The 72089-nt window shown below is 35.2% G+C and overlaps 1 protein-coding gene and 1 non-coding gene across 2 annotated transcripts; both read right to left on the bottom strand.

Moving 5' to 3' along the window:
- Nucleotides 1-9091: 9091 nt before the first annotated feature.
- Nucleotides 9092-52242, bottom strand: LOC148951874 (uncharacterized). Its single transcript, XM_089089093.1, has 4 exons — nt 52129-52242; nt 48510-49284; nt 18287-18346; nt 9092-10129 (listed from the first exon to the last, which is right to left on the bottom strand). The coding sequence occupies exons 1-4, from the start codon at nt 52240-52242 to the stop codon at nt 9927-9929; spliced, it is 1152 nt and encodes a 383-aa protein (XP_088945219.1). The 3' UTR covers nt 9092-9926.
- Nucleotides 39587-39880, bottom strand: LOC148951875 (signal recognition particle RNA). The gene has a single exon (XR_016141851.1).
- Nucleotides 52243-72089: the final 19847 nt, after the last annotated feature.

Here is a 72089-nt window from a genome sequence, read left to right on the forward strand (position 1 = left end):
ATGGCTTTCTCAAATTTTTGATTGAATGTGTTTCGGAAATTGGTGGGCGTGGAAGGGGTGTTAGTTGCCTTCCAATAATTTCTATGAAAAAGAGCACAATCCACTCCAATCTCTAATTAAATGAGCCCTTTTCGAAGTTTCTACGACAACTTCTTCGATATGAAGTGCCCTGGTCTAAAGGAAAAACAATAAATAATACATTGTTCCAACGTCGTTCTTATATACCCCCAGGGCATAACTACAAAACCCTTGCCCTAAGGGTTGTGGGGGAGTAGCCTCCTCAAAAAACATATTTTCTCTTTGGAAATCAGTTACTCTGAACAAAATGGCTATCTTAAAATTTTGATTGGATGTGTTTGGGGAAATGGTGAGCATGGAAGGGGTGTTAGCTGCCTTCCAATCACTTTGGACTATTAAAAAGGGCAGTAGCTATTCCAATTTCAATCGAATGAGCCCTTTTCGAAGTTTCTACGACAACTCCTTCGATACGAATTGCCCTGGTATGGAAAAAAATAATACATTGTGCCAACATTGTTCTTAACTTAGGCAGCTCCATTGCGCTGCCTATGATAACATCCTGTATTACCTAATGCTCTTTTATCTAACTCTTTTTATTCGAAAAAACCAGAAAGAAAAATGAACAAAATATTAAAGTGGAAGGTAGAATTTTTGTTTTAATAAAAATTTCTTCTTCCCCTTTCTACGAACCAATATACATGGCGAGCCCAAGATGAAAGTATTTATCTTTAAGAAACAGATTAGCCGGGATGACAGTTGAAGCCCGGAGGTCGATATCGATAACCAAAAAAGAGAGAAAAAAACAAAAAAAAGGCGGCGTATTAGTGACGCCGCCGCCGATAGAATCAGCAGAGGCGTCAGCGCGCTGATGCAAGCTCGGCGGCGCGCCGCGGTATTTTTTTCGGCGGCGCGCCGCCGACTTTTCGGCGCGGCTTCGGGGTCTACTCTAGACATCACTAAATAAGTTACTGGACTGCACTTTAACTCCTATAATCAGCATCCGGAACTTATAAATTACAAAATATGAACACTCCAAAGCCGAACAGCGGTGCAGATAGACAGGTTCTGGCCAATGTTCCCATTTGGGAACAAAAAGAAGTAGCGCTAACTAGTACTATAAAAACTATTTGTTTTTTGTCGTTGCGATCCATAGAAATGAAAAATGAGATCAGAGCTACCTAAAAACCAAAAGTCCTTTACCATCCTTTTTATTTTTGATGACTAAAACACATCCCTTACCAGCCTTACTAAAACGGAAAAAAATTAGCCTTTTTGACAAAATACAAAAATACTTACATTAGAATATTGGAGATGAAAAAAATTGTGTTAGCACTTTTGCCATTGGAAAAACAATGGTGAGCAAAAATTCACTCTTCTACTGACTATACAACCAGGAAAAAAATCAGACCTGTCTGTTCCCAAATGAGAACATTGGTCGGTAATAGGTTAAAGTAAAAAACCAAAAGTTTCAAGTCTGTTGAGAGGGAACAACTCAAAAAACACACTTTGCCTACTGCTACTATTTTTGCTGTTACTACTATTATTACAACTACTTCTACTGAGACAAAGAGTATGATTATGAAGCTTTCAGGGAATGTTTAGGGGGATGTTAGACTAAATCAAAACATACTTCCTGTGTGCAGGTTTTCAAAATGGCGTATTAGGAATATTCTAAGAACTGTCTATTGTATTAACTGAAAATTTCAGGGCATGTACAGGAGGATGTTAAACTAACCAAATGTTTTATGTCCATACTACTACTACTACAACTGGATCTACTAATACTAATGTCACTACAATCGTTACTACTGTGACTATTACTGTTAGTACGACTCTCAGGAAATTTTATAGATAATCTAGAATTAAATCGAAACACTTTATGTCGATGCAGGTTTTTAAGGTGTAAAACTTTACCCCAGAAACAGATTAGACTATTAATTCGAAACTGTTAGGGCATGTTGAGGTGGATGTTGAACCAACTAAAAGATACTATTTACATACTACTACTACTACTTGTTCTTCTGCTAATAATACTTCTATTAAGGGTAAAGGTATTAAGGAAAAATAGTCAGGAATATTGAGGGGTGTAAATAAAATTGAAATAGAGTATGTGTATGCAGGCTGTCGAAAGGATACATCAGCAGTATCTTAAGAACGGCTTAGAGTATTAAGTTTAAGCTTTCAGTAAGTTGATCTAATAAAAGTGCAACATGTGTATAATAATCCAGCTAGCAGTAGTAGTACTAGTACTACTACTACCACAACTATTAGTACTAATACCACTAAGGCTAATGGTATTAAAGTAGAACTTTAAGGGCCTCTTGAAGGGCATTTTGGGTTAAAATCAAAGCACAAAAAGTACAAGCAGGTTATCAAAAGGACGAATCAGCAATGTCTATTTCTGGCATTTATTTCAAAACTTGAAAACTTTATTTAAAAAAACACATCGAAAATTTGTGTATGCTTATTTTTGTTATTTTTTTACGAGTTGTACAAAAATTTCCGGGGTAGAGTGATGGGTACTGTGTTTTACCCCCCCCCCCCCCCCCACCAGAAAGGACTTAGCATATATGCCGGCAAAGAATTTTCAGATCCATTTTCGTACGCGGAAATTGTATATGAGAATCTTACGGTGGTTTGTTGATACTGCCATTTGTAACAGCTGACTGCTTTTTCGATCAAACGTCAGACTTTTGAGTTCAAGAACATACAAACAGATGATTTTGCGAGCCTTTCGGTCTGAAGTAGCTGCAGGGTTGTATGCGGCAGCTCGTGTGACGCCGTAACATAACCGTGGGAAACCTTCTGCAGACGCAGAAGCTTGTCAAGTCCAGTTCGTAGCCGCAACAGAATTAGGCCAGCAATATCCACTCAATCAGATGGAGTCAGTCGCTGGCCGAGAAAATCTGAGAAACAGAGCTGTTGTAAAGAGTGAAAATCAGGTTATATAACCTTCGAGTGTAAAAATTGTGACGTAACTTTGTGCCTTACGGCCAAAAACAACTGCTTCAAGGCCTTTCACACAAAGTTAAAATTCCCTATTTTAGTTTTTCTAAGAGGTTAATGTTGTATTTTAGCAACATGAGGTAGAATCAGGGATTTTTAAAAAAAATGACAATAAACGATTTTTTTTTTCAAGTCTAAGCCCTAAAGGTAACATATCAGAAGGTAGCCTTTATGATTTTTCGCAAAACGAATACCTATATTAGCCTGTTTAGGGTTAAAAAGGATAATGGGGTCCTTTTGTCCTCCAAGCACTGTTCAAAATTCCTTAAAGTTTCAACTTAATGGCTTCATTCGCTCCTGCAAAGTTAGTCGCAACCAGTTGCATTTGAATCCGCAATATTAGTATTAGTAGTGGCTCTGAATGTTTCGAGTTTATACCCTTACCTGTTCAAGATATTGCAGATACACCTTTTTTATAACTTTGGCACATATAGTTTCTTTTGATTTAGCTTAGTAGACCCCTCAATATTACTCCACAGTACCCTTAGCCTTTTCGGAAACACTCATGATCAAACATTCCCCCCTTTCCCAATAATTAATCCTGTAGGTAAAAATAGGAAAATAGCATAATTTATATTCCTTGCCCCAGGGTGCTGTGGGGGCATTGCATCCCTGGAGTCATAGCTATTAGACATTGGGACTATTTTGAATAAAATGGCTCTATAAGATTTCTATCAGGGGTAAGGGGGGCCTCTAAAAGGACAAGAGGAGGAGCTTTACTTTTATCCTTAATGGATACACTTCTTGTAGTTGAGATTACAGCTTGAATTAACTTTCAAAAATGTAAGTTTGCAGTTTTTAATTTTCTCAGGGCAGGGATTGGCCAGTTGTTTTCAGATAAATACATTCTGTGGGTGGTATCGGAGTTATTCTTAGTTTTGTTACTGATTACTTTATTTATTAGTATGTGCTTTTTGGTTTTTTGAGGCAATACATACCCTGATGGAAATTTATGGATAATTGTATAACAATTATTCAGGACTCGGTGTTTACCCCACAGCGTCTGGTTGGTCTATAACTATTTTCAACTTATAAAAAAGGACTAACTCTCCTTTTCTGATGTATTGAGCGGTTCTAGGCGTTTACCTCCCCGGCGATTACCCCCCCCCCCCGGAATATACCCCAGAAAATAACCCCCGCGAAAAATACCCCCCGACGAAAATACCCCCTGGAAAATACCCCCATAAGATAATCCCCCCCCCGGAAAAAAACCGTGGAAAATACCCCTCCCCCTCGGTAAATACCACCCCAGAAAATACCCACATGGAAATTAAGGCTTTCCAAATTTGAGAATTTTATTTGATTTTTTTTTTATTTCCGTGGGGGGAACGAATTTTGGTACTTTTGTATTGTGCGCCACTCACTCTAGTTTACGCTGTGTAAAATTGGTGAACGCACCAGTTTTTTCGTTAGTTTTTTCGTTACTTTGGAAAATTTTTGGCTATAGATTTACATATTAAGGGGGGGTAAAGTACGTGGGAGGATATTTCCATGGAGGATTTTTTTATGGGGGAGGGACATTTCTATGAAGGGAGCGCTGGATTTCCCAGCATTATTTAAAAAACGATCAGAAATAAAATAAAAAACAAGTTTTTTTAACTGAAACTAAGGACCAACATTAAAACTTAAAACAAACAGAAATTATTACGTATATGAGGGGGTTTGCCTTCGCCCCATAGTCAATACCTTGCTCTTTACGCTAAATTTTTTTTTAGTACTTTCAAAAGAGCTATCTATTCTAATTAAACGGCCTTTGTGATTCAGGGGTTTGTGATTCGAACAAATTCGAATTTTAACGCAAAGAGCGAGGTATTGACTAGGGGGCAAATCCCCTCATATACGTAATAATTTCTGTTCGTTTTAACTGTTAATGTTGCTCCTTATTTTCAGTTGAAAAAACTTGTTTTTTTTTATTTAATAAAAAAAGTAAAAGCGTGTAGGCCTGTAGCAAAAACAAATCAATAAAACAAAGGTATAAATACAAATAAGCCTGATTTTTAATAGAAATCAAAAGTTTAATAGGCTAAACTAATTTTTTTTTTATCAGATTCTGCTAGGTAACAGTTCACTATCCCCAGTATAATGGCTTTCAATTTCCATGATGCCAGTGCAGTCTTGTACGATGAATGTTTTTTCGGAGGGAGATAACATTACAAAATATAGCTCTCAATTTCTATAATCTGCGCGAAGATATGCACGCAAAGTTTCTTCGGGGTGAAGGGGCAATAATAAAAAAATACTGCAGAGGGGATGCAATAATGATTTCGTTTTATTTAATAATTTAACCGAGAAGTTTCTAGAAATTGAAAAATATTTGAATTTCTGGAGAGGAGTCGGGCCCGGGTCCTCCTTGCATACACCCCTGTTTCCAAGTTAAAAACTCATAGTTTTCTCTCTAATCAGCTTCCAATGGTCCTTGGTTAATATTTGCTCTTTTGCTCTTGATATATGCTCTTTACTTTAAAACAATGCTCTTTTAATTGTATTTGCATGTTGTTCTTTTTTTGTGGTCATGGCCCTGTGGGTTTTTTGTGACTCAAATATACTATACTACAGCTTTACCAGAATTGTTTTTCCTCAGTGCTTTATATTTACCGAAAGCTAGTATCCTTTCATTGCAGTTATCTTCCTTTTATGTTTTGAACTTCAACCCTTTCCGCTCCTCCTCTTAAGGTTAGGTTGGCTCTAATTTACCAAAAAAAGAGGGAGATAGTAAAAAGGTAGAAATAATCACTTTCCCTAATTCATGGCTATAAAGAAACGGTTTATACTCTTTATTATAGGAAATGTCTTATAAATTAATTCGAAACAAAATGTAACAAACATTTTGGCACACTAACACAAATATGGCACTAACAAGATCATTTTCACTAGAAATTACAACTCCTATAAACACAAAACTTCTCTAGGCTCTTTAACAGACCATTAACAATTTCAACAATCAAACTTGTTCATAATATATCTTCAACATCACTATTTGAATTCCATCACATCTTCCATTAGCAAAGTTACCATTCAGCTAATAATCTTGACATAAATCTTAACTGAATCACAACCATAGATCAAAGAGGGTACTTTGCAATGTTCCTACTATAAAGATAGCTGTTCCACAGTTATTATTCCGTTTTATTATAATAATTGTTATGTTCGAAAAGTTTATTCTTCTATTCAAACAAGTAATAAAAAATGCGTTTACTAATTTGAATAGAATTTTCAGGAATTAATAATTATATATATATATATATATATATATATATATATATATATATATATATATATATATATATATATATATATATATATATATATATATATATATATAATATATATATATATATATATATATATATATATATATATATATATATATATATATATATATATAATATATATATATATATATATATATATATATATATATATATATATATATATATATATATACATATATAAAATGATACAAAAAAAGACCGTCCGAAATAAAAAAAAAATTCAAAAACAACATTTGACCACCTCGCAATTTAAATTAAGATGATCTAGGTGCACGCATAAGGGGGGGGGGGGGGGTAGAAAGGTGTTTTGGCTATACCTTTTACCTCAATGTCTAAATGTTTATACAATTTCGTTCCATCCCCTCCTTTTTTTAATTTTCCCTGCTTCAAAATACCGGCCCCTGGAGAAATTGGTAGGTACACCGGCACACCATACAGCACCTTACACCATACGGTACAATTAATACCAGCATACCATATGGATAGGAGCCCTGCTGCATTTACTCTTGGCAAGCGATAAACAAACAGATATCATACTCGTAACTTGTCTCGTTCAAAAATACAAAGTTATATAATATTAAAGTATATTAAAATACGCACAATTAAAGGTTGCATTTTTAAAGTTCTAAAATTAAGGTTTAATTACGATCACGTGGATAGAGCTACTACTATTGATTTATCTTATATATTGTTTGACGGTTTCAAACATTATTTTTAATTTCAAGGTTTTGAATCCTAGATAATTATATGTTTAATAAGCACGTTAATTTCTATTGTTCAGATTAGTTCCAGTTCTATCTTAGTTCGGGCGAAAAAGAAAATAATTCAAAAAGCCGATTGGATGTGTAATTCAGAAGAGGGTATGTTACAAAACAAACATCTTAAATGAGCGCTAAAAACAGATAACTTCTTGTCCTAGCGAAGCACAAGATGAAGATAAAAAAAAGTAGAAGACTCTAACTATTTCTGGATTTGAGAAAGTGATGTAAAACGGATTTTGCAAACCATTGAGGAAAAATACAAATATCTTACTATCTTGAAAGCCAAATAAAATATTGGGAAGGAGCTTGAATCAATTGACTGAAAACTTTACAGTTAAAATTGTGAGTTAGAATTATGACAGAAATTTTGAGAAAGTTTTTGTAAAAATAAAATTTCTCAAACCAAAGAGATTTTGACAAAAAGTGGCATATTCTGCATTTTTAATTACCCCATCCGATTTTCAATCCTCCATCCCTAACTCTTTCCTATTCCTATCCCCCATCGGTACCCCGTCCCTACCTTTTTTTTACGACCTGGAGGGAACATCAGGAAATTTGCTTAAATTTACGCATATTCCAAATTCCATGGAAATAATCTCTGGATTATGGATTACACAACCAAAGTCTATGGAATAAATTCGGCTGGTCTTAAAAATCTTTCAGTTTAAAAATTAAAATTGATCAAAAACCAATTGAAATTGTGTAATGACCATCAAATATCTAACGGTTTTAAATTCTAGTAATCAGTAGTCCCCCGTGAGATGTCCGAAGTTAAATGCGACGAACACAACTCCAAAAATAAAAATGCTGTTTACAATAGTTGGATATAAGCTTTTTGCTAAAATTGTCACTTCTTGATCGATTCCTGTCAAGACATGGCCGCCTTGAACTTTCTGGTATAGATGTTAGAAAACCAATTGCTACAATTGGTTAAAATATTAAATGTGACAGAGCTGACAAACTTTAATGGATTTACCTTTAATCATACAACAGTAGTATATGAAAAGAAATCCGCTGTCAGATGCCTCATCAGCTCCCATAGTATTTTTCATACATCAATCGCTATAAAAAACTAAGAAGAATTTTGCAAGAATCTTATTTTAAAGAAAAGAGTTAAATCCATTTAAGGCAGAAAACCTACATAAACTCAGATTAAGTTAACCCTGAAATTGTATTTATTAATAGTTTTTGAAAGGATCCAGAATTTTTACTTCTCATTATATTTGTATATTTAGGGAAGTTCCACAGAACGTGCCCTAGCCATCTCAACCTTTCTATCATTATTAGAGATAACCGATAAGCTCAAAGATGAGCTTAGCTTTTATATTACATAATAACAGCGTCCTTTATCTGCATTAATCCGGCCTAAGTTAACCACGAAATTGTATTTATTAATCATTTTTGAAAGGATCCAGCATTCTTACTTTTCATTATAGTTGTAAATTTAGAGAAGTTCCACAGAGCGCACGCTCTATGGAATTTCTCTAACCTAAGTTCTCTTAACCTAACCTAAGTTAACCACGAAGTTGTATTTATTAATAATTATTGATTGTTAATATTGAATTAATAATCCAGTATTTTGCTTCTCATTTCATTTGTATATTTAGAGAAGTTCCACACAACGTGCCCTAGCCATCTTAACCTAAGTTAACCACGAAGTTGTATTTATTAATAATTATTGATTATTAATATTGAATTATTAATCCAATATTTTGCTTCTCATTTCATTTGTATATTTAGAGAAGTTCCACACAACGTGCCCTAGCCATCTTAACCTAAGTTGACCACGAAGTTGTATTTATTAATAATTATTGATTATTAATATTGAATTATTAATCCAATATTTTGCTTCTCATTTCATTTGTATATTTAGAGAAGTTCCACACAACGTGCCCTAGCCATCTTAACCTAAGTTAACCACGAAGTTGTATTTATTAATAATTATTGATTATTAATATTGAATTATTAATCCAATATTTTGCTTCTCATTTCATTTGTATATTTAGAAGTTCCACACAACGTGCCCTAGCCATCTTAACCTAAGTTAACCACGAAGTTGTATTTATTAATAATTATTGATTATTAATATTCAATTAATAATCCAGTATTTTGCTTCTTATTTCATTTGTATATTTAGAGAAGTTCCACACAACGTGCCCTAGCCATCTTAACCTAAGTTAACCACGAAGTTGTATTTATTAATAATTATTGAAAGGATCCAGTATTTTTGCTTTTCATTACATTTGTATATTTAGAGAAGTTCCAGACTTCTCTCGTGTCTTAAATCTCATAACACCCTGAAATCTCAGATTACTATTGTGCACCCCCTTAGAATAGATAGTAGGCTAAGATTTTTGCTGAAATATAACTTCATATTCGCGACCAAAATAGGAAATCGTATAGCCTAGATTTGCTTGCTAGAATTATGACCCACTCTTGCACCCTAAGGGGTGCGCACATCTTCCACTTTGAATACCCTGACTCAGAGACACATAAGTCGTATGCTGTGTCATTATATCTTCTTTGGTCCCATGACTTCCGAAAGACGTAACAATCAATATATTGTATATCATATAATATTGGTACGAAATGGGACTATAGATTAAGGGGAATAGGGAAAAAAACTGTCTTGAAAAGAGAAACTATCCCTAGTAATAGCGGAACTGGAACTAATAGCAAGTGAAAAGATTTTAGCGTTTAATTTTTAATGAATTAATACTCTTTGTTGGCATTTATCCTAAGATCACTGTCATAGCCTTGACCTTTATTGAATGCATTTACCATTGTTCGAATGGAAGAAGAAGAATTCATTTAAGGAGATAAGACATGAAAAAAAAATATCCTGATAAATAATATGGTTCTTATATCGCTACGTCGGCTGTTGTTTCGCAGTTTTTGGCATATGTCTTTTCATGTGAAGTGCAAGATGGTCGGATCGAGCGAAAGACCTGTCACAGACTTTGCATCGGAATGGTTTAGCCCCTGTGTGTTTCCTATAGTGGCGTGTTAGTTCATCAGATCTCGCAAATCTCCATTGGCATTCGGGCCAGTGACATTGATAAGGCTTCTCACCTGAAAAGTAGATAACATTACTTACAACGATAAAACAGATTAGTTGAGGGTAGATGTTGCAAGGAACATTGGTCCCTTCTTGCTATTGGTCAATATACGACAGGGATACCTTTAGTGGATCAGTTTGGAAATTGTTCCCTTTCATAAGCAATTTTAGTTTAAAGTTAAGCAAATAAATATAAATTTTTTTAAAGTTAGAAAAATTATTTGGTACTTATCGGTTAGCTGGAACACACGCGAGAAGTGAAGTTTGGATAATACTAATGAAATGAAACAAAATACGATGAAAAAATAATAGTTTAAAAACAAATTTTGGCTATATATTTGCAAGTTAGGGGGGGGGGGTAAAGCAGAGCATATATTAAATACGTAAGCTAACCTAACCTAGGTACCTTTTTTTTGACCCTTCAACCCCAAAAAAACAAAAGATTAAATGTTTTTCGTGGAGTGAACAATACCTCACTAGGCAGAGCAAACCTGTTTTTCATTAGGATTTTTGAGATTCTATATGCGGTTCTTGTCGCGTGTGTTCCAGCTAACCGATAAGAACCAATTATTTAACGTAAATTAATTTTTCTTCAAAGAACAGTTACTTTTCTTAAAAAAAAAATCGATTTTCCAGTGATCTGGGAGCTGCCCACCTCAAAAATTCTGTACACCAAGCTATGTGTGCCAAAAAAATGCCGTAGATCGTGAGAATTGTTCCCTGAGCAGCTGGGAAAGATTTGGAGCGGTAAAATGTATCCTGGGTGATGGAAGAAGTGGAACTTCGAAAGGTGTACCCGGTGATGGAGCATGATCAACCCCTCAACAATGAAAAGAGACTATTATAAATGAGTCTGCTTTGTGGTGCTGGATAATCACACACAAAATATTAAAAAAAAAATTAAAAAATAAGACATAAAAAATACAGATAAAGAATAATTCAAATCAAAGCTATTAGAAGTTAGGAATAATATTTTTGGTGGAGGAGTACTTCCAGAAATTCTGACAGAAAAAGTAATAATTCAAACTATGTTTATTCGTTTGTTAGAGAAACATAAAATTGAATACAGAAAAGAAAACATTGCTAAAATAACAAGAAATAGGTACAATTTCACTTTTAAATTTCAAAAATCAAGTGATGAGCAGAAACCAATTTTGTAATGAAAAACATTGCACTAGACATCTACGAGTATTAGGCTCGAGTCCGTGAGCATGGCAGATTAATTTTCAATGATGATGTTAGTTCAATTATTTCCTGGAATGTCCCGAGAACGTCCGAGCCTCAGACGATAATAATGTCTCTGTATAAAAATGTTAACAAATCTTCGTGTTCAAAATACGAGAACAGGTGAGTTATTTCAGCCTCAATTTTGTAATGAAAAACATGGCACTAGACATCTATAAGGCTCGAGTCCGTGAGCATGGCAGATTAATTTTCAATGATGATGTTAGTTCAATTATTTCCTGGAATGTCCCGAGAACGTCCGAGCCTCAGACGATAATAATGTCTCTGCATAAAAATGTTAACAAATCTTCGTGTTCAAAATACGAGAACAGGTGAGTAATTTCAGCCTCAATTAGTAGTAAATTACGACTAACTATTATCTGGAACCTGTAGTACCGAAGGTACAAATCTCTATGATACTGATGCATCTCTATGATTGTTCCGGTTATATTCTACTCTCTGATTGATTTAGAAATAGGGCGTGGTCTTGTTCGTCTCGTATTCTAGCCCTCTGATTGGTTGTGACATCACTCCCGGTTGGAAGTCGATATCCCTCTCAACTTAAATTACGACTATCTTTTATCTCGAACCTGTAGTACCGAAGGTACAAATCTCTATCATGCTGATGCTGTAGTACTTAAGAACTGTATATACTGTTCGACGAACTTAGCTGATTCAGAAAAGTAGATTGTTAAATAAACAAAGCTATTAGCGTATTTAGCGTGATCTAAACATCTTTAAGATTTTCAGAAGCCATTGCATTCGTGACTCTACCTACTTATTATGAGTGGGCTTTTGACTCAGTGGGTAGACAAGAAAGTATTGAAGCCTTTCCTTTGCATAAACCTCTAATTAAGGATGTTATAGTCATTGACGCTCTCCTTGGAATCAATGAAGGATCAGTAAGGAAGATAACAGGCTAGTCGGTCGATTCCTAATGAATTCTGGTGTTTAGCAGGGTTCTGTCCTTTCCCCTTTTATTTGAAATATTGTGAAAGGTTTTGTCTAGCATAAAACCCTAGAAGAGCTAAGAAGAATAGAATTGCGACGGGGAGATACGATTGGATCCTTTTAAGATGACAGGTTTATCAAATACCCAGAATTTTATGACCTTCCGGTGATAAAAAGTATGAGAATATTTATACTTCATATGAATTCACAAGATTTGTAGAAATAAATGAATTGTGAAGAGTTTTTGAAGTTTAAATTACTCGTTCAAAGCAGTTTATGTAAAAAAAAATTGCCCACTTTTGGAAAAGAGGAAAATGTCCTTCTAGAAAAACAGCCATCTTGATGAAAATTATACCATCATATTCATCGTGCCTGAGAACCTCTTGTCGCAGTTATTACGCCCCTTTATTTAAAAATGCAAAATTTTTATATTAGTCTTTGTTTCATCCCTCGGGTTTTCATCAAAACCCTAGATTATTGATCAAATTTCAGAAATCTAATCGGGAGTATGCAACAATTATGTATAAAACTTTCAAGCGGCAGCACATTTGTTCTTAAACATATACACCACAGCTTGGGTATATGTATATATATCTAGGCTGTAATATATACTGTCTAAACAAAAATAACAGGTATTATAGAAAATTGTTTCTAAATTTCGCTTCACCGAGTCAATTCATTCCGTAAGCTAATTTATTTTACTGTATTATTGCATACCAACTATTAAGGGGTTAATAGGTGTTTCTGGGGGAGTGTTGCCACTAAATTCACAAATTGCATAGAAAAGTATATTTTTAAGCATGAATTTGCAACGTTCAGTAACCGGTCCTTCAGATGAATATGGAGGGGAGGGAAAATTCACCCCTCAGTCTTCTTTTATTTGAGGAATACGTTTGGGCTAAATGTCCATTACAGGCGCTGAGGAGATGTTAGCATGAACGGTGTCAGAAAACTTCCTGGGGGAGGGGGGCAAGTGCTGCCAGGTGCTTTGTTTTACTAAAGTTTAAATGAGGATACGGTATTTCTTATTTAGAAATTTTTAATTCAATTCTTCTAAACATTTTAAATATATTTTTTATCTTTTTCAATATAATTTTTTAATCAATAAAAATAAATAATAGATATATTATTTAAAATATATTATTATTTTAAAATATATATATTATTTATTAAAAATAAATATATTTTTAATCTCCTCTTGTTTTCAAGAGTAGGACAAAGACCCCCTGTTCCCTGCCCCGCTGGCTTTCATAAGAATTAGCCCTTCTCTTGGGGCAATATTCTAAGTTTTAAATAAATAATAAAAAACAGTTGAAAGGATCGTTGAGCTTAAAAGCCGAAATAACTTAAAAGCGCCTGAATGAATCACATAGATTAGCTGTTTGATCAACAATAAGCATTTATCGCGAATTTTTTGACGATTCTTTGCTCAATTATAGTCAGGGTTGTTAAAAAAAATCAAGGGATTCAGGCTAGGCCTTTCCCAGGCCCTCTTACCTAAAAGGCTGCAGGACGATAATGTTGTTTGTTTTTTGTATACTCGGGTTTTAGTCCAATTAAAAAGCAGGAGATCAGGCTCGTATAAAGAACGTAAGAGCTCCCACCTCCTGATGAATAATTTGCCTTTTAAGTTGCACCCCCCCCCTAAAGAATGTTTACAATCGTGTATCAGATATACAAGATTCACAAATTGCAGAATTCAAGCTTCAAAAGTAATAATTATTTTTCTTAGGTATCGTGGCTGATTACGATCAATCGGAACATGACACTTGCAACTAAAAAAAAAGAAAAATATAAAAAAAAGTTTTTTTCCAAATATAAGTGAAGACTGGCCTTAAAACTCTAAAACGGTCAAAGATTACTTTAATAGGAATTTTCTTCCATAATGTAGTAGGTTATCAGTAAGGCGGAAGCAACTACTTGAAAGATGCTGATTTTGGGGGGTGTTAAGCGAGGTGACAACCTATTCTAATCAAGATATTTTTTGAAGAAACGTTTTTTAAGCCAATAGAAAACAATCCCATAGACTGTTTTCAAATCGTAAAATGAAAGCGTTGGTAGGTCAGTGCTTAACCGACCCAGGTCTAATCAACTAAACAACTTTATTTAAGACAATGAAAAAAACAACATATATTTATGTATTACTTCTTCCGATGCTACCTAACGGTGGATTCAGGATTTTGAGATAGTGTTTGGGGGTCGGCCTCCCTCTTTTGCTGAAAGTCGTATAAATGTAAATGCAAATTGCCCCAAAATTAAATGCAACCAAGCCGAAGGCTGCGACCCTTGCCCTTAGGATGCATCCTTTATGCTACCTCATTATGCCGCGCATTAGAAAAATATAATAGAAGAAGAAAAAACATGCAGTATTATTACCATACACAAATGCAATTTTCTTTGATTTTTGAGACGGGAAACTATAAAACCTCGGCTGAGGCTTTTTCACTAGGGGCAATTCCAGCGGCAGGCTTTTTCGAATTGACGAGCCAGCCTCTTGACGAGTTTGCGGAGTCAGCTTCCTTTTTAAATAATTGAAAACTTTATCACTCTGACTTTCTATGCACAAGATAATTTCTTCTCAATCGCAGTTTTTAACTGTTGTTTCCCTTAGGCCATGTTTCACTGTTTACTAAGTTACTGGTATAGCTGAGTTATACAGTTAGGATCGTAGAAAGTTTAACTACTTCTTGGGCTCCGGCAATCAAAAAGAGTCCCCTCCCCCTCTTCTATCTATTTCACTATTCCAATGTGTACGCCAATGTAAAGCATCTTTCAAATCCAACGCAATAAAAGTATAATGGAAACTGCAGAATATTCCTTAAAGGAAATTTTCCATAGCCGAATAACAGGAACAGGCTTACACAAATCTAGGATTCTGTTTGGGTTCCAGCGATCCAAAAGACACCCCCTATCCCTAACCCAATGCATGGCATATTTCAAATCAACTGAAAGTGAAATATACTCGATTAGAGGTTTGCATGTACCAAATGTTTTTTTTTCATAAATTGCCATTCTCACCGTAATTTTAGATAATAAGATGTGGCCTTTGACATTAATTCTTGGAATTGAGTATTATTTGTGCCTGATTAAATTATCTGAAATCTTAACGGCTTTATCATTGATTAAATTTGTCAGTGTATTTGATTGACAACGGGTATATTTGATTATATTCGTCCGGAATGAGGCAGACTATGTCTGTTGACCACGTGCCTCTGGATATGGGGTTTCCACTAACTAAACGCTCCATGTTAATGGGCATCCTCAACCTGATGAGGTGGATGGAGCCCAACCCAGGGACTCTCAGTATATAGGCAAGTTCTAGCTCTAATTAGATCCCAGGCCTAGGGTCGGTTGGGCCTACAACCCTCCACCCGAAAATTTTACGGCAACGAAAAACGATGATACTGCCTCGGATGACATACCCCTCTTTTACCTTCCACGGCCTCAGCATGTCCCTGGACCGATTTCAGACCATCAAATGAACCTTCCTGGCCAAGGTAAAATACGCCTCGCCACCTGGAACATACTCACACTCAAATTTCCTGGAGCTAAATGAAGGCATGCCTTCGAGCTAAAACGCTTCAATGTAGCTGTGGTTGGGCTTACGGAAACCTGCCTTGTCGGAAGAGAGTCCAAGGATATTGATGAAGGATGTCACCTGATCTGGTCTGGTGACCTAAAAAGCAAGACAAATGGTGTAGACCTCGTGCTGAACGCCAGAGCCAAGATATGCCTTCTTTCTTAAAAACAAATTTCAGATGGAATACTGATGGCCCAGCTCCAGCACAAGCATGGAAAGTGAACAATTATTGTATGCTATGCTCCCACCAATCTGAGTCCTGCGGAAGTAAAGAATCACTTTTACGCAGAGCTCTCAGTGATCCTGTCTAGTGTCCCACCCCACGACATTGGCATTCTACTGGGAAACCTTAACACGACGGTAAATGACAGGGAGGGCGTGTGGAGAAAGGTTCTCGGGCCAGTGACTCCCGATCCACTGAATGACAACGGACAAAGACTACTCGAGCTCTGCAATATGCATAATCAGGTCATATCAAACACGCTCTTTCAGAGACGAGATATACACAAATGCACTTGGTATAGGAACGACGCCCAGACAAAGAAGATGATAGATTATGTTGTGATCTCAGGTCGCTGGGGCTCGTCAATAACAAACTGCCGGACTTATAGGTCGGCCAAGCTAGGAAACACGGACCATAGGATGGTAGTCGCCATGCTGAGGCTACGCCTGCGAGCGCAACGACAAGAAAGACGGCCTTCCCAAGTTCGATCTGAGTAGTCTGGCTACATCTGAGATGCAACAGAAGTATGCTCCCGATATATCAAACCGATTTAGCTGCCTCCAAGTTCTGGACGACCCTGAAGCAGCATGGAAGTCTTTCAAAGATAACATACTCGATTCTGCTGGCAAAACCATTGACCACAGCAGACATAAAAATAAACCCTGGATATCCCAGGAGGCTCTGGCCGTGATCAAGCTGCGCCGGAAGGCCCGTTTAGCAAAGAATATGCCAGAGTACAGACGACTCAGTGGCCTGTGTAATAGCCTACTGCATAGAGATAGGAAGACCTTTGTTGACAAGAAGGCCAGTGATCTTGAAAATTCTGCAAGGAAAGGAGACACCTGCTTCCTGTAAAAACACCTCTGCGAGCTGACGGAAGGGAAGACTTCCACCGTGGGCCGTCTTTTGTCTGCTGACGGCAGCATACTGGATGACGATGCAGCCCAACTCTCCGTCTGGAGCATTCACTTCTCAACGCTTCTGAACACCGAGGCAATTGCTCATCCCGACCCAGATCTGTTTCAAGCAGTCATGGCCCCACCCAAGGCTACTTCCAACCTCGTATCGCAACCGTTTACCACCTCTGAGATTCGAAATGCTGTAAAACGGTTAAATAATGATCGAGCCCTAGTGTCTGTGGTATTTCCGCAGAACTCCTCAAGTACGGGAGTGCAGCGATGATTCTGTGGCTCCAGCTGATCTTCTCAGCTGTATGGCCGACGGAAAGCATACCTAACGACTTGCGTTCTAGCATCATATTGCCGCTCTGGAAACGCAAGGGCAGCCGTCAAATCTGCTCCAACTATCGTGGGATCACGCTTCTCTCCGTTCCTGCTAAACTCTTCGCCATTTCACTCCTGGACAGGTGCTCCACCTTTTTCACATAGAAAGAGAAGAGTCCAGAAAGCCGGTTTTATGCCCGGCAGGCTGACGACGGAATAAATTTTCACTATGCGCCAGTTGATCAAGAAGACGCGAGAGTTCCACCAAAAAGCATACATCACATTCGTGGACTTTAAGGCTGCCTTCTATTCTGCTGATCGCCCTTCACTTTGGCTGATACTGAGAACTACGGGCCTACCCCAGAAATATTTCTCCCAGAATGGTTTTTAGAAACATTTCATCTTTATCTTGAACTAATCTAACCATCTTACCTAAGTAATTTATTTTAGCCCTTTCATTTAATATATAATTATATTGTAGTATAAGCCCTTTTTAATATGTATTTTTATTACATAACAGTTTATTTTATAAGGATCGAGTCAATTCCACTAGAAAAAACACCTAGCATATCTTCTTAACCTTTGAAAATGCCCAGATTTCAGAGCTATACTTGACCAGATTCATTACCACGGCTTATAGTATACAAATTTTAGGCACAAAGCTTGTCTTATTATCTTTCTACACATATTTTCAACCACAGAAAACATCACACGTTTTTGAGATTCTTATTTTTTATATCTTTCTTGTATCTACCTTCTTTAGTAATTATACTACCACGTTTTTTTAATTATTATCATTATTATTATTTTAGTTGTTTATGTTTCTTACTAAATTAGATTGTAGCTAATAACATGACACCTACCAATTTATTTACGTTATCAATCTACAGTATGTTACTAATTTGAGGAATAACTAAACCAATGTTATTAATTAGCAGTATGCAAATTTTTTTTTATAAAAAATCCTTACCTGTGTGAATTCTTTGGTGTGCTTTAAGATGAGAACTTTTTGTGTAGACTTTGGAACAACCTGGAAAAGACAAGTAGATTTTATTACAGATAGATTTTAATTTGTTGCTCTTTATTTACAGTCTGGTTTTAGTGTCTACAGGATGTTTATATCGATTTTGCCGCAAAAAAAAAATCGCATTTGAGCAGACTCTTGTTCAGTCTCTATCCAAAACTTACCATGCTACTAAAATTTCAAAAACTCAGCTAAAACCTTTTCAATTTGTGAAAAAAAAAATCGTTGAGAATTAATATTTTTTCAATGTCAAGCAATCGTTTTTGGAAGCGGGGAGACCATTTTGCATTATTGTCGAACCTATCATTGCCTTTATAGTCGTACGAATATTTCCTTTGGACAAAGGGTGTTGTGGCATTGATTCTAATTAGAAATTAGAAATATTACTTTAATTAGAAATCTATTTCTTATGAGAAATAAGAAAAAGAATAAGAAAAGAGAAGGGTAATAAGCTAATAAAAGAGTCCTGTAAAAAGAAGATGAAAAAGAAAAACAGCAAAGGGCAGTGCCCAATATATTTCAATTAGAAATAAAAAAGTATTACTTCAATTAGAAAATGTTTCTTATTAGAAATAAGAAAAAGTTAATAAGGTAAGACAAGATTCGTGTAAGATAAGATGAAATATAAAATCAACAAAGGGTGTCCAATTAGAAACAAGAAAATTTTATGTCAATTAGAAAATATATTTCTTATTAAAAATAAGAAAAGGGCAATAAACTAAGAAAAGAGTCGTCTAAAGAGAAAATGAAAAAGAAACACAGCAAAGAAGGGTGTAAAATATAGTTCAATTATAAATAAGAAAATAGTATTTCAATTAGAAAATATATTTCTTATTAGAAGGAAGAAAAGAGTGAGAAAATATATTTCTTATTAGAAATAAGAAAAGGGTAATAAAGTAAGAAAAGAGTCGGGCAAAGAGAAGATGAAAAAGAAAAACAACAAAGGGTGTTGTACAATATATTTCAATCATAAATAAGAAAATATTATTTCAATTAGAAAATATATTATTTATTAAAAATAAGAAAAAGTTAATAAAGTAAGAAAGGAGGCGTGTAAAGAGAAGATGAAAAACAAAAACAGCAAAGGGTACCGTACAATAAATTCCAATTAAAAACAAGTAAGTTTTATTTCAATTAGAAAATATATTTCTTATTACACATAAGAAAAGGGTAATAAAGTAATAAAAGAGACGTGCAAAGGAAAAATGAAAAAGAAAACAGTAAAGGGTGCTATGAAATATATTTCAATTAGAAAATGAAAACATTATTTCAGTTACAAAATATACTTCTTATTAGGAGGAAGAAAAGAGTAAGAAAATATATTTCTTATTATCAATGAGGAAAGGGTAATAAAGTAAGAAAAGAGTCATGTAAAGAGAAGATGAAAAAGATTAACAGCAAAGGGTGTTATGAAATATATTTCAGTTAGTAATAAGAAAATATTATTTCAATTAGAAAATGTATTTCGTATTAGGAAGAGCAATAAGTTCGAAAAGAGTCGGAAAAATGAAAATGAAAAACAGCAAGTTGTGTTTTGCAATATATTCCAATTAGAAATTAGAAAATACGCTTTCAATTAGAAAATACATTTCTTATTATAAAGATAAATTGCAAGGATAGAGTAGCAAAGTAAGAAAAGAGTGGTGTAAAGAGAAGATTAAAAAAACAGCAAACGGTGTTATGTAAAACAGAAATTAGAAAATATTATAAGAATTAGAAAATATGTTTCTTATTAGAAATAAGAAAAATTGTAAGAAAAGATAATAAAGTAAGAAAAGAGTCTTTAGAAGATGAAAAAGAAAAACAGCAAAGGGTGTTGTACAATATATTTCAATTGGAAATAAGAAAATATTATTTCAATTACAAAATATATTTCTTATTAGGAAGAAGAAAAGAGTAAAAAATATATTACTTATTAGAAATGAGGAAAGGGTAATAAAGTAAGAAAAGAGTTATGTAAAGAGAAGATGAAAAAGAATAACTGCAAAGTATGTCATGGAATATAATTTAGTTATTAATATGACAATATTATTTCAATTAGAAAATGTATTTCTTATTAGGAAGAGTAATAAGCTAGAAAAGAGTCGGGTAAAGGGAAAACGAAAATGCAAAACATCAAATTGTGTTGTGCAATATACTCCAATTAGAAATTAGAAAGTACCGTTTAAATTAAAAAATAAATTTCTTATTAGAAAGATAAATAGCAAGGATAGAGTAGCAAAGTAAGAAAAGAGTCGTGTAAAGAGAAGATTAAAAAAACAGCAAAAGGTGTTATGTAAAACATTTCAATTAGAAATTAGAAAATATGTTCCTTATTAGAAATAAGAAAAAGAGTAAGAAAAGAGTAATAAAGTAAGAAAAGAGGCCTGTAAAGAGAATAGAAATTATAAAATATGATTAAGAAAAGAGTCGTTTAAATAGAAAACCGCAAAGGATGTTATGAAATATAATTCAATTAGAAATAAGAAAATATAATTCATTATTAGGATAGAAGAAAAGAGTAAGAAAATATATTTGTTATAAGAAATGAGAAAAGGATAAAAAAGTAAGAAAAGATTCATGTAAAAAGAAGATCAAAAAGAATAACAGCATAGGGTATTATGAAATATATTGTAATTTGAAATGAGAAAATATTATTTCAATTAGAAAATATATTTCTTATTAGGAAGAAGAAAAGAGTAAGAAAAGATTAATAACTTAGAAAAAAGTCGGGTAAGGGGAAAATGAAAAACAGCAAGTTGTGTTGTGCAATATACTCCAATTAGAAATTAGAAAGTACCGTTTCAATTAAAAAATAAATTTCTTATTAGAAAGATAAATAGCAAGGATAGAGTAGCAAAGTAAGAAAAGAGTCGTATAAAGAGAAGATTAAAAAAACAGCAAAGGGTGTTATGTAAAACATTTTAATTAGAAATTAGAAGTATGATACCAATTAGAAGATATGTTTCTTATTAAAAATAATAAAGTAAGAAAAGAGTCATGTAAAGAGAAGATGAAAAACAATAACAGCAAAGGGTGTTATAAAATATATTTCAATTTGAAATCAGAAAATATTATTTCAATTAGAAAATAAATTTCTTATTAGGAAGAAGAAAGGAGTAAGGAAAGATTAATAACTTAGAAAAAAGACGAGTAAGGGGAAAATGAAAAACAGCAAGTTGTGTTGTGCAATATATTCCAATTAGAAATTAGAAAATACCGTTTCAATTAGAAAATACATCTCTTATTAGAAAGATTACAATAAATAACCGAGTCAAACTCAAAACGAGCAGAAAGTAACATGAGTAGGGCTCAAAACACCTATGCCTTCCCAAGGCCAGAACATAATTTGCACTTTACTGAAAAAATGCAAATGTTTTTACTTTTATAACTTTAATAAATCAAAATATATTAATATTTTGAATACTATTGTCAGTATACGTATATTAAACTGACAATGCACATTCATTTGTATTTTTTTCAGTGAGCGCAAATTATGTTCTGGCCTTGGGAAAGCATGGGGGTTTTGAGCCCTACTCTTGTTAATTTTTGCTCGTTTTGAGTTTGACTCGGTTATTTATTGTAATTTCTGTTCGTTTAGGGTTTCATTTATTTATCGATATTGATTTGTTGCAGATTCACACTTGGTAGATTATTTGATTTTATTTTTGCTCATTTTTAATTTAATGGAGTTCTTTACTTTTCTTTGAAACACTTATTCGGTGGAAAAAGTTTTTTAATTAATTTCTGTTCGTTTTATATTGACATAGTCTTTTCAGGGAAAAAGAAAATGATATTTTAAATCTTTTCGTTTGTTTAAGACTTTATAGTTTGGCCTGCTATTTGTATGCTAGAGAAAAATTTTCAGCTATTTTTAACAACATACACCGTATTAAAAATCTGGACACAAATAGTAGTGTTTAATTTAGTTTCATACCTCCTCTAGTTGACCTGAAATAGAAAACTTGATACCATTTGCAAAAAAAATCTGTTTACTTTCTTTGATAGCTTGGATAAAGTTACAGTATTTTGATTTGGTTAAATTTTAAGAGCAGAAGTAGCCCCGAAAGATTGAACATAATACCCTCGGTCGTTCTTGGGATACTCCTGAGATGCCTTATTGAGAATTGGCATTAATACAGTGCATTTTGACTTAATCTTAAGGCAACATTTAGTTCTTAAACATAATGGGCAAATGGGAGGTTGGGCGTGGGAGGGGATTAGCTACCAACCAATCACTTTCAACTATTAAAAAGGGCATTAGCCCTTTCTAGTCTCAATCGAGTGAGCCCTTTTCAAAGTTCCTACGACAAACCCTTCGATACAAAGTGCCCGGGTCTAAACAAAAAAAAATATTAGTAATACATTGTACCCACATCGATCTTTACTATAAAAATGTCAAGCCTTCCAATCACTTTCGACTATTAAAAAGGGCACTAGCCCTTTCAATTTCCAATCGAATGAGCCCTTTTTTGAGTTTCTGCAACAGCGCTTTCTATAAGCACCTCATATGCACCCAGGGCATAAATTACAACCCTTGCCCTGAGTGCTGTAAGGGGGTTGTCATCCTCAAACACCTAATTTCCAGATCTTTCAACCCCGTTAAACAAAATGGCTATCTCAAAATTTTGATTGGATGTGTTTGGGGAAATGGTGGGCGTGAGAAGGGCGTTAGTTGCTCGCCAATCACTTTCAACTGTTAAAAAAGGCACTAGTTCTTTCCATTTCCAATCGAATGAGCCCTTTTTAAGTTTCTACGACAATGCTTTCAATAAAAACCTTATATACCCCCACGACATAACTTACAACCCTTGCCCTGAGGGTGGGGGGGGGGTGTTTTTCATCCCAAAAGATCTAATTTCCAGAACTTTCAACTAAGTTGAACAACATTGCTATCTCGAAATTTTTATTGGATGTGCTTGCGAACAGCAAAAGGTGTTATTTAATACATTTCAATTAGAAATTAGAAAATATGATACCAATTAGAAAATATGTTTCTTATTAGAAATAAGAAAAAGAGTAAGAAAAGAGTAATAAAGTAAGAAAAGAGTCGTGTAACGAGCATAGAAATTACGAAATATGATTAAGAAAAGATTCGTTAAAGAGAAAATGAAAAAGGAAAACAGCAAAGGGTGTTACGAAATATATTTCAATTAGAAATAAGAAAACATTATTTCAGTTACAAAATATACTTCTTATTAGGAGGAACAAAAGAGTAAAAAATATATTACTTATAAGAAATGAGGGAAGGGTAATAAAGTAAGAAAAGAGTTATGTAAAGAGAAGATCAAAAAGATTAACAGCAAAGGGAGTTATGAAATGTATTTCAATTTGAAATAAAAAATATTATTTCAATTAAAAAATAGCCTAATTTTTCTTATTAGGAGGAAAAAAGAGTAAGAAAAGATTAATAACTTAGAAAAAAGACGGGTATGGGGAAAATTAAAAACAGCAAGTTGCGTTGTGCAATATATTCCAATTAAAACTAGAAAATACCACTTCAATCAGAAAATATATTTCATATTAGAAAGATAAAGAGCAAGGATTGAGTAATAAAGTAAGAAAAGAGTTGTGTAAAGAGAAGATGAAAAAGAAAAAAAAGCAAAGGGTGTTATGCAATACATTTCAAGTAGAAATTAGAAGATGATTCCAATTAGAAAATATTGTTTATTGTTAGAAATAAGAAAAAGAGTTAGAAAAGAGTAAGAAAGTAAGAAAAGAGTCGTGTAAAGAGAAGATGAAAAAAAAAGAAAAACTGCAAAGGGTGTTATGCAATACATTTAAATTATAAATTATAAAATATAACTTCAGTTAGAAAATATGTTTCTTATTAGAAACAAGAAAAAGAGTAAGAAAAGAGTAATAAGTAAGAAAAGAGTCGGGTAAAGAGAAGATGAAAAAGAAAAATAGGAAAAGGTGTTGTACAGTATATTTCAACTAGGAATAAGAAAATATTATTTTAATTAGAAAATATATTTCTTATTAGGAAGAAGAAAAGAGTAAGAAAAGGGTAATAAATGAGAAAAGAGTCGGGTAAAGAGAAAGTGAAAATGAAAACAGCAAGTTGCGCTGTCTAATATATTCCAATTAAAAATTGGAAAATACCATTTTAATTAGAAAATATGTTTCTTATTAAAAATAAGAAAAAGTTAAGAAAGTAAGGAAGGAAGCGTGTAAAGAGAAGATTGAAAAAGGAAAACAGCAACAGGTGTTATGCAATACATTTCAATTAGAAAATATAATTTCAGTTAGAAAATGTGTTTTTTATTAGAAATAAGAAAAAGAGTAAGAAAAAAGTAATAAAGTAAAAAAAGAGTTGTCTAAAGAGAACATGAAAAAGAAAACAGCAAAGGGTCTTGTATAATATATTTCAAAAGCTGAAACGCTATATTTGCATGTCTTTTGTATGAGCAGGTTATAATAATAAGCATATGCTTCTGCTATTACCAGTAATAAAACTGCTAATGAGACGTTACGTTGCAAAATAGAAAATAGATAAATTGCTACCAGTCTACCTGGCAAAATTAAGTGAATAACAATTTTTCATTAATGACAATTTCATTAATGAACAACATTTTCAATTACGAACTAAAACGTTCAATTAGCTAGGGAATGACATTACAAAATTAGCTACGAGTTTATTTTTACTTTTGTAGTTGGGTCTTCTATTTGACGAACGGACATGCTTTCTAAAAAAATGTGTAATTCAATTCACATTCCAAGACAAAATATAGTTAAATAATAAAAGGTTTTGGGTACCTATATGGGTAGAAATAATAGCCTTCGTTCTGAGTTCTGAATCAGTGTTGTCAGAACTTTGGAAGAATCTATGTTCTCAGTATTTTGGTTAAAGACCACCCAGTGAACACTGCACTGGCCTTTCCCCATCTCAGACTCATTATTGCATTACTATGGCGATCTACGTTGACATTGAAAAAGCCCTCTTTGCGATCGCACTTGAGAAAAATCGCATCTACGCTATGATACGGAACAACCAGTGGAGCTAGAAACATCTACAATACCCTTTTACGCTTCTAAGAAACGGAGACAAGTCCGGTAAAAGTGTTAAATTTGGGTCATAGTGATAAATTCTATTTTATCAGGTAAATGCAGTTCTTTTTATTCGTGTGGTCAGCTTAAATATTGTTGTAAAGTCCGACGAAATGATGAGTATTAAGAGAAATTAAGACCCTACACTTCCATGTTATAATATGTGCTTAGAATCTATTGGCTTATTTCTGTGGCGTATTTTCTTTCGCCAAAAACATTATTCCTCATTTCTGGAGAGACACATTACTCCTCCATTATGTGACTAGACAGATCAAGGTGTTATATGGTTAGGCCTAGCCCTATTTCAAAGCAGTAAAAAGAACACGAAATATGTTTTCTTGTGAAATTTAAAAGCCATTAAAAAGAACTCTGTGGCGTATTTTCTTTCGCCAAAAACATTATTCCTCATTTCTGGAGAGACACGTTACTTCTCCATTCTGTGACTAGACAGATCAAGGTGTCATATGGTTAGGGCTAGCCCTACTTCAAGGCAGTAAAAAGAACACAAAATATGTTTTCTTGTGAAATTTAAAAGCCATTAAAAAGAACAAAATTGAATTACAGCAGTTTTTACGGAAAATGTCTTTATTACGAGTTGGTTTCAGCTTAATTCACAGAGTTTCCAAACTAAGCCCATGAAATACGAAAAAATATAAAGAAACAGCTGAAAAATATATAATAAGCCTTACAGGACTATAGCTTGCAAAATATATCGCCAGTCTGGTATCAAAAGGACGTATCTCCATAATTGTAAATTTCCAGAAGAGCAGAAAAAAAATTGACAACTTTTTATTTCCCTCCGATAATCGTAAAACAGAAACGGATCGAAATGTAAGACCAATGCATATCAATCCGTTTTTGTATTAAGGTTATCGGACGGGAAACAGAAAAGATGTGAGGCTTTTTTTCTGCTCCTGAAAATTTACAATTATGGAGATATGCCCTTTTGATGCCCAACTGACGATATGTAGTCTCATGAGTAGAAAGACAGCGATCGGTAAATCATACTCTACGGCTTGAATTCGTTCCATTGTTCCAGTAATGAATATTTTCCAATGGGTTCCAGCCATTCCTTGAAAACGTTGGAAGGCGATTTTCCTCCTTTCTTCTCTTTCAAAACATGTATTTAGTCAATAAAAAGAAAAAACTGCCCCCTCCCAAGAAAACAAGGTTGGCTTTGAACTTTCAACGAGACAACAAGACAGCAAAAGAGAGACTACTTCTCTATACCTCCGTGGAAAAAGTGGCTCTAATTCCATTGGTTTACGTCAATGACGCATTTTATTTATTATTTGCAAAACACAAATAACCCTGCCATTTAAGAAACTTATCTGTTTTAAGGCGTCCATCGACAAATTTTTAGCCAGAAAACCAATGAAAAGTTGAATTCCACCTGATGGGCTCTCCTGTATGAAATTTCAAGCCAGTAAAAAGGACAACAATTTTTCGAGTCACAATAATCCTTTTACAATTAAACTTTCTGTTTCTTGGCTGAGATAGCCAAATATAGGTGCTGAAAATTCGTTTAGGGACAAAGTAAAATCCATTGCCCTGAGACTAAGCTTCATAAATTTTTGGTGAGCTAAAAGCAAAGCTGGCTGCATCTATCTAGCGATAGCTGATAATTAACACGTACTCTGTTTTGAGTAGACATACAGGTTATTATTATCATTCTTTTTTTAATCTCTGTGTCTATTACGAAAAATGACATTCATAGGCATACAATCAGGAATGCCGATTATGGGTAATATAATAAAAGTGGGTATACAGATATGCTTGCAACAAGGGATAATAAACTTAGTCCAAAGGACTTACCTGGAAAACTTAAGAGTACTTGCCTGAGTACTTTGAAACCTGAGTTTTTTGTTTTTCTTTTACCTTGAACCTCTTCCCTAGGAAGCAAGCTCTATTCCCCTCCCTAGGAGTATGATCAATGTAAGTACCACTAAGTAGATGTACTTCTCAATGTAAGTACCACTAAGTAGATGTACTTCTCAATGTAAGTACCACTAAGTAGATGTACTTCTCAATGTAAGTACCACTAAGTAGATGTACTTCTCAATGTAAGTACCACTAAGTAGATGTATTTCTCAATGTAAGTACCACTAAGTAGATGTACTTCTCAATGTAAGTACCACTAAGTAGATGTAAGTAGATGTACCACTATACTTAAAAACTATATTAGCGAAAAAAAAGAAAATTTAGGGGGATTTTATTTCGGGGGAGGGGTTATATGCCCCCTAGATTTTTTGCCCCCCCTTTTCAAAGAGGTCTTTTTGGGAGTATTTTCACAAAAAAAAAATTAGTATTATTATTGGAAAGATTTTAAAAAATGACAGAATGTGCCTCCCCCTTGATTTTGACAAATGCAGTTTGCCCTACAAATAACAGTTTAATAGGAAAACAGCCTTTTATTTGACAGTGAAACAACACCAATCAGAAATAATTTTATATTCTTATAGGTCTTGTATAAATCAATGGGATAGGCCTAATTATCTAATGCGATGCAACTACAATAACTCACATGCTAAGGACAGGGTCGTATCCAGGATTTTTTCGGGAGGGGGGCTACAAAAGTTTTTTTTTTTGGGGGGGGGGGGTGTTACAAAAAATTAAAAACACAACAAAATTTGTTTATATTCGTTTGTGTTATGTTTTTACGAGTCGGACAACATTTGGGGGGACAAGATTCAAACCCCCTACCCCCCCCCCCCTGAATACGGCCATGATTGAGAATTGCGTAGGAATCCCCAGTGACCACCAAACGACTTATATTTCATCAAATATTCTTTCAATGAGATATGCGCAAACGAAAAAGTGAAAAGAAGCTATACAAAGAAATATATGAAAAGTTTTGTGATTTTGGGTGGGAGGTACGATCCTAAAAGCGCCCCCTCTGCACATTTACCAGCATGCTTACAAATGTGAATCAAGACACACATGACGGAGGAGCCTTTGGGTATTTCGCTTTTTCTTATCTGAGATCTCAAGAGTTTTATGGTTTAATTTCTATTCATTTTAAGTTTTAATGTCGCTCCTTACTTTCAGTTAAAAAAAACTTGTTTTTTTATTTTATTCCTCAACGTTTTTAAATTAATGCAGGTTTTGATTTTGGCTTACCCTACATGAATAATTAAAACGAGATTTGCAGATAATTTCCTCTTTTTGGATAAATGGTTTTTTCGAAAGTTGTTTAATTTTATTTACGAATGTTTTTATTAGTAATAAATATACTTAACTTATGAATTAACTTACGTGACGGACTTCTATATTCGTATTTTAGGGGGGTTAGACTCCTTAGTCAATACCTTGTTCTTTACGCTAAAGTTCGATTTTTTTTCTATTTCTTTAAGAATGACCCCTTAATCACGAAGGCCGTTAATTAGAAAAGCTCTTATGAAAGTAGCCTACTAGAAAATTTTGGCGTAAAGAGCGAGGTAATGACTAGGAGGCGAACCCAATCCCATACGTAATAGTTTTTGTTCGTTTTAAGTTTAGATGTTGAAAAGTTTTCAGTTGAAAAGTTTTTCAGTTGAAAACTTTTTTTCATTTCTTTTCTTTTTTTTAACTAATGCTAGGAAATCCGGCACCCCCTTCATAGCAATTTCCCTTTCCCCATGAAGACTTCTCCATGGAAAGATCCTCCCATGTAACCCCCGATCTACCCCCAACCCCATTACCAGAAAAAATACCTGAAAACATCTATATACTTCCCACAACACTATATGTAAACATTGGGCAAACTTCATAACTTGCAGCCCTTCCCCCAAGGACTGTGGGGGATTAAGTCATCCTCAAAAACATAGTTATTATGTTCTTCGACCATGCTGAACAAAGTGGCTATATCAAAGTTTTGATCAGGTGACTCGGGTGATCGGGTGACTATATATTTATATATATATATATATATATATATATATATATATATATATATATATATATATATATATATATATATATATATATATATATATATATATATATATATATATATATATAATTATATATATATATATATATATATATATATATATATATATATATATATATATATATATATACATATATATATATTGATTTAGGATGCCTTTAGGAATGTTTATGTAGTTATTCGCTATGCGTTCACAAAATTACAATTTTTCCCTAGCGTAGTGATTTATATTTGTAATAGCATTTTTCGTGTCAAAAACTGCCATAGTCAAAAGCGGGAATATTTCTGCTGATTTTTAACCCAAGAATTATCTTCTGTGCTATCGCTCATTTTAATTGCAATCAAACTTCCTGTGGTTTTAAGTACCCCCTCCAGAAAAATAAACATAGAAATTAAGGAGCCAATAATGTCAACATAAGAAAAATTTATCAAAATTGGTACCAACATTGTTGATTGATGAAAAAAACCTTGCTGTGAAGTGGCGGAGGTTGTGAAAGGTTAAGCAGACCTTTTAGAAAACGTAATAACTGGTAACCAAACATCGGTCTTCCAATACAACCCTACAAGCTTTCTATTTACCATTTGTTATGTTATATCATATTGTTTAGCTTTTAGAATTTGACCGAACATATCTGAACAACCTGAACATATCTGAAGCTGAATCTGTTTAAATACTTGCTATAGAGGTTTAAGCCCATCCAAAAACAATCATCTTGACTTTGATGGCATAGTATAATTAGTTTTTCTTTGGAAGGTTAAACAAATTTAAAATCTAGTCATAGTTGGTGCAATAGCGTTGACTTAGTGATAAAATAATATTTAAAAAAGTAGCTATCACAAGCCAATAAGGAGGATTTGCTTATTTTGGGCAGTAGCTTAATTGTTTTTTTTACTTACCTCTGTAATATTAGGAACAAAAGTTTTTTTTTCAAATCTTGAAGTCAAGAAACGAATAGGGGACAATAGATGATAGGTAAGATAAGATATTAATAAAAAAAATTACTAGCACAAGCCCCAAAGAGCCAAATTCGAATTTCAGAGACAATAAATAGCAAGATGACAACAAAAAATATGAGAATGACAAATCATTCGTTTGTCAGTGAACTAAGTCGGGAAATTTCAAAGTAGATAACAAAGATAAAAACTGGTTAAATTAAAAAAAATATATATATAAAAAACTTGAAAGGTACTTTAGGAAAAAAGAAGAAGGAGGAGAAGGAAACAAGCGAAGAACTGTAAAAACTTGGGCAGCAGCAGTACCAAATAATGAAAGATGGAAAGTAGCGAGATATTTTATTTATTTTTTCCTGTAATGAAGGGGACAAAGGTTTTTTCGTATCTGGAGGTACAGCAGCGACTGAAGTATAAGATAGGAACCGGCTTAGAAAAAACACAAGGCGGGCAGAATGTGGGTTTGGAGTGTCTTTTGCGGAAAATGTTTTTCGTGCAATGTTCTATTAATGTTTTTTTTTGCAAAATGAACGCACAACGTAACTCTCCTTGCCTCAAGTGTTCTCAACCTCGATTATTTTTAGTAGATAAGAGTATGAAACCTTACTTTCTGTGGAAATTATTCGCGATTTTTTTTTGGATTGATTCAAATATTTTCTGGTTATTGGATAAGCATATTCAAGATGCGGGTGGACAAAGGAAGCTGGGAACGATTCGTCTCTAGTGTACTACTAAATGAAGCAAACTGTTTTTGTGTCAAATGAAAGTAAAAAGTGATATTAAAGCCCAATGTGAACAGAAATAATCCACATAGGGATAGACACCGTCTCCCTCAATATCCCTCTCCTTATGATACAGTTTACCTATTGCTTAACTGCAAAAGTATTATTTGCTCAAAATTTTTTGAAATAGGCCTACAAAAAAGCCTCTTATTCTCGTGACATTATGAAAAAAAATATTATAGGGACGAATATGTTACCGCTTGGCAGCATGACCTCTGGAACAGGAAGGTTATAAATAAAGTCATTAGATTGTTCTAAACGATCGGTTATGTCAAAATTTTCACTCGACAGTATTTTGTCTCTAATAAGACCGAAAACGCCTATGTGATCGAACTATGTTTTCAATTACCTTAAACGAGCAGACTCGGCACAATCCCCCCTAAGAAGAAAAAACATGGTATTGGCTATTTATTGGCATAAACTAATGAAGTTTTTGTATCTGGAGACACCAAGAAAAGCAAATTTGTCTCCATTTATTTGCTGTCCTCAAAATTCTTTCCTTTTTTGAAATTTTCGGTTACTGTTGGGACGGGTAGCTTTTTACTTAATAATAGGTTACCACGAACTGTTTGACATGGCAATTTTCTGTTTGATAGTCTAAACACTAGCATTGACTGCCATGGAAAAGAGCAATTCTTCCCCCTATGCACTAGTTTTATTCTTTAGGCTTTAATATAAAGAACTGGTAATCCTGGGAAGTTGAGATCAGACTCATTCGATCTCTAATTAATACTTCGAGTGCCCTTATAAATGGCTGAAATCGGTTTGAGGGCAACCAGTCCCCATACCCCTGTCTTTGGTACCCAGGCCCCCCTTAGTCATAATGTGCCATTGACTAAAATTGTCAATGTAGCCACTTGGGTAGAAAGTACAAAAATGTGACTTAAGAGGCATTATAAGATATTTGGCCCCAAAAGACAAGGACCATAATTTATTGAAATAACCCGTTTCAAAACAATTGTTTTATAGATAATTTTGAGTTGAAAGGTGGGAATGTTATATCTTGCTGAAATTAATATCATCCAATATCGTGCTCCACATAATCTTAGAGCACCGTGACCCCGCCCCCTGCCCCAATCATTCCCTCCAATCTTAACAAATATAACCATTTGATACTTTCAAATCGATAACGTTCAGGAATAATTTAGAGAATGGTCTTAAATGATCGGGTGACTGTCCTATATCAAAACACGATGTGTGCATATTTCACCCATAATATTGGATTTTCCTCAGAGTTGGTTTCAAGGAGTTTACAATTTCAGCCCAGCTACCTTCCGGTTGGTTTAGCCTTAGTTATAGCATTTAATGCATAAATGCTTATTTCTACTTTAATGTCACATTTAGTATTAGAAATGGTAATCCAAAAATGTGACCTTTGAAAATAGCCTTTGCATTAAAATTAGTAAAGATCTATGTTTATTTTTCTGGAGGGGGTACTTAAAACCACAAGAAGCTTGATTGCAATTAAGAAAGGGCTCGCGTTTAGAATGCGTGACATTCTTACATTTGATTCTTCTGAAATTACAATTTTGAAAAGCATAGTTTTCCAGTGGATTCATGGTATTTGATTTTTTTTCAACTTAACTTGTTATCCACCAAACAATGTATTAGCACGTCTATTAATTTTATTTTTTTTATTTTTATTTTTATTTTTTTTTTTGCATTTCAAAGGTCAAAATACAATTAAAAGGAACTACCGCTCAATATGGTTTCCATGGTTCTTCCATAAGCCTAATTTATATTTGATTTGTCACCAATCAAAATTTGGGCATTTCGTGGAGCTTCGGGTGTTTCAAATGTATTATTGGCTGTCTTGTACACTAGAAAATATTGGCTTTCTAAAAATAGCTACTCAGAGAACGTGTTTCTACCGACGACAGATCAACATTTCCGTGGCTGCACGGGAGAAATAGGTGGGGATAAAGGCTAAACATTTTTTTGAATGCCGTATTCTTTGCGTCTTTTGTCACTCCAGTTTCTACAAGACGTAGAACAAGATTTGTAATTCTAGCAGGTTCGTACTAGGTTCCAGGTGTCAAAACCTGTGAAGGCGGTTTTTACTCGTGTAGATACTATGCCGTAGCCTAGAGTAATGATGGCAAACACATAAATTATACCTATTCCCACCCCGATTACACCCACTTTGTTCAATTTACTGACGATAAACAAAAAAAGAGCTTTTAACGTCCTTTAAGATACCTTGTTTTTCCTGTTTTATTTTTTTCAAGAAGTTCACACTGCTTTTATTAGACGAATTTGAGTAATATTGCAATTTTAACATCATGATCATCCAGATCAGGATTGCAAAAAAAAAAAAAAAATATTCAAGAGCATAGTTTTTGCCATCGAGCGGTATATCTTTCTTCCTCATGTGGTTAATAATATTAACCACATAAGCGTCTAGAAATTTTACACGGCATATGAATACAAGGAAGAACTAGCTCAAGAACGTAGAGTAGATTGGAAATTTTGAAATTCACCATTGGACACGGCCAGAGGCGTAATTTTATTTTTAATTTTTTTTTAGGGGGGTGGTGAGGGTGAAAGGGGTCAGTTTCCCCCCAATAATTTGGATTTTAAAAAATGTTATATAGCTTATGTCCCTTGACTATCGGGATATAGACCCGTCTTGCCCCCCCCCCCAATGAAAATAATGAAGCTAATCCCCTGGATACCGCATGTGAAGATGGGTCCATTCTTGACTCACATTGTATTTTTTTTTTATACTAGCTTTCAGCAGAGGACAGCTGCAATTGCACAGATCTTTTGAAAATTGGGTCAAGAAAGGGCTCAACCGTAGAATAATTCCTCTGATATCCCTCTGATAGGTTATACTAAATTGTTTTACTAGCAAAGTTTTGTTTACGATCATTTTACGTGCTATCAAAGTACGTTAATTGCTATTTGTGACGCTCCTAAGGTGTGCAGATTGCGATTGTCTCATTCATGGCTTTGGCAGTGCACACTGCACAATGTCAAGCTTAACCGTAATTGTGTATATATATGATGTTCAACTGCTTACATGTTAATCCTGAAAATAATCTTTTTATTTATTACCTTACTCGTAATATATTTTTGTTTGTTTAGATTTAGGTCAGACAGTTATCTTCTCAGTATAAAATAAGGTAAGAAGATTAACATGGGGAAAAACAGAAGATAAGTGTAACACGTAAACGGTTGCTTGTGGTTTTTACAGTCAAACGTAAAATAGTATCTTAATGAAACATGAACCACTTGATCGTAAGCGGTCTTTCCAACTTATGTATAGAATTAAGCAGGGAGATAAACATTATCTATAGGCTACCATTGATAATATTAAGATCATCGTTTTTTATTCTCTAGCCCTACTACCAATTTTTAAAGATTTTACGGTCAAAAAATTAATAGCTACAGCCACAGTAAGAGCATTTTGGGTGAACGAATTAATAATAATTAAAAAAAAATAAATAAAATAAAAAAAAAACAAGAGCATTCTAACGTCATTGCGACACATTTTTTTATATTTATTACTAATAAAAACGTTCGTAAATAAAATTAAAAAACTTTCCAGAAAGCCATTTAGCCAAAAAAAAAGTAAAATTAATATGCAAATTTCGTTTTAGTTATTCATGTACGGTGAGCCAAAACCAAAACCTTCATTAATTTAAAAACGTTCAAAAACTAAACGAGAAAAAAGTTTTTTTAACTGAAAGTAAGGAGCGACATTAAAACTTAAAACGAAGAAAAATTATTCCGTATATGAAAGGGGCTGTCCTCTCCTGAACGCCTCGCTCTTTACGCTAAAGTTTTTTATTGTTTTAAAAAATAGAGTTGTGAGAGAGAGTCAAAATTGTAAATTACGCAACAAACAATTATTAATAAAAGAGCAGTAAAAACACGTAGCTTAAGGCACAATTCTTCTACAAAAGGATCCCTAATGCATAAGGAACAAAATGCTTAAGAAAATGATTTTCTCGCCACCAAGCCGCCTGAGGCAAACACAGCTACACACGCTTCTCCTCTATTCCAATCTATTCAAAGCCTCCCTCTTTACACCCTCCCAGGAAGTTCCAATTTCCCTTAAATCTTTCTTTATGACATCCTCCCACCCGAACCGCAGACGACCTGTTTTCCGTTTAGCCCTAGATGGTTGGCCGAAAAGGACAATCTTCGTCAATCTGTCATCCTTCATCCGCAGAACCTGCCCTAACCATGTCAACCTTTCTCTCATTATAGCCCAAGTCTGATTAATTCAAGATATTTGCTACAAAAAATTGCTGCAAAGTCAAAAAGGTAATATTCTTGTGTGAGCAGGTCAAACTTTATGGCATGAGCTTTGAGGAAAACTTTATTAGCTTTAATGACGCCCTGGGAGCCCCACATTGAACACGTCGTTTCATATTAGGTTCACGTAAAGATTCATAAAGTCATCAGGATTATTGCTAAAACCATCGTAATCATCAAAACCAAACTACTCAAAAACTTAAAATGTAGAATGGAGATGGAAATCCAAGCTTTCAACATTTTCCTTACGTTAACGTGTCAAAAATAGAAAAAAACAATTTAATTTGTGTGAACTAGAAAGCATTTTCATTTATTTCTTTCAATTCAAAGTTTCTGCGAATTATAATCGTGATTGCAGTCTGTAGTGTTGACGGACTAACGTCCAAACAAAACAGACTCGAAGTGTGAAAAGGAGCTGTTTCAATATAAAGAAAAATATACGTACCGTTACCTAACACGCAACGTAAAGTTTAACTTTTGCAATGTGGAAGATCCTTTATATAAAGACGTAAGGGCTTTCTCTGCTATGGATAAGATTAGCAAAACCGATTGCCGATCGTACACCAATCGATGTAAGGAGTACGAAGACCCCCCTATCTTTAATTATGTTGGCTGCCTATATTGGCTAATTATATTTTTTCTGCCAATTCAGAAACATTTCAAGCTTAACATGGAATTTGAAGAAAGAATTGCATTTATTTATTTGACTTGGACTCCACTTCAGCCTAATTTGATCTAGTATACTGTAAGGAGATAAATTCCTTGTGATATGAAGTACCAATAAGAACAGGAAGGTATAGATGGCAATGGGTAATTTATTATGGGACAGGGGGGCAACTGCCCCCTCCAGACCCCAGTTTGCCCCCCCCCCAGCTGAAATTTAGTTTCTTCAAAAATCTTGTCAAATCTAGTATAGCCTAAGCCTGCATAATTCAAGCATCCAGAGAAACTAGTCAGTTTTCTTTAGTATATCTTTGCCTTTATGGTACTATATAGTTCGTTTTTCATTGTCACTATCATTTTCACTTGATTTGGGAAAACTGGCTCCAACGTTGCCCATTTCCCCCCAGGATATTGACGAAATTGTGCTAGTGATAGATGAATAAAATTTCCATAGCCAAGAACAATTGGACCTTAAAATTAGGTCAAATAGCCCCAGTATGGGGTCAAGCAATATACGCAAATACCCTTCTAGAGAAACATGTCCAGAGACGTTTTTCCAGTTATCTTAATTCGATAAATATCTTGGCTTGTGTCCCGAATCGAAATAGTCTCAGTTGTGTCGGATATTCGGCGGAAGTTAAATATGCAAATGTAATGACGTAATTGTTCGGGTATGAGTATGCGTATGCCAAGCTTTGAATGGATCACGCTTGCTTTGATAGCGGCTCATAAGTTTATGCATTATGAATTTACTAATCAAATAAATTCTCAGGTAAATTAGCTGCGGAAGAGTGCAGGGATGAGCTGCCAATAAGATCGTAAGTTACTGAAAATTTATGGACCGGGTCTCGATTGTACTTTGACCCAGTAAACACTAAAAGAATGTCGTTCGACAGAATATAACAGTGGGGGAGCCCGTATGATTTAACTAAACTATCAAAGATTAGAATGCTATCAAATATCTGCATATATTTATTTCATGCATTGTTATTAGCCTCAAAGGGTTGGACACAGGCTCGTACACAAAAATCGAGCTTTTCCTTTATTCGCACCCACGAGCGTTCTAATTCTGGAAATACTTTATTTAATTAATAAAATAGATATAAAATTAAAAAAACACATAAACCTAACTCCCCCCCCCCAATGAATAATTAAACGATAAAATATATTAATGTAGAATTAACATTAGATATGTTGAGTCAAGGCCGTAGCCAGGATTTTTTTCAGGGAAGGGGAGGTTTACAAAAATTAAAAACCGGATAAAAAATTTTTTATTTGCATTTTGTTACATTTTTATGAATTGGAAAAAAATTTCGGAGGAGGGTGCAAACCCCCAAGCCCCCCCCTAGATTCGGCCTTGTATTTAGTTGAACACCGAAATACACATAGTTTAAAGAATTATTTGAAATAGGATGAAACCTCATAAGGTTATTGATTCACTTCTTTTTTATTTGACAATCCCACGGATACAGACAAAACCAAAGTGCCAATAAAATAAGACAGGAATAGTTTTTAATAGTAGTTGAATAAATAAAAAATAAAAAAAGTTTGTGCAGTGAATTCATGGAAAAGTTTCCTGGAACTTATTTAGACTTGATTTGACTTTGGTCTCCTGTCGGGTGCTACTCGGCGTAGAGTGGCCTCTGCCTCCTCCATCCACTTCGGTCCATTGCAAGGGTTTGCGCTTCGCTTGGTCTAATATTTGCCATTGCTAGGAACTCGGATACGCTGTAGGACCATCGCTTCTTTGGTCGGACGCGAGGTCGCTTCCAACCAGCATTGACAGGGTCACAGTGGAAGATCATCTTTGCGGGTAAGTGCGGGGCATTCGAAGTAGATGTCCAAACCACCGTAAGGCAGTGGCGTAATTTCGTCAAAATCCTGGGAGGGGGCAAAGTTGGAGCCAATTTCCCAATCAAGTGAAAACGACAATGAAAGCTGAAAAATGAGCCATACAGCACCATAATGGGAAAGATATACTAAAGAAAACTGACCCATTTCTCTATATATTTGAATTATGCAGACTTATCTTAGTTTAGACAAGATTTTTGAAGCAACTCAATTTCAGCTGGAGGGACAAACTGGGATCTGGGAGGGGAGGCAAACTGTGGTCCGGGAGAGGCAAACTAGGGTCTAGGGGCAGTTGCCCTCCTGCACCATAAAAAATTACGTCCCAGTTTAGAGGGGGGTTTCAGGGAGAGGATGAAAATCGAAGATATTGCAAACTGTACTTAAAATATGCGAGACCATAGGAACAAGTCGAGATTTCACGGAGGGGACCTGAAACCTTTTCCCCTCTGGGTACGTCCCACACTGCTTGTATTGAATGGTTTAATGTTTTTAAGTGCATTATTCATTTAACAAATTATAAGCATACATTCAGTCACGGTGACTCTAATATTTTCTTTCTTGGGAAAGGGGTGGAAGCCAGATTTCAATTGCATTGATTTTGGAACTGTTACTTGACCTAGGCCTAATACCCTAAGAGCACTAATAGCACTTTAGATTAAAAGTAAAAAAAACTAAAAAACTCACAAAAAAAAAACAAAAAAACGCATCAAAATTTGTTTATATCCATTTTTGTTACGTTTTTACGAGTCAGACAAAGATTTCTGGGGGGAGGGGGGTTCAAACCCCCTAAAACCCCTCCTGGCTACGGTCTTGCAGATCACCCCTCCCCTAATATAAAAATAGCCTATATCCCCCAAATTATATATACTCAATGTATTTTCCGTAAAACCCCTCTTTTCTTCCCAGCGCTTATTGTCGTTGCAGTTGCTTGTTTGCCGTTAACTTGATATGAAGAAAAGAGCCGGTGTATCGAAAAATATTTGAGTATACACAATTTGGGGTATATATTAGCAGTTAGCACATTATGGGGGGGGGGGGGAGCAAAGTGATGCACTCTTAGGAATAATATAAATAAATACTTTAGAATTTTTTCAAGGTAGTTTTCAGGATTTTATATATAGAGAATGTTAAATATATTTTAAGACGGACTTAGTCCAATCGATTTAAAAAAAAAAAATAATCCAAGACGCCAACTGAAGCTTACATTTTAGATCAAGATTCGTAACGTTTTAGGTCCAAAAATTGGACTCTAATTTCTAATAAAATTAAGTTTATTGTTTTGACCCGTTTGCCAGACATAAAAACTGTAAGCTTTTAGGTCACTACTCTTTAATTTTTTCTGGAAGTAATTCGGACCAAACATAAGAAAAATTACCCCCAGCCCATATATAAAGAAGGAAAACAAAATACAAAAATTGAACATTAGCCAATTTCCAGTTTTTTGGGTTACTGCGAATTAGAGAAGAATATAAATTGTATGTGCAAGACAATCTTCCTTTGAGGGTTCCTTAATCTGCTTCTCGCTATAGAAAACAATAAATAATTTCAATTAAAACATAGTTATCTGAATTTACTTCAACTATGGTTAAGCAAACAAAACATTAAAGCCTACATAACCTTGAGCGCTATTTTTGCTTCTCTCGTGTGCCAAACACATTATTTCAAAAGGCTCTATGTAACACTTTCAGAAAAAACAGACGTAACTTATAATCAAACTAGGCAAACCACTGGCACACTAGATCCCGTAGAAAAGTAATTTGCAGACAAAATTGCGAAATTGAAACAGGTCTAGTTGTATTGGATAGGTTCTAATATATCCCCCACTCACAGGCGAAGTCCCGCTACTGTCCAGCGCGGGTACTTCTGGCTGCTGGGTTTCCCCTCTGGCCCGATTCACACCTCTTTAAGCAACCTCGTGATCCATGCCTCCGCTAGGGTCACGATGTTGACGCAAGACTTAGTGCAAACGCCTACTCAACATGGGCAACTATGTCAGTGGAACCCCAACCTTAACCTATCCGCTGTTTCCAGCCCCAGCATAGGTAACAGAAGCATGCTACCGCTTCCAGCCGTCATAGAAGCATTATAATTTGCATTATGAAGTAATTTGCGCTCGGTTTTCCAATCCCAGCGGAAACATTTTTTTTGTATGCAATTACACTGTGAAAAGTTTCTATTTCATCACAGACAGTACAAAATAGAAAATTAGTTTCTTGGGTATTTACGTGGCATAATGACCACGCCAAAGAAGTACAGTTTGGTTAATCCCAATGAAATATACCAAAATATGATGAAAATATAATACTTTAGGAACAAGATTATGGAAAGCAGGCCGCCAAGAACCCATTATATTTAAATATCTAACCACCTCTACATATTAAATATTTAATCAAAAAATATACCTGCATAGCATTTTTTATCGCCCAAGCTAAGCTGATTGGACACAGAAAACCGGTTTCATCAAACAGTTCGTGGTAACGAACTGTAAGTAAGGAGCGACCCGGCTCAATGGTAATCAAAACTCTGGAAAACAGGATTTTGATACCAATAGATATATCAAAAGAATCCGATTTTAATGCTGATTTCGAATATATAAGTTTCATCAAGTTTAGTCCTACCTATTTAAAGTTACACGCCTGAGAGAATTTGGCTGATTTTCGAAAAAGGGGGAAAGATCCCTAAAAGTTATAGAACCTTAATGAAAATCACACCGTCATATTCAGTAAATCAGAGAATCCTCTTCTAAAGGTTTCAAGCACCTATCTACAAAAATGTGGAATTTTGTACATTTTGCCAGAAAAAGTATCACGGTTCTGTGTTTATTTGTTGTTTTTTTTTTCCTAGGGGTTAACTTGTCAATCCAATGGGCCTAGAATATTGCGGGGGCGGCTCATTCGAACAGAAATTAAAAGTGCTAATGCCCTTTTTAAGTGACCGACAAAAATGGAGGGCAACTAGACCCCCTCCCACGTTCATTTTATTCCCAAAGTCACCCGATCAAAATTTGAGATAGCCATTTTGTTCAGCATGGTCGAAAATATGATAACTATGTCTTTTAGGATGACTTAATTCCCCGAAGTCCTCGGGGGGGGGGGGCTGAAATTTATGAACTTTACCCAATGTTAACATATAGTATTGGTCATTGGGAAATATACAGACGTTTTCAGGGGGGATTTTTTTCTGGTGGGTGGGTGTGTCGCGGGTTATATGGGAGGATCTTTCCATGAAGGAAGTTTTCAGGGGGGAAGGGACATTGCTATGGAGGGGACGCCGGATTTCCCAGTATTATTTAAAAAAAAGATCAGAAATTAAAAAAAAAACAAGTTTTTCAACTGAAAGTAAGCAGCAACATCAAAACTTAAAACGAACACAAAGTATTACGCATATGATTGGGATCGCTCCCTAGTCAATACCTCGCTCTTTACTCTAGAGTTTTTTTAGTACTTTTATACCAACTATTTATTATAACTAACGGCCTTTGCGATTAAGGGGTCATTCTTAAAGAATTGGAAACGAATTCAAACTATAGCGTAAAGATCAACGTATTGACTAGGGTGCGAACCGCCTAACATGCGTAATAAAAATATATGAATATAGAAGTTCGTTACGCAAGTTAATTCGTAAGTTACATATTATGTTTATTACTAATAAAAACGTTCGTAAGTAAATTTAAACAACTTTCGAGAAAGCCATTTAACCAAATAAAAGTAAAATTAATATGCAAATTTTGTTTTAATTATTCATGTACGGTGAGCCAAAATCAAAACCTGCATTAATTCAAAAACGTTCAAAAATAAAAATAAAACAGGTTTTTATAACTGAAAGTAAGGATCGACGCTAAAACTTAAAACGAACAGATATTATTCCGAATATGAAAGGGGCTGTCCCCTACTCAACGCCTCGCTCTTTACGCTAAAGTTTGACTTTCTCACACCTCTATTTTTTTAAAACAATAAAAAACTTTAGCGTAAACAGCGAGGCGTTGAGTAGGGGACAGCCCCTTTCATATACGGAATAATTTCTGTTCGTTTTAAGTTTTAACGTCGATCCTTACTTTCAGTTAAAAAACTTTTAACGTTTTTTTTATTTAATTACAGATCAAGAACAAAGTATGATCGCTATAACGCGTAAGTACCGTTTCTTGATTTAGGAGCACTTTGGATAATGAGGCGAACAAATGTACCAATTGGTAAAGGTTAAGAATAGTAGCTCTCTAGAATGAGACATGTTAGGACAAAAAGAGAAACATTCTTAGATTAACAGTTTTAGGCTCATTTTTATAGTTTTGATCGCAATTTTGACAATTCATTTCTCGCCCCCTTCCCCTTCATATCCCTAGGCTATGCAAAACATAAAACAAAGATTATACCATGAGGTTCCTTATTTTATGCTCTAGTCCAAGATAATAGTCCTTACCCTGACAATGCACCCTCCCCCCCCCCCCAATAGACACATATATAGCCCTGATAATGTATTTGTGTGTTATTTCCCATGGTTGATCAGTTGTGAAAACCGGTTACTCAGTGTGGACTCGGAGATATTTAATTTAGCCTGAGGGAGATTGCTGAATATTGGATTAAAAAAAATAATAGGTTATTGAGTTTAAAATGTCAGTAAAAATAGAAGTATAGCTGATGTTCTGATTAATGTAAATATGCTGCGTATTACAAATTAGGGCACTTGTTCGTTAAACAGAACACACCCAAGAGGTGAACTTAGGTTAACCCTAATGAAATAAACCAAAATCTGAAGATAATATAATGCTTTAGAAACAAAATTATGGAAACTACGACAAAGAATTATGAAAAGCAGGTTGCGCAGAACGCATTGCATTAAATACCTAACCACCTCTTTATTTTATAAAAAAAACAAGTTTTTTCAGCTGAAACTAAGGTGCAACATTAAAACATTAAATTATTACGTATATAAAGCGAAGATAATTTCTTAAACCACATTGGCCTGCCATAATATAAGAAAAGGAAACGATCAAAAATGGGGTTTTTAAGGCCAAACCAGAATACTGAATGAACATACAAAGCGAATATTTCGAGAGGACAACCGCCTCTCTTTTTCCGCGCGAAACGAAATAATGTATTCAAGAAAAGTGCCCAAGAAAAAAACCAACAAAAACAAATGCGGAAAGTCAATGTGAAAAGAAACCAAAAAACCAATGAAAAAACTAAAGAATTAAAAGATGAATAAAACTCAATAAAAGCCAAAAATTACAAGAATTAAAATCAAATACCTAACAACCAGAAAAGCAAGTCATTCGCCAATATCCCCGTCAATATCCACGGGGCGGGGGAGGGGGCCCAGTTGCCCTCCAATTTTTTGGGTCACTTAAAAACGTGCACTAGAACTTTTAATTCCGTTCGAATGAGCCCTCTCCCGATATTCTAGGACAATTGGATCGATACGGTCACCCCTGAAAAAAAAAGCATCCGTGATCTTTCTTCTGGCAAAAAATACAAAATTTCACATTTTTGCATATAGGAGCTTGAAACCTATCAAGTACGGTTCTCCGATACGCTGAATCTGATGGTGTGATTTTTATTGAGATAACATGGCTTTTAGAGGCTGTTTCCCCTTTCCAAAATCAGGAAAATTCTCTCAGACTCGTAACCTTTGATGGGTAATATTAAAGTTGATAAAATTTATATATTTGAAATCAGCATAAAAAGACAATTCTTTTGATATATCCGTTGGTATCAAAACTCCGTTTTTTAGAGATGCGGTTACTTTTGAGCCGGGTCGCTCCTTACTTACAGTTCGTGGTAACGAACTGTCTAAAATATTTAATCAAAGTATACATACATCGTAGTTTTTATCACTCAAAATAAGCAAATCATAACCGATTCCAGAGAGGTAGACCAGTTTTGTCCGATCTTATACAGCGTAATTCTTGAGTGTGTTCCGTTTAACGAACAAGTACCTAAATTAGGATTTCAATTGTTTTTACTTTAGCTTTTTATATAGACCATGGCTAAATAAAACCATTGGGGGGGTATGTTGAAGAATTATCAAAAACGCAAGAAAAACCATAAAAATGGGCACAAAAGTAGTAACATAAAAATGTCTCTCTTTTTGTTCTAGCCTGTCTCCTTGTGGAGTACCACTATTCTTCACCTTTTCCGTACGAATTTATTATCTTGGTTATTTAAAAATGTGTCAATTTAAAAACAGTTGGTACACTTATTTGCTCTGATTTTTAGGATGACTCTTGTATTTATTGCACAGTTTTGAACATTGGAACAACATTAAGGCATAAATGAATTCAAAATTAAATATGTATAATGAACTAAAAGCTGTCAGTTTAGTTTTTTCTTTTACCTGACATGTATAATGTACAAATTTGCAAATTTATGTGAATGAATACACCCTTTTGTAATATATTATTAAAGAAAAAAAAATAATTGTTCAAAGAGGCCAGGTCGTTCTAATCTATTATGCACTTTTCGTTTCGATCTGACGACATCTTTGAGGGGTATCTGGATTTTCTTTGAAATCAAATAGATTACTTTTCATTAACGCTTTTGGCGAGGAGGTTTCTGTACATAAGGGAATTAGGTAAGCGGCCATTACTTCCTTGACCTTGTAGCCAATGTTTAAAAACAAACACTCAGTGGGACCATTCTTCTTTAGAAAAAAAAAGTGTATATCGTAGATGGTGGCTTTAGAAGACTCTCGCACGAGGTGGGTGTTATTGCATAAGACATGAAAACTTAAATCCATAGACCTGGATAGTATTATGGTAAAGATTGGGTAAAGATTTTGCAAATCTTTACCCAAGGATTAAAAAGTAATTTATATGACTACACTGCCTTTCCCTTAAATTAAGAAAAACAGATGCGAAGAAGAAAAGTAAAAATGGGCAAAACTGTTAATTAAGACAGTTAAAACATCGAACATAGTCTGAATAAGTTAGGGAGTGGTTGATTTTGTCACCCAAAAACATAGAAGAAATAGAAAAAAAAGACAATAACAAGTTCAAAGTAAGATTGCTTTGAATGGACTGGAGTAGAGGAGGAGCGTGCGCAAATATATTGGCCTCAGGTGGCTTGGAGATGCAATGAGCTTTTAATAGTAATAGAAGTAGAAAAAGAGGAGAGGGTAAAAGAGAAAAACGTGAGGACAATAATATAAAAGAAACAATAAAAAAAATTATCCCCAGGTAGCAGACCTCTAGACTATCTTGAACAAAATGCTATCTCAAAATTTGAGATAAAGTAGATTAGTAAAGTGAATTGGGTGGGAAGAGGTCATAAGGAAGAATTTAAGAAAAATCGGAACTTCTATGGAGGGGTAAAGAGTGAGGCCTTGAATAAACCTGGGTGGAGGAGGAGGTGCACAGCGGTGTCGGCCTTAGGCAGCCTGGTGCAATAGTGAGTTATTAATGGTGGTAGTATTATGAGTAAATAACACATATCGCAAATTTTGCCCGTCTCAAATCAATCAATCAATTTATTCAAAAGAAACATAGAAAAATTACAGAACTTCATACCCCCACAAAGGCTCTTTGGCCTGTGAGGGTGGGAGACTAAACATAATATTAAATAATGGCACTAAAATCAAACAGAATAACAAAAAGAAAAAAAATAAACAACACAAAAAACTACCATGCCAATAAAAAAAAATGAATAAACAAATTGAAAAGGAAAGATAGAGGGAAAAAAGAAGGGAGGAGAGAACTAACTGTGTAGGCATCAGAGGTTGTTGGTTAGCTGTTTTTCAAATTGTTCATAAGAATGAGACAGCCGAATTTTAACTGGTAGGGAATTCTATATGGAGGCACAACATAAAACTGGATTGAAATCTGATCTTATGGTTTTGTTTTGGTTTTTGTTTTTGTTATGGTTAAAGTTTTGCTAATTTTGATATAAGATCCGCTGAGCATTACAGAAAAGAAAAATGTTGCTGCTTTTACGTGTCATGAGCATAGCCACTAAAACTACATCATTTAAGGTACTTACGTACTATAGCGACCACACTGTTGTTCCTGACCTGTTGTAAAAACTGGTTTCTCTGTGCGCACTCGGAGATAATTAGCTTAGCCTGAGTGAGATAAACTACTATGTAGGTATATTTTTATTTAAATATTTAATATAGCCTATAAAGTTGGTTATGTTAGGTATTTAATATAATGCGTTTTGGGTGGCCAGCTTCCCATAATTCTGTATTGTAGTTTCCATAATTGTGTTACTTAAACATTGTATTTTCATCATATTGTGGTATATTTCATTACGATTAACCTAACTTCACTTCTTGAGTGTGGTCGATGTAATAGGCCTACTTAAGTACCTAATTCAAATTCAGAAACCTCTCGCCTTAGCGACTAAAAGTGCAGAAGAATGACAAGAACAAGATTTTACAAAAGTTAGTTTCGCATGCTGGTACATCCCATGTGATCTATTTTCTATCTGTTTGACTTTTGACAATACGTGAAAGGAAGATTATATTCTATCAAGTGTGAAGGATAACGGTCTTTCACTGACGGACCTCCTGCCTCTTCACAAAGATGAGTTCGTACAAGATCACTGTGCATTATTACTCGAAGAATAGAAGATAGTAAGACTTCAAGTCTTTGTTGGTTGTTGTTTTCAATCGAAATAAGGGATTATTCATGCAAGTTTTGTTCTTTTTAAAGTCTAAAAAAAAAATCTGGGTTTTAAACATGAGGAAATCCCACCAACAACCGAGCAAATAAACCGAATAATGAGTTTGCATAACATGAAACCAATATTGGCACACGAGGGTTGCCACCCGGTGACAAAAAATCACTAGATTTGAGTGATTTTCCGGTTGATTTAGTGATTTTCTTCAATAATCTGGTGATTTATGTGCAAATTTAGTAATATTTTGTCTTTAGACAATACAAAAATCACTAGAAATAGTGATAAATAACTAGGGGTGGCAACAATGTGGCACACTGCCATCAGATTTATCCTGTGTCGCTTTATGGACTAGATAGGTAATCAGCCTGTCGAGCTCACGGGGTGACCTTGCTTAGTAGACATGAAATTCCCTGTGGGCAGGTATTCAGATTTATTTTTTTTGCGGAGGGGCCATAATATTTTTTTGGAGAGGGGAGGCAATAAAAAAAAAATTTGATAACTTGTGTTATAACTGCCAACAAATGTAATCAAACCTAGGATTTCATGTGTGTACGGACCCAGGCCCCTTACCCCTGCGTTACTCTCTGCTTCCCTGTCATTGAAATGTAGAATATAGGGTAGAATATCCCAGGGTGAACTTACTTAGTAGATATGAAATTCCCTGCAGGCACGTACCCAAACAATTTTTACAGGTGGGCAACAATAATAATTTTTTTTTGGAGGGGAGGGGAGGCAATAGTAAATGAAAAATTTTATACAGGTGAGCAAAAATACTTGTTTTTGGAGGGGAAGGGGAGGCAATAATAAATAGAATTTGATACCCCTTGACGCACCCCATGCCCCAGCGTAATCCCCTGCTTCGCCATCATTGAAATCTAGAAAATAGGGGGAAGGGAGACTTAAAATGAAAGTTTGATTCGTCAAAAGTATCCCAAAACAGGGAAGGTTTTGGAACATTATATGTTATTGATTTCCAACGTTTAAGGATTATGACTATATCTTTTTCGAATAAATTGTTATATATTATCACTGTTCTTCGTCAGAACTACATCAGACTGGGAACTAACTTGCTTGAGCCTCAAAGACATCCTACAGCAGCAAAGCCGAAGGGATAAAACTCCAGGTACCTTGGTAGACCCGGCAGGCACAAAGGTTGGGATGAAGGCCTAGGCGTAAGAACGGAAACAGCCCTGGGCAGGAAGAGCGGATAGGTGCATCACCCGAGGTGAACAAGGAGCAAACCTGTGATAGACAGTATACCCTCTTTATATACACAGTACACAGTATCTCACTTTGGAGAAGGTTCAGATAATTCTATGAGAGGGCGCCCAAATAATGAGAATCCTCTTTTATTACATATTGAAACAGTATATAGTTTCGAGCAAGTATTTAAAACTTGAGTCCATGTATTTTATCAGGTAAAAAACTTAAGGAGCTTAAAACAAGGTCACCTCATGTGGTCTCAGATCACAAGGGAAGTACGGCAGGCACATACATACAACCACTTGGATGACCACTTAAAGGAGCAAGAATTAGTTTTGAGGCCGAAGGAGGAGGGGTTGGAGCAACATGACATTGAAAACACTTCATGTGCCCAGATGTAAAATAAATTTTGTCTTTTTGGCTTAGAAAACTGCTAGTTTAAGAGACTTGCATCCTATCTTATCATGTAAAATGCCTTCGACATAATAATACGGATACAATTAAAATCCTCATTTAGTATTCTCCTTGCAGGCCAAAATAATCTTGTTTTCTTTGGCAATTTTGTTCTAAATTTAGGCTTCAGCAATTTTTTCAACCAAAACGAAAACATGTTGCAATTTTAACTTCAAGGGTGTTTGGGCTTCCAAGACTGATGTTTTTATATTTGTAAGAAATTCAAGAATTAAAAACACATTAGTACATGAACACTGATATTACTTATTAATACGACAAAAGATGTAAGATTTTCTAGCCATATCTTCAAAAGATGTTAATTATTAGAAGGCGAATTTACCAAAAAGTCATTGTAGTTTTTTTTTTTTTTTTTTGCATTCTCTGGACTTGAGAAAATGATTTTGCAAAGGTATAATAATTTGGCTACTTACCAGGAAAATGACAGTGGTGAATCCGCCTTTTCTCTAGTTCTGGATTATTTCTACGATTGTATTTCGAAGGTTGCGGGGATGCTGTCACGGGATTACTATCCGAAGAATTTTGTGATTCGCTTTCTCCAGGACTTGCTACTCGAAGCTTTGGCAACACTGGTGTGTATAAAGGTGGGGGTGGTTCATGCTGAAAGGCAAAAGTCACGGCCATTTGCTGATTCGAATAGCTTTCACTCATACTTCGCGGTACATTTCTTTTAACACTAGGCCGTCCGCGGTCAACATCAAAATAACTTTGAGTCCTATAAAGAGTTGACTGCGATTGTTCAGGCACCGGACTTGTGGAATATCCCATCAGATCACAATTTGATGGTGATTGAGCATAAGTCATTTCTTCTTTAATACACATAGCGTTTACGTTTTGATTAAGTATTGTATCAGGACTAGGCTCTTTTAAAGTATCAGTTCCTATCTCTACCTTTATGGGGCTAGTTTGTTCCCAAGGTAAGGGACGAGCAAAAATATCGTCCTCGTCTTTTGTTTGGCAATACACCGGAGGACGCATCCTTGGATGACACTGGATAAAATTACCTCCAAAAGAGTTTGTGCTAAGAGTTGCTCCAGATGATGATGACGGTCTGCCCAGAACAGCTTCTTCAAAAAAATCGTCAATTTGAGATGCAGACTCCCGCCGGGGTTTTAAAGTTATTTCACTAAAACCAGAAAGGTTACGATTCCAGTCAAATTTGCTTAGAATGGCGTCGAGATCAGTACCCTAAAATTTAAAATGTCTTACACTAAATGCATAATAATTTTATAATGAAACAACTGTTCATATTGAAACAAAAAGGTGATTATAACAAGTGATCACATTTTTAGCCCTCACACTGAGGGCCGTATCCAGATTTTTTTTTTTTTGGGGGGGGGGGTTACAGAAGTTTTTTTTGTGGGTGTGGGGTAAAAAAAACTTTAAAAACGCATCACAAATTTGTTTGTATTCATTTTTCTTATGTTTTTAAAAGTCGGACAAGCATTTTGAGGGGGAGGTTCAAACACCCTAACCCCTCCCATCCTGGATATGGCCTTGCTGACGCTTGCTTGAAATAGTCTACCCTGCTCATAAAATTTATCACTAATTGGCTGCAGCAATTCAAAAAAACGATTTGTGACAATTCCGGTCAAATATTATTTTTAGTCAACATTTTTGAAGCTCAGCACAGTTACGTCGAATAGTTAAATCTTTTTTCCTGTATCTTATCTTTTTCTTGAGATATTTGAAAACTTCTGTCTTTTCCAAAATGTTTTTTGTATCCCCTGTCACTTTTAAAAGTTGTCAGAAATCAGACTATATAGTTAAAATATAGTTGTATGTCTTCATTTATTCTCATTCCGAATTTTAATTTGGCTCTTTACTTTTCTTGGAAGCCGTTTTGATTAATTAACAGGGATACGTGAAAGATTAAGTATTGAAGGCAAGTATCTGCAGTAAATGGGAACAAATAAAGCTAAATTTAGGTTAAAAATACTGGAGGACTAAGGAGGATAGTCCTCCGCCTAATATTTGAATCCAGCTAAAAGAACTAATTCTAAAGTATTTTTGGGCAACTTGTAAGTTCAGCTATGTTCTTTGTTACTTTATATTTGCCTGAGTCAAATAATTTTTCAAGCGTAAAACTACCGAAAAATAACCATCAATAAAAACGAGACCCAAAATGAACAAAAATTACAATAAATAACCACGAGTTATTTTCGTGGGAGGAACTTTCCATAGAGGAACTTTTTGTGGACTGGGATTTCTAGGGAGGCGGATTTCCCGGCAATGTTTGAAAAACGATCAGGAATTTAATTAAAAAAAGCAACCGCCTTTTTCAGCAACTTAAAAAAAAATAACTCTCAGACTAGTTAACACGATATTATTAACCAAGTGTTGGTAGCGCCAAGAAGTTTATTTTTGCAGTCAAAAATACGTTAAAAACTAACAAGGGTTATCGTAAAAAAAAAGGTTCAATTTTCTAAATATTTCTAAAAGTAAGAACAGGGGATATTGTGAATTTTGGGTTTCACAAATCACAAGGATATTTCTTGGGTTTGTCGAGGACTAAATAAGATACGGGATATATACTGAGCCTTATAGTGTGCAACAAATAGTGTTTGTCTCACATCTTAGGGCTGTGGTATGCCTTTGGCACGCACACAAAAGATGATAAACCAACAGTTTCCTTGCTGTGCACAATAAAAAATAAAGAATATAAATATGAGTAAGATTATGACACTTAATGGTAAATAACTTTTCATAACGTCACGACTTTCGTTATAAGGATTTATAAAATAAAATAAAAATGGCCGGTTACTGTAATGAGAACCATTTCCAACAATATTATCCTATACGTAAATAATTTCTTAGACCACACTGCTTTTCCATTTACGAAAAATTAAGCAAGAAAAATGGGTTTTAATTTTGATAAAGCAGTGAATAAATACAACAAAATAAACACTTAATTAAACAAACACCCTCTGAATATTTCGGCCCCACGTCCGGGAACCTTTCTCAACGGAAAAAAAGGAGAAAATGAAACAAAAAATGTTCTTTTTTAAAACTTAACTTACATAGAAATACAAATACTAAACACACGAAGAGAAAGAAAAAAACAAAATAAAAATATGTAAATAAATAAGTAGGAATCAAAACTCACATATACTTGGTTATTTTATTTTTAATACGCCTTCATTTTGAAATGTGATTATTAACCTATATAAAATTGTATCTACAATATTGACGATTAAAATATGATGTAACTGGATCTTTTTGGACTAGTTGTTTCATAGTTAAAATTACCCCTAATAATAAGGAAAAACAAGAAAAAAACAAAGCCTGACATTCGTGATATAGGCTATATCATACATGCATAAGGAACCAGTTTCATTACACCCCTAAATAACCATGGGTCCTAGGCTAATGGCAAACATGGCCTACAGAAAAATTTAGTCGATTAAGGGGGCAGTATAAGCAACACTCATGTGCATATAAACTCAAACAAACTCAACAAAATACTTACGTCATTTAGATTTGTTGGCTTCAGATCTGTTTATTCACCGAGGCAGATTTGTGACATTACATAGCTCCTTTATTAGAGAATGATACAAAATTCTCCAAAAAATTATATTTTTTTTTCGTTTTTTCAACGATTTTCATCCAATTTTCGACGTGTTTTTTAATTTAAATAAATTATAAAGCAAATCTTAAAAATATGATTCGGTAGATGAATAAAGTTGAATACCAGCCATTGAATGGTAGCAAAATTAGCGTATTACATTCAAATATTAAAACTGTAGGATCCTGGGGAACATTACATAGCAGCAGCTTACACACGGAATATAAACCTTAAATAAATAACATATCTCCGAGAAACCTCGCCCAATACTGTGTGTTTTTCATATTTTTCATGTGGTTTATGTGATTTCATTGTAGCTCACTCTTTCGAGTTGAACCCAACAGGGTCTTCTGTGGAACCCTAATGTTTGACGAAGGAAAGTAATATTAGATATGATTTGGAAAATATAGACGAATTATATGGGCAATATACGAAAATATTGATATTTTTTAGGGGGGGGGTACTACCCGAAGGCCAGGTTCCTTTTGTGCAGTTATCTGATTACAGAATGCCTCTGTGTTTAGAAATAATGGCATATAGACGTTCACATTTGAGAGAAAAAGAGTTCGGTACTCTTGCATTATATGGGCTTTTACAAGTAAATCAGTCACAAAAACCCGTTTTTGACGGATTAACAGCTATAGAGTAATATAATAATAGCGTGGTTTTTATTGCATATACGATATTTAAACTGTTGTTTTTTGGGGTTTAGGGGGAGGTACCTAGGTTAGGTTAGGTTAGGTATTTGATATATGCTATGCTTCCCCCCCCCACCCCAACCCCTAATGTGCAAATATGTAGCCCAAATTTGTTTCTTAACTATTATATATTCATCCTATTTTATTTTATGTCATTAGCATTAACCAAACTTGACTTTTTGGAAAGGCCCATATAATGCAAGAGTACCAAGAGTTCTTGTACCTAAATATGTTTAAATGTACCTTGTAGCCTTAGAATATCAGCGAATATCCATTATTCCTTGTATAACTGAATGCACAAAATATACCACAAAATATGACGCATTAGTATATGACAAGACAAGAACCTGGAAATCTACGAATATATTTTAAAGACTGAGGAAATCATCCTAAACTGTTCGTCATAAAAAAAAAAAAAAAAAAAAAAAATCCAGCTCTTAAGAATCAATTGTTGACATTATTTGGACGATTATAGACTTAGACAAACTTAATACTTTCCCTAAAATATGCTGCAAATTATAGCTTTCTAATGCAGAGTCTATTAACTTCAAAATGCAATGCATTTGCGTACATTATCTTGAAAAGAAAGATTAGTGGTTATTGTATACATGACTGCCTTATAAGGATGAATGTTAGGTATGTTCTGTCGTCTGATGTGTTCCGCAAAGATACAATTTTCTAGACGTCAGTCATCAACTGGAGACTGATGATGAATTGTCCAGGTGATTAATAATTCATTAGGTTCTGGTTCTTATGAATCTTTGAGACGTATTGAAAATATTTCGAAAATTCTGATAGACTTGACAGATTCTCTTCTAAAGAGAGCCTAGTTTTGTTTATTCTTCTACATAAATGACAGCAAAAACTTAAAATAATCTATAGATAAATTCATATTGAATAATCTGTCAGTGGTGTCGAATGGAGGAGGGGGTATTTGCCCCCTAGATTTATTTACCCCCCACAGGATTTTGAAAAATACCTTGCACTTGTCGGTTATCGGAAAAACATTAAAGAATTACGCTTAGGTTATATCTCAGAAAACCGGTTTCATAGCTACAAAAACAAGTAATGGATTATCAGTGCATTGGACTTGGACATAATACATTGGAATTGTATAATTTAGGCTATATATTTGCACATTAGGGGGGGGGGGGGGTTAGATTAGGTTATGCATTGGTTAGATTAGGTTATGCACATAATGCATTGGACTTGTATAATTTAGGCTATATATTTGCACATTAGGGGTGGGGGGGGTTAGATTAGGTTAAGTTAGGTTAGGCTTCCATAATTTTGTTTCTAAAATATTATTTTATCATCATGTTTTGTTATTTTTCATTAGGATTAACCTAACTTGAGTCTTTGGGTGTGTTTCCATTAACCGACAAGTACCAATACCTTTTTTGGGATATTTTCATTGAAAATGACTTATTGATATTTTCATTAAAAAACGACAAATTCTCCGTCACCCCTAGATATTGAAAGTATTATGTCCCCTCTAAATTTTCATAAATTTACGCCATTGAAATTTATAAGACAAATATAATTAATGTTTCCGTTTATTTCTGATAGACTTGACAGCATTGGCATACACTGGGGAGGGGGTCCCGGCATGGGCGCCCATATGGGGGGGTCAGGGGGCTGTCGCCCTCCCCCTGGCTGAATGATGCTGCCTTATTTTTATATTTTTGTTTTGAGATTTCTATTATATAGCATTAAAAGTGTCAATTAGACGAGGTTTGCCCCCCCCCCTGGAATTCAGCTTATGGGCGCCCATGGGTCCCGGTCCCCCAAAGATTTTTTTCTTGCACCCTCATTCCATGTTTTATTTACTCTTTCACTTTTTTTTAATACATTTGTCAATTTGGTCAATTATTGGCGCCCTTGTCACACTGCCAACTCCCTAAAATTTTACTTTAGATTTGCTCCTGGTTGAAAAATGTTACTCTGATGAGAGCCTATTTTTTTATTTTTCGACATAGGTGTCCGTAAAAATTAAGAATAATCACTAAATAAATGGATATCGAATAATCTGTCAATAGCATCAATTGAAATAGGGGGTCTTTGCTCTAGATTTATTTACCCCTCCCCCCTAGATTTTGAAAATACCTTTTTTGGTAGTATTTTCATTGAAAAATGACTAATTGATATTTTAATTAAAAGATGAAAAAAACGACAAATTTGCCGTTCCTCCCATAGCAAGGGCGTCGTTTGGGGATGGCAATGGGAGCAGTTGCACCCCCTCCCAATAACGTGGAGAACAAATATTATATATCCCATGCCCTTTGACTATCAAGATATGGACCTCTCTTGTCCTCCCCCCTCCCGCCCCAATAAAAACACTGGAGATTCTTCCCTGTCTCCCAGATATTTAAAAAAGCATCGTGTCCCCCTCTAAGTTTTCGTAGATTGATGCCACTTTAATTTACAGACATATATAATTAATTTTTCAGTATTTTTGAAGATAGACTTGACAGATTCTCCTGCAAAGAGATTCTTTGCAGGTTTTGTTCATTCTTCGACAAAAGTGTCCCTTAAAACGTAAAATAATCTGTAGATAAATGAATATTGAATAATCTGTCAATGTCGCCAATTGAAATAGGAGGTCTTTGGCCTAGGTTTATTTGCCCCCTTCCCCTAGATTTTGAAGATACCTTTTCGACGGGTATTTTCATTGAAAAATGACTTAAACATTGTTATTAAAGATTGAAAAAAAGACAAATGTGCCCTTTTCCCCTAGATTTTGAAAAAACATATTGCCCCCCCCCCTCTAAATTTTCATGAATTGATGCCACTCTAATTCATAGATATATATAATTAACCTTTCCATTATGTTTTTTGGTATACTTGACATATTCTTTTCCGAAGAAACACCGTTTTGTTTATTTTTCTGTATAAATGTCAGCTAAAAGTTAAAATAATTTATAGATAATTAGTGTAGAATAATCTATAGACATAGATAATATAACGTTTCCAAAATATTTTTGATATACTTGACAGATTCTCTTCAGAAGAGAGTCTAGTTTTGTGAATTTGTTGGAAGAACTATCGGCTAAAATTTAGAATAGTCTATAAATAGTTAATATAGAATAAATAATAGATATAAATTATATAGTGCTTCCAAAATATTTTCTGATAGACGTGACCGGTTGTCTTACGAAGAGAGCTTGGTTTGGTTAATGTTTCAGCATTAGGCTATTGCCTGCTAAAATTAAAACAATCTGTAGATAATCGTTGGCATAGCGCTCATGATTTATTTCTTGGGTTTCCAGAGTGGGCGTTATCACACCCTAGGCAGCGTTCAATGCTCTCCGGGGGGTGATAAGGATTCTCAATAAGGGTAAGTGAATAGCAGTAAAAAGAGGATATATGTCATATATGCGCCACTTTTATTAATTTATTACTGATTTTAGGAAAATTGAGCTGATAAGCAGAATTTATTTTCTTATAGACTTAGACGTGAATATGAGATGAAAAGAGGGGGGTAGAGTTAAAAAGCTATTGCAGTTTGGCAAAATGGCACTCGACAAGTCGAGAAGATCATAACACCCATCTTCTCTTACAGACTAAAAATATGGAAAGAGAGAAGGCAAAGAGTAGCGTCAACTGAGGAGGAAAGGGTATGTGACATCCCATACTTTTTGCCCCCCCCTCCCTGTATTTCTAAAGCATCTTTTCTGGGGGGATTACTATTGAAAAAACTCTTTTTTGGTATTTTAATAGAAAACATTAAAAAAAACAAAAAATTGCCCCCCTAGATTTTGAAAAATACATTTTGCCCCCTCCCCCCGTAAATTTTCGTGGATTGAAGCTAGTGAATGTAAAGATACGAAGAACATAAATGCCGGATTAGATAATGCATTAATTTTTTTTTTATTTTTTTTTTTAGTTAAGAGTACAAAATTCCAAACCTTGTCTTCCCTTATGAACAGTATGTTCTGGTCCTTGAAATTATTTTTCTAATGTTACCATTGGTATTAAATTTTTTCTTGATTTTGCAAAATAGCATGGAAATGTTAGCCAGAAAAAAATTAAATGCTCTATATAGCCTCAAAAGAAAGAAAATTTTGTATACAGCTTGTATAATCTGCTAGACTGATAGAGGAGGACAGCTTCACTTTGTGAGTGATGTGAAACGTGTTCAGGAACTTTTCTTGAGCAGATGTAAGTGCAATGTTAAGTATGTTGCTCTAAGAAAGGACTGTAGGCCACCAAACTTTGTAGGCAGAAGTTTTTTTCTTGTGATCTTCATGGAGGTCTTAAGGATGCCAATATGCCAGCTACCCCTGCACGACTCACTAGAACATTGGCAACAGAAGGAAGTTTCTCATATACTGACTGTTGTATCATTTGTGGCAAAAAGGGAAGTACGAAGCATAAAAATGAGAATCTTCTTGCAATTAAAACAATAGAAAGGCAACAGAAGTTATCACAGCATGCTGAAAGACTTTTTCGAGAAATGCCTGCTGTGTTTGCAAGATTCAAAGACAAAAATCTGATTCAGTTGAGTGCTAAATATCACCAAAAATACATGCTTAACTTTTTTAAAAAGAAGGCTGAGGAAGAAACTAACTTTTCTATCAGAGAGGCCATTGTGAAAAGTGTGGTGGATGAAATTGAAACTCGCCTTAAGGAAGGAAGGATATACTCGCTTAGAGAGCTAAGAGAGAAATTAAGCACTGGACTAGCTAGTTCAGGTCTTGAAATAAAGGCCCATAATGTTAGGATACTGAATAAGCAATTGAGTGTGAAGTATGGCAAACCACTGGAAGTGAGCTATAGTAAAAAGGCAGACCAGCGCTTTTACTATCTGAAGACTAAAGTATCTGTTGGATCCCTGAGCCGTCAGGTTTCAAAGTTTGTCAAAGAAGCACAATATTCAGTTGCTTTTGCAGAGAGTCCTACCTTAGATACAGACTTTGAAGCAAATGAATCTCACAGAGAGAGCGAGAGTGAATCATTTGCCAGTGAATATGTGTGGGACAGTGAAGATGACATACAAATAATGTCCCTGAATCAGTTGAAAGTGGAACACAGAGTCCAACAGGTAGCCAACCATTCGTCAATGCTCCTGACTGGGAAACCCTGCATTGTTCAAACTCAATGAATGATATTTTCGAACACAAAACTAAAAGTGAATTTTTACACACAATGAAAAGGTTGATTTAATTGATGCAGTGAGAAAGTACAATCATAGTGTCAAAAATATTGATATTACTACAGAGTGTGTGGATTCTATGATCCCTACAATGTTGTTCAGCATTCTTGCATTCCTTTTTGATGATTTTGAGGATCCACCAGATAATGCTAGCGAGAGATATAATGTCTCAGATGCTGTGAAAGGGGCAGTTATCAGTTTGGCTCAAGACATTCTATTTCAAGTGGGAAAACGAGAGACGCCGAAACATACTGGCCTAGGTGTTTATGTGTACCATAAAACTCGCAACAAAAATCTTATAACTCTGCGGAATAGACTGACAAAAACAGTTAGCTACAGCACAGTTCAACGCATTGTCACCAATGAAGCCACGAAAGCGAAGGAACAACAAGACAGAACTGACAACGTCTACATACCAGAAGGAATTGTCCCAGGAGACTTTGTTCACTTTTCATTGGACAACCTTGATTTTTAGGTAAGTATTAAAGTATGAGGTAGAAGAGTCCTAATGGGAACAGAAAGAAGAAGGTGTATTAGGGGTGAATCAAGAGGGCAAGTTTAGGGTGGAAGAACCAGGAGAAGGCATCAAAGTGACCATGTAACTTTATCCACTGGATATTTGACAAAATTTTCTCTTTGATTTTGTTTTTTAAAATTATAAGATGAAAAGAAGTTGAAACAAATAGAGTTCATAATTTATAAGAGTGAGCATTTATCAACAAAAGTTTTATTTTGTGGCTGAGAACTTACGAATGAAGATGTAACTGAAAGGCAGCTGTTCTCAGGCTTCGAAAGGTAGTGAAATAAATTAAGAAAGTTAAAAAAGAATATTTCATATAAAAATATTGCTTAGCTCAATAAAAAGCTGCATTACAACCTATAAAAATAGATCGATTTTCGACGATTCCCGCTACTTGCCCTCCTCGTAAAGGGCTGTGCTTACAGGATAAATCCAGGACCCAATTCTACTACTGGTACTACAACTACAAACTCGGCACAGAGTTAAGCCACCTGAGGCCTGTGAAGATTCATCCTCTACATTACCCTGTATAAAAACATTGCTTTCCGCAAGTACCTCGCAACCTCAAAGACAAGGTCATTTCCATAAATTCACCCTAGACTTATCAGGGGCGTTCTGTTTTTTTTTTTTTTTTTTTTCGTTCCTCCCTAGTAATCTAACATAGGGATTCGACCGCTGTGCTGTCTAAGGACACACTTTTGAATGATACACATATTGAGTAGGCTATAACCATAACGTTCCTAAACAGTGCCATTAGGTACCTCATCACTAAGACTTATTCCTAGAACTATCCTCTTAACAATTTCCATTGTATATGTCTGCCAAATCCTTTTCTTATTTTTTGGTACTCAAGCTTCTTCGCTTACTTAGTTGTGCTCACCGCTGTTAACTTGAAATGCTATCCAGCAGGTTAATGCGCTAGTCGCAAAGTCTAAATTCCCAAAATCCTGGATCCATCACTAATACTGATCTATCCTCATTAATTATCTGAACTTCCTAGCAAACAAATTAATTGATTTGCTTCCACTTTAGGAGCAAACTGTAGATGGCACATCATCCCACGTAACTACCATGATTGCCATCCAACCTTCAAGGACCTGACTGATGTTGGAACGTCATCAGCGTCAGTCGTTCCATCGCGCTCTCGGTACAGAAACCGTGCATTGTTAAAATCTGATTTCGGAAGAGAACCCTTTGAAAAAGTGACTTTGAAGAGAAAACGCTGCATAGAACCTTCTTCTTTTAAGTTCGAAATGATTCGAGGGCATGGAAGAGTTCCCATCACTCCCATTTCCTATCTTGGGAAGTCTGTCATGACTTGCCAACGAAATTTCTGGCAGTGGAATTACAAGACGACTATACACTCCCAGACTTCAAATATTTTGCAGATGATGAAAGAAGCTCCATGATACTTACTTCTCGCATTGGATATTTGCCAATAATCCCTAGCTCCCCTCCAAACCCTGAAGTTGTGGCAAAAGCAGTTGCGGTATTGCAACAGACAGCTGATTCTCTTCATCAGGAATACACAGTAATCACACGTGACTTAGCAATTTATGAGATTTTACTTGCTTTGAGATCGTAAGATCCAAAAACATATAAAAAAGTCATTCCTAAGCTCCAGGGCATACACATCGCCGTGAAACGTTTAGGTGCCATAGGGTATCTCATGAAAGGTTCTGGCTTGGAGGAGCTTTTTCAAAAGCATATATTTTATGGCCTGGGTCTGCCAAAAAAGCTATGACAGGTAAACCCTTTTACTGCTGTATAAGAGCGCACCAAATCGCTGCCAAAGCTTTGTGCAGGATGTACTTTGAAGCTTTCGAAGATCATTGTTTAGTATTTGGTAAAGATACAGAAGTGATGGATCACGTAGAGAAGGTGCTCTCAGAGATCGATCGGAATAACAGTTGGGCTTCTGTAACAGCTGCAATGAGTGATCTGCAATCGACTTTAGACGAATTTGACAGCAACCTTGAGAAATTGCTTTTTGATTGCAGAAAGATCAGGAGATTGGAGGCGACATCTTAAAGCAGCAAGTTTAATGGTCCCATATATGGCTGCATCTGGACATTATAAATATACAGAGTGTTTGACACTATATGTGAGAGAAATGGACTGTGCTCCTCTGAAAATGATTGAAATATTTAAAGACGGTTTATTCAACGTGAAAAGAACACCTGGCTCAATGAACTTTGTCGCGCCAGACCATGCGCTTGAACCCTCACTAAATCTGGAAGCAAAGCAAAAAAGTCGATTAAGAGGTATCACTCTAAAAAAAAGCAGCAGTTGTCAAGTGGACACTGACGTTGCCATTTTGCTCGAGGGTATCCTCTTCCCTTCAGTCGATGGCAGGACTGGATGGGGCGACTGAACTTGACAATAATATTTTGCAAAGCAGCCTCGTAGACAAGGCAGTTAGTATTTTTGAAGACCATATACATCCTTTAAGGTATGATAAACCGTCGTTGGTGAATATGATCACTTTTGAAACTATGGACGAAGCAATAGCGGAACGGATTGTCTCAGCAGAGAAGATAGGTTTGGATGCTGTAGAGAATTATCTAAGAGGCAATTCTAATGCTTTCTCGAAGATCAAGGTTCAAACCATGGAAAGCTGCATAAAACCGACCAAAAAGACAAAACGTAATTTTGATAACAATGTAGAAGACCTGGAAGCAGTTAAAAAAGTTCTGCTGAATGTTGGTAAAATTCCAGGGTCATCAACAGACATACTAAAAAAGAAGTATTTCAGCATGAACTCCTCCAGTATTCCCCGGCATCGAAGAACAATCCGATGGATTCCGATTAAGAACAGGAAAAAATCCGATCTGATAAACATGATGAAGCGTTGTCTTGCCTAGATTCTAAGGCCTGCTCCTTGCCAGTTTTTATGTCGATTCGAGAGTTCCGCTCATTCTGGACTTTATGCCGCTCTTAAGGACTATCACACCGTCAAGGGATGATATATTATCGGATTTTTCAAGAAGGTTGACGAGCAAGATTTTTAGTCAGCTTCCAGAAAACCTACGCCAACTGCATGTGGTTTCTGACCGGTATGATGGTATTTATGGAATCAAGGACCCAACTGACTCACCGGTGTGCTTAAAAGACAGTAGTGGTTGCCATAGACGAAGTAATGAGCAGAGTTTGAAGGTCAGTACCACATATGGTGACAACATCAAACTCGGTGATTCATGGCAATCAATTCATAGAAGTTATTCGTCCAAAGCTAACTTAGTGGCTTTTATTTATTAGTTTTGGTCCAATCTTGGAAGTAAAAGTAGGACTTTGACATGATACTAGCTGGAGGTTTCCCTGATCGACGACGTGTTTGAATATTGCCGAGAAAAGGATACCTGGATCCTTTACCTCATCTTAGTCTTGAGCTTGCAAGCACACATGATGAAGCGGACACGCGTATACCAGTCCTTGTTGCTTCCAGCTTTAGGAATGGAAGTTCTTCTGTCATTGTTCGGGCCAATTACACCGATATTTTGGTGATACTTTTGCAACACTCCTCTACGCTGTTAGCTACGTCCAATCTTGGAAGTAAAAGTAGAAACTTTGACATAATACTTGCTGAAGGTGTCCCCTATCGTCGACGTGTTGGAATATTACCCAGAAAAAGGATACCCGGAACCTTTACCTCATCTTAGTCTTGGGCTTGCAAGCATACATAAAGAAGCAGACAAGCGTATAGCAGTCCATGTTGCTTCCAGCTTTAGGAATGGAAGTTCTGCTGTCATTGTTCGGGTCAATGACACCGATATTCTGGTGATACTTTTGCATCACTCCTCTAAGCTGTTAGCTGCGGAAGAGTACAACAAGAAGGAATGATTCCTCTAATTTCCTGACAGAATTTTCCCTGTGTATGAGCTGGTTATATCCCTTCCAAAGGACTCTTCTGACAGCATTGGACTTCTGCACTGCCTTAGTGGCACTGAAACTACGAGCTTTGAATATTCAGTAGGTAAGAAGACATTCTTCAAAGCAGCTCTGAAATATGATCTTGTTGGTGAAAAGGCGGAATTGACGAGAAAAGTCAAGATTGACCACGTCAATACATGGAATTATGTAGAGGAAGTGATGGAGGTGGCAAGAAAAGCAACAATGGCAGCCTATGGAAAGAATTCTACTGACTTTAACTCCCTGAATGACTTACGAGTGCACTTATTCCATAGAAAAAAAAATCCTTGAAAAACCTTCCACCCACTGAAAATAGCTTTAAATATCACATCCTTAGGGTTGTATTTCAGTGGGGAATCATTTTACAGGCTACTTAGTGTGAACCCATAGTTCTAGATCCCCTAAATTTCGGATGGGTATACAGTGACGCTTTTGGGGTTATTCCTCTGACAATTTCATTGTCACAGTGGCCAATTTCTTTAAGCCGTGTTGCAGTCCATTGCAAATGCAGAAATATGTGCATTGGAAAGTGCTCCGTGTGGGAATCCGAAAGTATGACTTGCGAAATAATATCTTAAAAAATAGTGCTAAACCTATTTCATTTATGTATAATTAGGATTGCCTTTTAGCTCATCAATGTTTTTCCTTGATAGTATCTGATTTAGAAAAAATAATCGCAAGAAGTTTTGTAAGTATTATTTGTGCGGATTAAAATAAATGAAACGAAATCAAATTCGACGAATCGTATCTTAATAAATTAAATAAAAAAACAAGTTTTTTAAACTGAAAGTAAGGAGCGACATTAAAACTTAAAACGAACAGAAATTATTCCGTATATGAAAGGGGCTGTCCCCTCCTCAACGCTTCGCTCTTTACGCTATAAAAGTTTTTTATTGTTTTAAAAAATAAAGTTGTAAGACAGAGTCAAACTTTAGCGTAAAGAGCGAGGCGTTGAGGAGGGGACAGCCCCTTTCATATACGGAATAATTTCTGTTCGTTTTAAGTTTTAATGTCGCTCCTTCTTTCAGTTAAAAAAACTTGTTTTCTTATTTAATTTCTGATCGGTTTTTAGTTAATGCAGCTTTTATTTTGGCTCACCTTCATTGAATAAGTAAACAAAATTTGCATAAACATTTTACTTTTCTTTTGCTAAATGGATGTCTCTAAATTTGGTTATGACGTAATTTACAAATTAACTTACGTAACTAACTTCTATATTCGTATATTTTTCTTCTGGCAAAAAATACAAAGTTGCAGATTTTTGCAGATATGAGCTTGAAACCTATGTAATAGGGTTTTCGGATACGCTGAATCTGACGGTGTGATTTTCATTAAAATTCTTTCACTTGTAGGGGATGTTTCCCCCTCTTTAAAAAATCGGGTAAATTTTCTCAGGCTCGTAGCCTTTGATGAGTAATACTAACCTTAATAAAATTTATATATTTAGAATCAGCGTTATAAACACATTCTTTTGATACATTTATTGACATCAAAATTCCGTTTTTAAAAGTTTCGATTACTATTGACCCTAATCGCTTGTTTTTTTTATTGTTTTTTTTTTTGCGTATATGTTATTACGTATATGAGTAGGATCTTCCCTTAGCCAATACCACGCTCTTTACGTTAAAAGTTAAAAAAAAAAATTGATTCACAAGCCCCTGAATCACAAAGGCCGTTTAATTAGAATAGATAGCTCTTTTGAAAGCACTACAAAAAACTGTAGCGTAAAGAGCGAGGTATTGACTGGAGGAGAACCCCCTCACATACGTTATAATTTCTGTTCGTTTTAAGTTCTAATGTTGCTTCTTACTTTCAGTTGAAAAAACTTGTTTTTTTTATTTAATTTCTTATCGTTTTTTAAATAATGCTTGGAAATCCGGCGCCCCCTTCATAGAAATGTCCCTTACCCCAAAGAAACATCCTCCACGGAAAGATTCTCCAGAGTGACCCCCTCCTCTATCCCCCCCCCTCCAGAAAAATATCCTTCCTGAAAATGTCTGTATACTTCCCAATAACCCATACATAATGCTGGCAAGTCCGGCGCCCCCTTCATGGCAGTTTCCCTTCCCCCATGAAAACTTCCTTCATGGACAGATCCTCCAACATAACCCCCGACCCATCCCCCCTCTCTACCAGAAAAAAACCCTCCTGAAAACTTCTGTATACTTCCCAATAACCAATACTACATGTTAACATTGGGTAAAGTTCATAACTTTTAGCCCTCCCCCTGGGGGGGACTTCGGGGGACTAAGTCATCCTAAAAGACATATTTATCATATTTTCGACCATGCTGAACAAAATGGCTATCTCAAAATTTTGATCGGGTGACTTTGGAAAAACAATAAGCGTGGGAGGGGGCCTAGTTGCCCTCCAGTTTTTGGTCACTTAAAAAGGACACTATAACTTTTAATTTCCGTTCCAATGAACCCTCCCACGATATTCTAGGACCACTGGGTCGATACGATCACCCCTGGGAAAAAAAAAGACAAACAAACACGCATCCGTGATCTTTCTGGCAAAAAATTCAAAATTCCACATTTTTGTAGATAGGAGCTTGAAACCTCTACAGTGGGGTTCTCTGATACGCTGAATATGATGGTGTGATTTTCATTAAGGTTCTATAACTCTTAGGGGGTCTTTCCCCCTTTTTTTAAAATCAGCCACTAAACTTGATGAAAGTTATATATTTGAAATCAGCATTGAAATCTGATTCTTTTAATGAATTTATTGGTATCAAAAACACGTTTTCTAGAGTTTCGGTTACCATTGATCCGGGTCGCTCCTTACTTACAGTTCGTTACCATGAACTTTTTGAAAATGTAAAAGGAAAAGCATGTAAAAGCAATTTGAAGCATATTGAAGCTGAGCTGTTTTGCTTGGCCGGCAGCAAAGGAAATCTAATTTTTTTTTTCCTGGGGTTTTTCTTTCTGAGGGTAAATTAACGATCGCCTAATCTTTTGGCAAGGTATAAAGGAGACAACTACAATCTTATAATAGAAAGCAGGACTTAGTCTGAGTAAAACAGAAAATTAACGAACTTAATTAAGGGGAACCACCAAGCGCACCTTTGACGCTTATATTCCCGAGATATTCGTAATCAGTATGGTCGATTCAGTCCTAAACCACCCTCAGATCACTTGTACCCTTGGATCACTATTTTGTCAGATTTTCAACTTTGGCTCCCAGATTGGTTGTTGTGAACAGATTGGTTGTGTGAACTTTTTGTGAACATCACAAAAAGTTAATAAATCACATTGGTCAGTGTTGAAAATCATTGATGGAAATGTCACAACAAAGAAACTCCAATTACAATATATCCCACTATTAAACTTGAGAAAAATCAACCAAAAGAGTAAAGAGGTATTGGATAATTGAAGTGAGATACATAAAATATAAAAAAATTTGTTCAAAATCAGTCATACTTGTTCGAATTACAGGGTGGTGGGGCTCGTCAAAAAGAGAAACTATGATTTATACAAAAATGATAAGAATTTATGGCAGAAATTATAAGACTTTGAAATGATAATTTCTTAAACCCGATTGGCCTGCCATAATAGGAAAAAAACGATCAAAAATGGGTTTTCTGCTAATCTTGGGTATTTGTGAGTGACTCGACTTTGGTGTTAGGTTCTTGGTTTTAAATTCTTCTAATTTTGGCTTTTATTGAATTTCATTTATCTTCTGAATTTGGCTTTTATTGGGATTTTTATTGGTTGGTTTTCTCTGCCTTTCCACAATTTTTGTGATTTTCCTTGATTTATTTTTTTAGTTCGCGATGAAGAAGAGAGGCGGTTGTCCTACAAAATATTCGCTTTGTTTTTTGAAGTATTTTCGTTTGGCCTTAAAAAAACCCATTTTTGGTCATTTTTCCTTCATTTTTTTTATTAAGATTAGTCACTAGTCGGCAAGAGAAGTTAAGTTAAAACTGTCGATTATTACACTGAAGAATAATCGACCAAAACAATAACTGAAAATGGACCATACAAAAATTTGCCTATTTTAGGAAAAATGGCAATTTTTGAAGCACCAGAATCAGTCACGCACGCGTGGATTCAGAGAGTGGTGGCAAAATTGTATAAATAACATAAATTCCAACTTATAGAAACATATATAAGAAATTGTCATGGTAATCGCGTTAGGAAATATGGAGGGGGAGCGTAAACTCTCATGGATAGCATAGAATGAAAATTATACGGAAATCATGGGGGAAATCGTGAGACTTTGTAGGCTTTAGTGCCTGATTTGGCCTTGAAGGTATTATTGCCTGCCCCTCCCCCCCCCCCGACATCCTAGATTTTCTCAACCTTCTGGACACTTCTGACTAAAAATATGACGTAAAATTTGTCTTTTTTTGTATTATTGCCCCATCCCCACCCTCCAAAAGGATCCTCCGTATGGGCATGGATAAGAACCTTTCGGAAAAATCTTCTCATCGTCTCTCAAAAATTTGGATGACGTACACCTCTTCATAACAGGCTTTCATTATAAATGAAAACCTACGTGTTGTATACAAGACCTTTTCCCATCTTTCTCTATTTTTTCATTGAAATCCATTTTTTTTTACAAGAAACATGACGGCACAATAAACTTTAAAAAAAGAGGATACCTATATTAGGCCCAGGGGCGCCAGTTCGGAAAGATCATGGGAGCATTTCCCCCCTTCCCCCAGATTTACGCCCCCTCTTTATAACACGTTGAGCGAAAAGTCTCTATTAAAATCTGTCATAGGAAACTGGGGATGTAGCCTGCTATTTCGTATTGAAATCCAGGAAGTTTGAGCTTCAGTCATGTCTTATATGCCTGTTTGAACAGAATTTGCTTCAATTTTGGTCGGTCAAGTTTGGCAATTCAAATTTGCTTCAGCAAAGAGAGCGAACCTTCGTAACAAGGAATGGCGTATATCTTACACACTTTCAAAAGTGAGTTAGACGTCGAGGAATATTTCCTAAGCGGTTTTTTGTTCACTAGCGTTACTGGTAGGGGCGCATTTCTTCGTATAGGAGGCTTGATTACAAATAAAACCGCGCATTTTATGTTTAGTAGTGTTTCTAGGGGTGTCACACATTCAAAAATTGCACACGCCAGGGGATACACACCTCTTGTGACATAAGTGCGCCACACGTTGCACAAAGTATGCCTTGCGTGGCAGGAAGAGGCACGACTTGACGAAATGTGCTGCGCTTAGTTGTACAAGCTACACTCCAAGATGCACAACTGGCGTTACAGAGTGGGCAATCCCTCGGATCCTTTCTATCTTGAGTTCTTTGGAATTGAAATCTAAATGTATTTTTATTCCAAAAAGGAAATAGTTTTGGATTCAGTGGACATCTAAAACAGAATATACCCACAGAATCACTATCAGGCGAAAATCTCGTAAAACGAAAAGACTCTATTAAAAAGCTGTAACCTAAAATTTAGAATGTCACCAAACCAGTTCCTTCACTTAAAAAACCTATCTTTTTCATATCCATAAAATGGAGATGATTCAAAGATGTCGAATTTCTATTAGGAGCATGGCACTTCATTGACAGAAAGGTTTTCTCGAAAACATAGGTATACGCTTGATTGCAGCTATATTTTCAGCTAGATTGTAGCATAAATTTAACTAATCTGGAAGACGGCGTATAATTATATGAATTTGAAGGATAGTAAAGTATTGTGTCAAAGGTGGCCATCACATTGACGGTTTTCAAGAATTTGATTGATCTCCATGCTTGCGAAATGAGCGGGTTCACGGCGACCCTGGGGGCACTTCAATGTATACTTCAGTTATTCTGTATTAGCATAAATGAAATATTTTAATGTGTAATGGTACAAATTTTGTTAGTTGGTAGTCGCTTCCATCGTTGTCTACAGTAGTTCTTGAACAGTTCCGAATTTCACCAAAGAGCTCTTCCAGCCGGACTTTAACATAGAAAGTGGCACGGTTGAACTGCAAAGTTCGATTTTTTTTAATGAGGGTACTTATTTAGTAGCCGGTAATCACGCGAGAAGTGAAATTTGGTTAATGCTAATGAAACAAAACAAAGTATGATAAAAATATAATAGTTGAAACAAATTCGGGCTATATATTTGCACAAGGGGGTGGGGGTAAAGCATAGCATATATTAAATACTTATCCTAACCTAGGTACCTTTTCCCCCTCTAAACCCCAAAAAACTAAAGTTTAAACCTAGTTCCAGGAGGGAGAAACCCCTTGTTTATTCAGCGTCTCATAGGAATTACCGGGTAATACCTATTTGATCTTTGCTTTTTTCGAGTGGCTGTCTCGCGTGTTTACCGGCTACTAAATAAGTACCTAAATGAGTTCTACGTTTGAAGAAAAAAGGTACTTACGTGTTATCCCAACCACACTCAAGAAGTAAAGTTTGGTTAATCATAATGAAATATGTCAAAATCTGATGAAAATATAATCCTTTAGGAACAAAATTATTGAAACTACAACAGAGAATAACCGAACCAACTCTATATATTAAATATTTAATTAAAATATACCTGCATAGTAGTCAAACAGTTCGTGGTAACGAACTGTAAGTAAGGAGCGACCCGGCTCAATAGCCTAACCGAAACTTTAAAAAACGGAATTTTGATACCAATAGATATATCAGAAGAATCAGATTTGTATGCTGATTGCCTTATTTCCGAAAAAAGGTGGAACAACCCCTAAAAGTCTTAGAACTCTAATGAAAGTCACACCATCAGATTTAGCGTATCAGAGAACCCTACTATAGAGGTTTCAAGCTCCTATCTGCAAAATGTGGAATTTTGTATTTTTTGCCAGAAGAAAAATCACGGATGCGTGTTTATTTGTTGTTTTCTTCCCCAGGGGTGATCGTATCGATCCAGTAGTCCTAGAATATCGTGAAAGGGCTCATTCGAACGGATATAATAAGTTCTAGTGCTCTTTTTAAGTGACCGAAAAAATTGGAGGGCAACTTGGCCCCCTCCCACACTCATTTTTTTCCCGAAGTCACCCAATGAAGCTTTTGAGATAGCCATTTTTTTCAGCATAGTCGAAAATCAAATTAATATGTCTTTGAGGATGACTTAATCCCCCACAGTTCCCGGGGGAAGGGCTGCAAGTTATAAACTTTGCCAATTGTTCACATTTAGTATTGGTTATTGGGAAGTATACAGGTGTTTTCAGGAGGAACTTTTTTTCTAGTGGGGGGTCGGAGTAGGAGTAGGGGTTACGGGGAAGGATCTTTCCATGGGGTATATTTCCTTGGAGGAAGGAACATTTCCAAGAAGGGGGCGCCAGATTTCGCAGCATTATTTAAAAAACGATTAGAAATTAAATAAAAAAACAAGTTTTTTTTTACTGAAAATAAGGAACAATATTAAAACTTAAAACGAACAGAAATTATTACGTATATGAGAGGGTTCGTCCCCTAGTCAATACCTCGCTCTTTACGCTAAAGTTTTTTTTAAGTACTTTCAAAAGAGCTATCTATTCTAATTAACCGGCCTTTGTGATTCAGGGGTTTGTAATTCGAACAAAATTCTAACTTTGGCGTAAAGAGCGAGGTATTGACTAGGGAGCGAACTCCTTAATATACGTTATAAAAACATACGAATATAGAAATTCGTTACATAAGCTAATTCATAAGTTACGTAAGAACAAAATTTCGAGAAAGTCGATTAACCCGAAAACGGAAAATTAGTTCGTGAATTCCGTGTCAATTATTCGTGTGCTGTGAACCAAAATCTAAGCTGCATTAATTCAAAAACATTCAGAAACTGACTAAAAAAACAAGTTTTTTAAACTGAAAGTAAGGAGCGACATTAAAACTTAAAAAGAACAGGAATTATTCTGTATATGAAAGAGGCTGTCCCCTCCTCAACGCCCCACCCTTTACACTAAATTTTGACTCTTTCTCACAACTTTACTTTTTAAAACAATAAAAAAAACTTTAGTGTAAATAGCGGGGCGTTGAGGAGGGAACAGCCCCTTTCATATACAGAATAATTTCTGTTCGTTTTAAGTTTTAATGTCGCTCTTTACTTTCAGTTAAAAAAAACTTGTTTTTTTTTAAGTTAATTTATCTCACTGAGGCTAAGCTAATTATCTCCGAATGCAGACAGAGAAACTGGTATTACTCAGATCAAGAGCTTGAGTGTGGTCGGGATAATACGTAAGTACCAAAAATAAGGTAAAGAAAAACATTGATTTTTTTATATCTAAACCCACAACCAAACTAAATAAATATTTTTTCCTACTAAACTGAGAAACTTCGGATTCTAATGAAAGTGTGGGACGATCGTGGCATAAAAAGTAGTCCTAGAATAGTTATAAAATATGTTCTGACTGCCTCATTCTTTTATTTTTATTCTTTAAAAATTTCAATTTTTCGAGGTGTCGGAATTTTTTTTTTTAAATTTCTGTGCTTCTGGAAGTAAGTATTTTTTATTACGTTTTTAAAAAATGTTTATGGTTTCCTGTGTTTTCTTTTTCAATTTGAGATTTTTACATCAGACGTTTTAAATGTTAAACTGTAAGATATAACATCTTCAGCTGGCACGTTCTTAAAAATCCTCGATGGAATGGAAAATATTTTTAGGTTTAAGATAGGTTTAGGTATTTTTGGGCACAAAATGGGAGAGAGCACGACCGTGGAGGAAAGACCCCCACCCCAATTTTTAAAATTAAATAATTGGTGTTTTCTCATCAAACAGTTCGTGGTAACGAACTGTAAGTAATGAGCGACCCGGCTCAATAGTATCCGAAACTAGAAGCACTGTAGAAGAACTAGAAACAGTTAAAAAAAAGTTCTGCTGATACATCAAAAGAATCGATTTTTATGCTGATTTCAAATATATAACTTTCATAAGTTTAGTCTTACCCATCAAAAGTTACGCGCCTGAGATAATTTGCCTTATTTTCGAAAAAAAGGGAAAAAGCCCTAAAAGTCATACAACTTTAATGAAAACCACACCATCAGATTCAGCGTATCAGATAACCCTACTATAGGAATTTCAAGTTCCTATCCGCAAAAATGTGGAATTTTTGTATTTTTTGCCAGAAGAAAGATTACAGATGCGTGTTTATTTGTTTGTTTTGTTTTTGTTTTTCAGGGGTGATCGGACTAAGGGGCTACAGGGGAGGATTACGTATACGTATATGAGTTATTACGTATATGAGGGGGTTCGTCCCCCTAGTCAATACCTGGCTCCTTACGCTTTTGTTTTTAGTACTTCCAAAAGAGCTATCTATTCTAATTAATCGGCCTTTGTGATTCAGGGGTTTGTGATTCGAACAAAATTCAAACTTTAGCTTAAAGGGCGAGGTATTGACTAGGGGGCGAACTCCCTAATATACGCAATAAAAACATACGAACATAGAAGTTCGTCAGGTAAGTTAATTCGTAAGTTACATCAGAACAAAATTTCGAGAAAGCCATTTAGCTAAAAAAAAGTAAAAGTAATATGCGAATTTCGTTTTAATTATTCATTTACAGTGAGCCAAAATCAAAGCTGCATTAATTCAAAAACGTTCAGAAATTAAATTAAAAAAACAGGTTTATTTAACTGAAAGTAAGGAGCGACATTAAAACTTAAAACAAACAGAAATTATTCCGTTTATGAAAGAGGTTGTCCCCTCCTCAACGCCTCACTCTTTACCCTAAAGTTTGACTCTGTCTCACAACTTTATTTTTTAAAACAATAAAAAAAAACTTTCGCGTAAAGAGCGAGGCGTTGAGGAGAGGACAGCCCCTTTCATATACGGAATAATTACCCATAAAAATTAGGGGTAATTATCATCAATGTAATTTTAGTGCCATATGGCATTTGTTGATGGTGGAATTTATAAAAAGCACGTAGATATGAGAAATAGCTTTTGAATGAGCCATTAAACATCTCTCTGTGGTGTTCTGGTAACCCGCTAGACCTGAAAAAAAATGAAGACAGATCCGTGCTACCCATGCAAAAAACTCATTTTCTTTGCTGCTCAAGGTGGGGGGACTACAATTTCCCTGAAGAAGGTTTCCGACCATGCTAATTCAAATAATACACTTTTCATTTTGATCTGTCGCCATTTTCGAGGGATTCCAGTTTTTTTTCGAAATCACCATACATTTCTTTTGGCTATAAACTTTGGCTATTTTTTGCCAAAGTTTTTTGGCTATTTTAGTTTTAAGACAAACG

The sequence above is a fragment of the Artemia sp. Qi Xiang Cuo genome, chromosome 5, assembly GCF_049724085.1.
Source record: "Artemia sp. Qi Xiang Cuo chromosome 5, ASM4972408v1, whole genome shotgun sequence".
Classification (NCBI taxonomy): Eukaryota; Metazoa; Arthropoda; class Branchiopoda; order Anostraca; family Artemiidae; genus Artemia; species Artemia sp. Qi Xiang Cuo.

Excerpts from the sequence above, each read along its gene's own strand:
- LOC148951874 (XM_089089093.1), bottom strand. The coding sequence starts at position 52,242 with ATGCAAGAGTACCGAACTCTTTTTCTCTCAAATGTGAACGTCTATATG. Across the intron at positions 18,347-48,509 it reads TCACCACTGTCATTTTCCTG|GTTGTTCCAAAGTCTACACA; the intron begins GTAAGTAGCCAA and ends TGTCTTTTCCAG. Across the intron at positions 10,130-18,286 it reads ACACCAAAGAATTCACACAG|GTGAGAAGCCTTATCAATGT; the intron begins GTAAGGATTTTT and ends TCTACTTTTCAG.